Source organism: Nannobrachium achirus, assembly GCF_963921795.1.
Source record: "Nannobrachium achirus genome assembly, chromosome: 4".
NCBI lineage: Eukaryota > Metazoa > Chordata > Actinopteri > Myctophiformes > Myctophidae > Nannobrachium > Nannobrachium achirus.
Genome location: NC_137813.1, coordinates 24,350,776 through 24,422,864, shown reverse-complemented (window position 1 = coordinate 24,422,864; position 72,089 = coordinate 24,350,776). Strand labels below are relative to the sequence as shown.

At 44.4% G+C, this 72,089-nt stretch overlaps 1 protein-coding gene across 1 annotated transcript; it reads right to left on the bottom strand.

Moving 5' to 3' along the window:
• Positions 1–35,766: 35,766 nt before the first annotated feature.
• LOC308284144 (SEC14-like protein 1) lies at positions 35,767–61,579 on the bottom strand. The gene is made up of 16 exons (XM_080724693.1): positions 61,404–61,579; positions 60,604–60,688; positions 54,624–54,773; positions 53,100–53,231; positions 51,536–51,664; positions 51,000–51,213; positions 49,586–49,695; positions 48,724–48,913; positions 46,841–46,929; positions 45,398–45,468; positions 44,690–44,861; positions 43,901–44,035; positions 42,924–43,058; positions 40,948–41,211; positions 37,509–37,687; positions 35,767–37,094 (listed from the first exon to the last, which is right to left on the bottom strand). The coding sequence occupies exons 2-16, from the start codon at positions 60,664–60,666 to the stop codon at positions 36,989–36,991; spliced, it is 2,139 nt and encodes a 712-aa protein (XP_080580819.1). The 5' UTR covers positions 60,667–60,688; positions 61,404–61,579; the 3' UTR covers positions 35,767–36,988.
• Positions 61,580–72,089: the final 10,510 nt, after the last annotated feature.

The window sequence follows — 72,089 nt, the reverse complement described above, 5'->3', positions numbered from 1 at the left end:
ACACGATGCGATGCAACATATTATTGTGAGCTTGTCGATCGTCTATTTTCAAGTAGCCAAGGTATAAAATAGGGCTAAAGTGGTTTATGTATATTATTATTGTCTTATGTCTGCAAAGTAACTAAAGTTTGTGCCGTATTTAGAAGCTCTGACCTGAAGGCCGCCACTCGCCATTGGCGTGTTACCGTGTTACTTGTAACTAAAGCTTTCAAATAAATGTAGTGGGGTAAAAGTACAATATTTGGATCCGAGATGTAGTGGAGTAAAAGTATTGGAAATTCAAAATGCTCGCGTAAAGTACAAATATCTAAAAAAAAGTACAGTACTTTAGTAAATGTCCTTAGTTACTTTACACCACTGAGCCCCGGTCCAACCTGTGTGTCCCCGTCCCTCGATCTGCATCCGGTCTTGAACCCTCTCTCAAAGCCTGCCTTCATCCCTAACTCCCCACCCACCTTCCACTTCTCTTTAATCTCCACTCCCTCCATCTCCCATCGGTTCACCCGTGCTTGTTTACCTCTTTGTTCCCGCCATCCTCCAGTCTGTACAGTACCTTCTCATGTGTGCCTCTGTATATCGTTGTTGTCGGGTGGAAACCTTGTATGTCAGAAACCGTTCGTTTTGTATTTATCCTTTTAAAAATGATCTAAAATAGTGAAAATAGACTATCTACAAGCACACAACGCCTCGAATGGCGAGGCTTTGTGTGCTTGTAGATCTGCTATTTTTGCTATTTTTGTGCGGCAGTCTTGTACGATGAAGCAGGGCTTTACTTTACGAAAGACAACGTACAAATCTGAAACTTGGAGATACAAGGTTTCTGCCTGACAGTGACGATATAGACCCATTACACATAACTCATTTCTATTTTATGCGCACCAGGACTGGGCAGGAAAATTGGTGCAGGGTGGAAGCATGGGGGGGAAATGCTCTTCCTATTACACAATATTTGAGCAGAACCATTTTTGCTGCATGGCTTGCCGGCCCGCGTCACATTGATTTGTTGGATAACAGCAGCAGCAGGACCGCTGCGCTGCAAAAATCCTGAGTGCCGATTTAACAGTGAGAGTGTAACAACAATGGAGCCATGTAAATGAACGGTCAGCGTTTTGCAGTCAGTGTGTTTCAGAAACGGATAGTGAGTCAATGGAAATAATGCATGACGAGGCCTCATTGAGTGGCAGTTTAGTGTGCAACGGTGTTGAAAGGTGATGGGCACTCTCTGGATGGCGTCAGTTAGCCGCCGGCTGAGTCCTGCTGGCCACGCTCCAGCCTGTCATCAGCCTAAATGAGCAGTCTAAACAATGGCTCACATGGCGACGTTCTACTTTCCTGGGAAAATAGGCGAGTAATGAAAATTCTGGGTTCAGCAATCAGCTAAACAAACAACTAATAAACCAAAACAGACATGGCTTAGGGTCGTGGACTCAATCACATGGAGATGTACAGGCACAGAGCCAAAGGTTGGCTCACAGCCACTGCAATAAAGGTACTTCACCTACAAAATAACTAGTAGCTTCATCAATTATTCACCCAGTGAAGCCTTGTTCCCTTTACAGTGAATAAAGAATCAAACTAGGAAAGTGTGCTCCTTGGAGGCCAATATACAGAGTTGCGTCATGATCTAAGCTATTTAGATTATTTGTGAAGCAGCCTGTTATAGCGCCACCATTAGGCCGATTTGAAATATTTTGAGGTTCTTCCTTAGCCACCGGCGCCACCGCCCACCTGCGATTGTGTGCAAGCTTTTACACAGATTGGTCCAATGGTGCCGGAGACTTGCTTCATACGGATAGGGGCGAAAACAAATACAAAAATTATAAAAGTTTATACTGTAAATTCCATCAAAGCTCTCAGAGTATTGTGTTGTGTGTCTATTCGTATCCTCATTACTTTAAAAAGATTGTTTTGTCACAGAATATTTCTTGTTTAAACACTCATGCATGAACGACTCACACATGCAAAAGTACCTCAAAATTGTACTTAAGTACAGTACTTAGTTACTTTTCACCACTGATCAAAATAACGTTGTTAACTCATTCCATGCATTAACTGATTATTACCTGTTTTATTATTAATACTGTCGAGGGTAGACCTACCAAACAAGACGCAACCACATCGCATTTTTCAGTGACTTCCTATATTGTCACCAATGTTCAGACACTCCATAACCTGGCTCCAAGAGCACAGTGCTTTGAAGGGAAAGTGTGCAAGATGGACAAGTACAAGTGTGCACAACTAAGACGCACAAGTAGCTGGTTAACCTTTAACAATCGCGCTATCGCTGCAGAACAGAAACAACACAATTTAAATGTTTCACACAATGTTAGCAGTGGCATGGCGATCCACACTCCATGTTCATGGTGGGGATGAGCTGACGGGTGGTGGGTGGGGGAGATGGAAACCTTTCACAGAGCATGCCATGATAGTCAGAGGGCAAACCTCCACTCACCTCCATATTGAATGTCAGCTCGTCTCTCCCTCCTCTGTGACAGCCTCAGATTCAGTGGAAGTAACTAAGTACATTTACTTACGCACTTTACTTACGTAACATTTTGAGGGAGTGGGACTGAGTTACAAGGGCCCAAGGTTGAGGGGCCCTAGTAACTTTAGCTATTGAAAAATAGCAGATATACAAGCTCAGCTTGTAGATCTGCTATTTTTTAAAAGTCGTGAAAATGTGTGCAAATCTTTGAATATTTTTTAAGCAAACATTTGTAACTCAAATTTTGCTTCTGGGGGGTCCCTGGAACTAAACAAACGAAACATAGGTTTCTTGCACACATTTTCACAATTAAAAAAAAATAGCAGATCTACAAGCTCGCAGCGCGGCACTCTGTGCCGTGCTGTGAGCTTGTATATATGCAATTTTTCAATAGTTAACATTCATGGGAGGCCCGCAGTGAATCCTTGTACCCAGGGCCCAGAATTTGGTGTGACGCCCCTGCTGACAGCGCAGTCCATAGTTCAGCCCAGCGGCAGAGAAATAACACAGCTTGAACTTGGCAGTGTTTCACAGAGCTGCGCTCCTCAGTCTCCAGGCCCGGGCCACGCCCCCCAACTGACCCTCATTATACCAAACCCTGGGCCTGCACCATCACCGCTGTGCATAATTGAACCCTGGGTCCCACTCATGGTATGCTGCAGACCGAAAACCCATGCTCTGCCATGCCCATGAAAGTTCTGCCCGTTGGCTCAGAAGCGTAACACAGGGCAAAAGAGAAAGGTTGAGACGGAGAAGAAAAAGAACTGTGAAGAATTTTACATAAGATTTTTGGAAAGTTCATTTAACGGATGTAAAGCTATTTTATTAGATGATTTACCCGAGCAGGTGTTACTTGAAACTCCTCTTTTTGACTGGCTGGCAGCCTTCCTATATAGTGTGTTGATTACTTTTGATGCAGTAATGGTCTTTTTTCTTTTCTTTTTTGGGGTATTAAAAAGGTTTTAAAAGTCCTTAAATAGTGACTTCACTGTCAAATTTCAAAGGGCACACCAAAGCATCTCACCAAAGGTCCGCGGCACAGTGGTTGAGAAACACAGTATTACAGTATTATGCTGTTACAGTAGGTGATTGTATGTACTATGCTGTATATGCTGCTACAGTATATGTTCTATGCAAATATGCTGTTACAGTATAATGTGTGTTTTATGTTTATGCTGTTACAATATGTGAATCTATAGACTATGTGCTATGTATTTGCTGCAGTGTATTATCTGTGTGATTAAACTAGAAGTGTACTCAGTACAATAAGTGCATTTATTTATTTGGGTATTGTGGTGGTTCGTTCGGACACCGCCCGCCAGGTAGGCCCTGCATGTCAAAGAAGCGCACCCTGGATGGGAGAGCGAGCCCTAGCAGACCAACACACTGTGTGGGCCAAGTGATTGACGGGCGTTACCTGCCGGCCCACACGCTTCATCAGGCACAAGCGTATGCGCCTGTGGGCCCCACCCAACACAGGGGTGCATAAGTACTGAGCTCGCTCTCCCCTTCAGTCTGTGCTGGGAGTCTCTGACAAGCTGATCATGGGCAGACAGGCGGTAAGAGCCACCATATTTCCCTCTCCACCGCATGGTACTGTGTAAAGTGCATTATAGTAATGTTCCTTCTACTCATTACTTCTAGGCATGGACTGGGAGCGGACCGACACTGAGGAGTGTGTACCTGGATCAATGAGGAGCGCAAACCTGACTCACTGTGGAGTGTGTACCTATCACTGGAGAGTGTGTACTCGGCGAGCTGAGGAGAAGGACCTGGAAAAGGAGACCACAGCCTTACCTTCCGGACCCCCAGCGAGCCACCCCTATTCCTATTTTGTTGAGTATATCTCACTTCCCTTAAAACCATACTAGTATCCGGAAATTCTCTGGCCCCAGGCCCATTATACCCCGTGTTCATTTTATTTAGAAGATAGAGAATTAGACGGATTTGTGTAAGAGCGGGCACCTACTCACCTATTACCTGTCACCTGTGGAAAAGAACTATACTCACCTATTACCTATGGGAAAGAAATACTTTACCTGTCACCGGTAGAGAGGAACTATACTCGCCTAGCGCCTGTGGGGAAGAGAGACTATACACTGGAATTATACTGGCCTGTTTCCTGTGGAGGGAAACCCCTTTAAAGTAACTCTTACCTACCCCCCTGGCCCCCCCACGAAGAGGAGAAACGACAGCCCCGTCCGGGGAAAACCTTGTGTTGATTTATTAAAAGACAATTTCAGTTATTCACATTTATGTTGTTCATTCATGCTACGTTGCATTACAATGCTGTTGTAAAATAAGAACTGTTCAATAAATGCCCGAGTTGGCAACACTGTCTTTGCTCTCTTGTGCCTTGGTTTGGGTTCAGTCTCCACACATGGTGTGCAGAATACGGGTACTGAACCTCACCTAGACGCAATATGACAACCACACCGGCCCTAAACGCTCTGTTACAGAGCCAGGCCGAATTACAGCAAGCGGTGACTAAATTAATAGAGAAAATCCAAATTGACCAAAACGTTAATCCCACACGTCCGCCTGGAGAAGTGTTAACGAAACTGTCCCCCGATGATGATATTGAAGCCTTCCTGGAGGTGTTCGAGCGCACCGCTGCCCGGGAACGATGGCCCGTCCCCGACTGGGGCAGCATCATCGCTCCTTTCCTCTCGGGAGAAGCCCAACGTGTGTGCCGTGACCTACCCCTGGCAGAGGCCCGTGAATATAGGCGCCTGAAAGCAGCTATCTTGGCTAGTCAAGGTTATAGTATGCCGGCCCGAGCCCAGCGCTTCCATGGGTGGAACATGCAAGCGGCGCTGCCGCCTCGGCCCCAAATAGCCGCTCTCCTCCGCCTAACTCATGGGTGGCTGGCTACGGCCGGTGACCCGCCACTGATTGAGAGAATTGTCATAGACAAATGTATACGTTCCCTGCCGCCTGATGCCCGCCGCTATGCCTCACAGGTGAGCCCAAATTCCGTGGAGGCCCTGGTTGCGCTCCTGGAAAATCACCAAGTGAGTACAGAGATGATGAGAAGCACAAAGTCAGAGATTCCCAGAGGGACGGGGGAGGCACGTTACAACCGGGACCGCTCGCGGCCTCCGGCTACTTCCCTGTCGCCTACTACTACGAGACGAGCCGCCACAGAGCGGACTGCCCGAAGCCAACCGCAGACATCACGCCGGTGCTATGTCTGCGGGAAAGCGGATCATATCGCATGGTCCTGCCCGGACCGGGACCGGGACCGGGACGTATCCATGCCATCCGCCACCGCCGCCTCCGACGGCCGACGCCCCTGCCTTCACTCCGGGAGCCAGCGGCGGCGCCACTCCAACCTGCCGGTGAGAATTGACGGAGTGGACACCCAGGCTCTTCTCGACTCGGGGAGCGTCGTCACGCTGGTACACGCTGAGCATGCCGGGCGTCCCACCTCCAGCCGCTGTGTGCATGGGGATGTGCGCTCCTACCCAACGACGCTGATACGCGTCCAATCCACCAAAGGAGATGTCGAAGTGGAAGCTGGAATTGTACCTAACCTACCGGTCCCCCTGCTCATCGGCACGGACTGTGTGCTGTTTGAGAGACATTGGAACCCGGGGGGCAGAGGACCGCCGCGGCCGCGGCGAAGAAGAAAGATCCGGCCGGGCCCCCGTTGGAGGAACTCATTGCCCGCGTGCCCGGTCTTCCGCGCCGAATCAGAGGGACCAGAGAGCGAACCCTCTCCAGACGAGGAGCTGCAGGGAGATGCACCCGAGGCGGAGGAAGCGCCGCGGGGCACCTCGTCAGAAGAGCCAGAGCCGGTGGCGTGGCCTGACTTCCCCGAAGAGGAGGATGAGAGCTCTCCGCTCAGAGGGGACTTCGCCACACAACAGTGGAACGATCCGAACCTGGAAAATGCTCGGAGGAACGTCAGCGCGATTGATGGGAAACTATGTGAAGGGGTGAGTGAATTAATTTCCCCCTATTTCTTTGTGCGGAGGGATTTACTGTATAGAGGGTGGCGGAACAACACTGGGGACGTGATAGAACAGCTGCTCGTGCCAAAAGAATATGTCACCAGAGTATTGTATTTGGCCCACACGCACCAGCTGGGGGCGCACCTGGGCGTGAAGAAAACCACCGATCGCATCAATGCACGGTTTTATTGGCAAGGGATAAAACGAGCAGTAGAGGACTTTTGCAAAGGCTGCGGTGTATGCCAGCTCACCGCACCCCGTCCTTTCCAACGTAACCCTCTCATACCTATGCCTATCATTTCCACCCCATTCAGCCGCATTGGTATGGATATAGTCGGCCCCCTCCCCAAATCGGCTCGGGGACACAAATATATATTGGTAATACTAGACTATGCAACTCGGTACCCCGAGGCAATACCCCTGAGAGCCGCTACAGCCAGAGCAGTGGCGCACGAGCTCTTCATGCTATTCAGCCGGGTCGGAATAGCCGATGCCATTTTATCGGATCAAGGCACATGTTTCATGTCTCGCGTCATCACCGAACTCTATAAATGGCTTAAAATAGATAAAATAAAGACCTCTATCTTTCACCCGCAATCGGACGGATTAGTGGAACGCTTTAATAAAAGTTTAAAGCAGATGTTAAAAAAGTTGATAGATATAGATGGCAAAGATTGGGATCGCTTGATTCCGCTGGTGTTGTTCGCCATACGGGAGGTGCCTCAAGCGTCTACGGGGTACTCCCCGTTTGAATTGCTATATGGACGGCAGCCACGGGGGCTGTTGGATATAGCAAAGGAAACATGGGAAAGCCAACCTTCCCCACATCGTTCTGTCATTGACCATGTTGAACAATTACAGGAGAGAGCCAAGAAGATCTGGCCGCTTGTTCGTGAACACATGGAACAAGCGCAGCGCGCCCAGTGCAGGGTGTACAACCGAGGCGCCACGCTGCGGAGCTTTGAGGTGGGCGAAAAAGTGCTGGTGCTCATTCCCACGAGCGAATGTAAATTTCTCGCAAAATGGCAAGGGCCATACGAAATTATGGAGAAACTGGGCCCGGTCAACTACCGCGTGCGCCAAATAGGGCGGCGGAAAACTATGCAAATTTACCATATTAATCTGCTGAAAAAGTGGCACGTTGTGCCTCCTGTCGCTCTCCCGGCCCTACTAACCACTCTCTCCTCTCAGAACCCGCCTCCAGTCCCTATTGGAGAGGAACTGTCCCCAGCTCAGGCGCAAGATATACGTGAGCTTCTGAGCAGGAATGCGGACCGGTTCTCAGAACTGCCGGGCCGTACCCACGCTATTGCGCACGACATCCAAACAACCCCGGGGAAAATAGTGAGACAACGTCCGTACCGTATCCCAGAGGCCCGGCGAGGAGCCGTAAAAGAGGAGGTAACAAATATGCTACAACTGGGAGTTATAGAGGAGTCACACAGTGCCTGGTCGAGTCCCATTGTGCTGGTCCCCAAGCCGGACGGCACAATCCGGTTCTGCAATGATTTCCGTAAATTAAATGAGATTTCAAATTTTGATGCTTACCCCATGCCCCGGGTAGATGAATTAATCGAGCGGCTGGGCCCCGCTCGATTTGTAAGCACCCTCGATTTGACAAAAGGCTATTGGCAAGTGCCCCTTACAAAAGAAACCAAAGAGAAAACGGCCTTCTCTACCCCTGAAGGGCTGTTCCAATATACTGTCTTACCGTTCGGGGTACACGGTGCCCCCGCAACATTTCAGAGACTCATGGACCGAGTATTAAGGCCCCATCATCTCTATGCCGCCGCATATTTAGATGACATTGTGATCCACAGCAGCACCTGGGAGAATCACCTCCATCACATCGAAGCAGTCCTGGGAGCTCTCCGACGAGCGGGTCTGACCGCCAACGCCAAGAAGTGCCGAATAGGTCTGTATGAGGCCGACTATTTGGGTTTCACTATTGGGCGCGGGTGCGTAAAACCCCAATTACGCAAAGTGGAGCGTATACGCGAATGGCCCAAACCCGTCAGCAAGAAGCAGTTAAAGTCATTCTTGGGAATCATGTCCTACTATAACAAGTTCATAAATAACTATGCTACCCTTGCAGCTCCCTTGTACGAGATGACCCGACAAAGTCGGCCCAATATGCTGCGCTGGACAGAGGAGACCGAGGCCGTGTTCCGAGGCCTCAAACTGAAGCTCTGCGATGAGCCGGTCCTAAAAACCCCGGACTTCGGTAAGAATTTTCTACTCCACACCGACGCCTCGAACACAGGCCTCGGGGCCGTGCTCTCGCAAGTCATTGATGACGACGAGCACCCAATAGTCTTCATTAGCAGAAAGCTCTTAAAGCATGAACTTAATTATGCAACGATAGAGAAAGAGGCTCTTGCTATTAAGTGGGCCATACACCACCTACGCTATTATTTGTGGGGAAGGCGTTTCACTCTCATAACGGACCACGCACCATTGAAATGGATGGCTAGAAGTAAGGACACTAATAAGAGAATAACACGTTGGTTTCTGGAGTTGCAGGATTACAACTTTGAGGTGGAGCATAAACCAGGGAAGGATATTCCCCATGCCGATGCCCTGTCCAGGCTCTATGAGGAAGAGCGGCAAGTTTGCGAACCAGTAGCAAACTTAAGGGGGGGGATGTGTGGTGGTTCGTTCGGACACCGCCCGCCAGGTAGGCCCTGCATGTCAAAGAAGCGCACCCTGGATGGGAGAGCGAGCCCTAGCAGACCAACACACTGTGTGGGCCAAGTGATTGACGGGCATTACCTGCCGGCCCACACGCTTCATCAGGCACAAGCGTATGCACCTGTGGGCCCCACCCAACACAGGGGTGCATAAGTACTGAGCTCGCTCTCCCCTTCAGTCTGTGCTGGGAGTCTCTGACAAGCTGATCATGGGCAGACAGGCGGTAAGAGCCACCATATTTCCCTCTCCACCGCATGGTACTGTGTAAAGTGCATTATAGTAATGTTCCTTCTACTCATTACTTCTAGGCATGGACTGGGAGCGGACCGACACTGAGGAGTGTGTACCTGGATCAATGAGGAGCGCAAACCTGACTCACTGTGGAGTGTGTACCTATCACTGGAGAGTGTGTACTCGGCGAGCTGAGGAGAAGGACCTGGAAAAGGAGACCACAGCCTTACCTTCCGGACCCCCAGCGAGCCACCCCTATTGCTATTTTGTTGAGTATATCTCACTTCCCTTAAAACCATACTAGTATCCGGAAATTCTCTGGCCCCAGGCCCATTATACCCCGTGTTCATTTTATTTAGAAGATAGAGAATTAGACGGATTTGTGTAAGAGCGGGCACCTACTCACCTATTACCTGTCACCTGTGGAAAAGAACTATACTCACCTATTACCTATGGGAAAGAAATACTTTACCTGTCACCGGTAGAGAGGAACTATACTCGCCTAGCGCCTGTGGGGAAGAGAGACTATACACTGGAATTATACTGGCCTGTTTCCTGTGGAGGGAAACCCCTTTAAAGTAACTCTTACCTACCCCCCTGGCCCCCCCACGAAGAGGAGAAACGACAGCCCCGTCCGGGGAAAACCTTGTGTTGATTTATTAAAAGACAATTTCAGTTATTCACATTTATGTTGTTCATTCATGCTACGTTGCATTACAATGCTGTTGTAAAATAAGAACTGTTCAATAAATGCCCGAGTTGGCAACACTGTCTTTGCTCTCTTGTGCCTTGGTTTGGGTTCAGTCTCCACAGTATTTTACAAGTGCATTGCGTCAGTCAATTTACCCTGGCAGAGATTTGTGCTATGCAGTGCGTCTCCTTTAAAATGCAGATCTACAAGCTCAACATGTTGCATCGTGATCCGCTGTGAGCTTGTAGATATGTTATTTTCTTCTTTTTTTTTTATCTGTGAACATTTTTAAATTAATTGACAATATTCGCAGATAATGACATTCCTTCAACTAGGGACGCCTGGTTTAAAGTGGTTAAAATTTCTGTTTAGGGTATAGAATTGACCTATTGGGACATGAGCGCACACTAGTAGAAAATGAAAAAAACATTCATAACTTGTTGTATAGTTGTGTAAATTGCAATAATATTGTGTGTTAGTCTCACGGCACACCAGGACTGTACTGTAATAGGGATAATATTAGACTAAGTCAGTAGGGAGTGGAGACGCTGCAAGAAAGCCACTGTTTTGAGGTAACAAGCTGCAGAAATGATAGGGAACTTTTTCATATCACAACACCAGAAATCTGAGGCTACAGCAATATGCAGCCTGCTGTAATCAAATATGGCTTGTAAACAAAAAAAGCAGAGCTGGAGACCCACAGGACAGCACCTTGGAGTAATGGAAGAATGCAGCTTGACTGGATAATAATAGAAGGATTTGTACAGTTGCATTTTCTCAGCAGAAGGCAAGCTAGGCCTCGCAGTTCTCTAGAAGACTATTCAAACTAAAATTACATTTTAGCAGCACGGCCCACGGGAACGTTAGAATGAAATTCACCACGTATACCCAGCACTCTGAGGCGAGGGGCTGTAATGAATTTTCATTGTTCTGCAGAGCCAATCAGTGCTGAATCAAGAGAGGACTTAGAGCAGTTAAGTTAACCCATTAAGACCTGAGGCTGATTCTGTGTCTTCTAAATCCTGACAGAAACCTATGTTGCTATAGGCCTATATCAGTGGTTCCCAAACTGTTTCTAATCAAGGACCCCCAAAATTATATGTATTGGGCCGCGGAACCCTGTCTGAAATTATTTTGTTCCAGGGACCAAAGAAGCAAAAGATTTATAATATAAGATATATAATATCAAAGACTGGCACAAATGTTTCAAAAATAGCAGTGGTTTGAGAATGTCTTACTTTTCAGGAGAGGGGAGGTTGCGGTTGAGGTCATGTCCAGTAGGCTGCAGGTGAGGGCATTCTTACTGGTTCTCAATGTGTGGTCAGGGGACCCCCAGAGGTCCTTGAGGAGGTTGCAGGCGTTCCCTGGTTAAATGATTGATAGTTAGGAACCAAATTGACCCTTATAGGCACGCACACACACACACACACACACACACACACACACACACACACACACACACACACACACACACACACACACACACACACACACACACACACACACACACACACACACACACACACACACATACATACTGGTTTTTATGATTTGTGGGGACCACAATGATGAAAAGGGTGGTCCCCACATGTGATGATTTTAATCATCTCATGTGGGGACCACCCTTTCTAAATGTTATACAGCTATGAAAAGAAATCAGGTATAACAACTATGGCTGTGTTAGCTTATACACGACTTCAAATATCAGAATTGATGAAGTTATTCCCCATGACGTGACTGTGTATACAGATTTTGGTCCCCACAAAACATATAAAGCTACTGAGCACACACACGCACGCACACACACACACACACACACCATGACCAAAAAACGTGACTTATGGGCCAATGCTAAAAACTTCACAGGCACATCAGAGCAGCTCCTGTGTTGGTTTTTAACAGTTTCCCTCATGGGGACCTGATTTTTGGTCCCCATACCGTACCTGGTCCCCATGACGTGACTGTGTATACAGATTTTGGTCCCCACAAACATACAAAAACCAGTGCACGCACACACACACACACACACACACACACACACACACACACACACACACACACACACACACACACAGTTTAGTTTACTTTATTGACACAAATGTATAAAACATTGGGTCCAAACAATAATCGAAAACCCATTAATAAAAAACTTTAAAAAGTACAAATTACAATACATTAAAAAACAACACACAGCACAAAATCCCTTGAATCAAACAACCGAAACTTTCTGTTGCTCCAAAAGTGACAGGCAGGCATGCAGCATACGCAAAGTTTCTCTGTTAGTTGCCGCAAAGAGTGAGCTCAGATCATCAAACTCAAGTCCATACTTCCTTCTGATGTCCACACACACACACACAAAACCAAAAATACCAAAAGAGCCCATTGTTCTGTAATCAGCCACGGCATTGGACTGTGTAAACGTCTAATTTCTCTTTTGGGTCTCAAGCTAAAAAGGGAACCATTGGTGTATACCTCATGATATTAAGCTGATTTCAATATTTTCAGCACATCGTGACCTCTACCTACCATGAATGTCATCAGGCCCAGGAGCAAAACCCTCAGGCTTGGCTACAGTTCAAGCTCTGAGATTTATTTTTGTTAACACCTTCCCCTTGGTGAATCATGCCGTCTTGGCCCGGAACCTTTGATCTACACAAAGGAAATCTTTAAAATTCCGAAGTGAGAGTTGGAGGTTTGATCCGGCCATGGTGGTTCTTGATTACAGCCGACACACACTTTGGTATGATTAAACAGAGGCAGGGGTGAAACAAAGGAGTGTTGAGTCCCGACATCATGTCATACATGCCACTTGTTTTACAAGACACTTGTAGGCCAGGAGCAGGGGTGTCGCACCAAGTTCTGGGCCCTACTTGTACAAGGACTCACTGCGGGCCCCCCATGAATGTTCTTCATAGGGGGAGGGGGTTTAACCCATTTAGACTGGGAACGCATTATTACGCATTATTTTGTGCTTTAACTATTGAAGAATAGCAGATATACAAGCTCACAGCGCGGCACCGTACAAGCTCACAGCGTGGCACGCGAGCGGTACGCGAGCTTGTAGATCTGTTATTTTTGAAGAATCGTGAAAAGTCTTTGAATATTTCAAATCCCTCTAAGGTTTTTTTAAAAACCTATGTTTCTATGTCAGTGGTGCTCAAACCTTTTCATGTGAAGGACCCCCAAATTGATATGTATTTGACCCCCATCTCAAAATAGTTCCAGGAACCCCCAGAAGCTAAATTTGAGTTATATGTTCGCTTAAAATACATATATTCAAAGATTTGACACATTTTCACAATTTTTCAAAAATAGCAGATCTACAAGCTCGCAGTGTGGCACTTGGTGCCGTGCTGTGAGCTTGTATATCTGCTATTTTCCAATAGTTAAAGCATAAAATAATGAAGGCCACTCCACCTTGGGCCCTAGTAACCCAGTCCCACTTCCCCCCCCCCCCCCCCCCCCCTTGTGACGCCCCTGGCCAGGAGATATGAGCCTCCCAAGATCAGAATAATCTAAGATGCTATTAACATTTTAATGCGATGTCATAAGAGTTTGCAAAAGGGTGTGAACTACTCAATCAGCTCTTCACTGGTCTAAAGGTCACCCCTCATCTCTCTTCGTCTCCTCCACAACTTCTCACTCTCCCTTTCTCTCATGTGTTTCAAATTATTATTATCAAAATTATTTGGGGAAAAAAGAAAATTACAACTTATGTGATGAAAGTCTAATTTCTTTGAGTTTGTTGAAGGCGCCATTAATAGATAGAGGAAGTGAATGGCTTGGAGTGAACCAGATATTGATGCATAAAGCTATAGCTCAACTATTACAAGCTGAAATGAATTTGTATGGAAGCAGATTGTTATTGAATTGAAATGCTCATTTAATCAAGACAGGGTCAAATAACGGTGGGGCTTCCATGTTGATCTTGCACATCATGTGACATCATGTCACCTGTGATGTCAGTACTATTGACATTATGACACTATGACGTCTGACATCTCCATGTTTCATCTCCAATCTGACCTCCATTAACTTCAAGTAAGTGAACGTTCTAAAGTTTAAAAAAAATCATACACATTGTCTGCCTAAATAAAATGTAAAAATGTGCATGTTTGGTGGTTAACCTTGACTGCTGCCCTCCTTAATGTTCCATGTTTTCAGGTAACAGGCAACATCTTTAACATGGCTTAACCTGTGTGCTTGTATTCATTTTACAACCTCACCGCTCGCGGCTGTCCATAATTCTGGGCATTCACAAGCCAGTTAATCTCATTGGTTCTCAAAGTGAGGTCAGGGGTCCAGTGGGGGGGGACACAATCATTTTAACCACTTTAACCATATTTGATACTGTGGCTATTCAAAAATCTACAACCTCAAGCCTGTAGATCTGCTATTTTTGAAAAGTCTGGAAAATGTGTGCAAATTTTGAGGTCAAATCTTTGCTTCTGGAGGTCCCTGGCACAACATAATTTTGATATGGGGATCCGCAGCCAAATACACAACATTTTGGGGGTCGCTGAAAGAAAACAGTTTGAGAACCACACTGTCTGTCCCAATCTGAGCACACAGCATGAAGACTACAACATTGAACTGTAAATTGCTTCATGTAAAGAGATTTATTTGTTATACTTTTTATTGCAATGATTTCAAATTTTTACATTTCTTATTTCACATTTTGTCCATATTTGCAATTATGTAAAGAGATTGATCGTGAAAATAAATATGGACTGAAATGCCCCGCCCCCCATCTGATCACTTATCTGGTCAGATGGGTGGGTCGCAAATGCTTTCAAGATTTTCAAGTTGGCCCTGACCTAGAAAAGACTGGATTTAGGGAATATTTGTGTGCAAGTTAGAATTAATTCAAAATTAATTCAATTGCAGTAGATAGACATACTGGGCTATAAGTGCAAAACATTTTACTACTTGGCCCCAGAGCCGATTGTAAATGTATTATCTATTCTCTTTTGTTTGACTGTTGAGATTTGCATATTTGCCTGACTCCGGCTCTCCACTATCAACCGACGGCACAATGGAAAGAATTCAGGGAATAAAGATCTCTTCTTAACACGAGGAGAGGACAATCAGCTTGATTATCTCAACCTTGGGCTTTTCCAGAAAAGGTTACAAAAGAGTACATCAAATATGACATCTCTATGGGTCTGTGATCAATAAAAGTCAACAAAGAAAAATGAGTCTCAGTGTTTGCAGCAGAGGTCACCTGACCCTGTGGGGTCATCGGAGACAGATGATAGAGGACATTGTCAACAATGTCACGGATTCCCCGTCTTGAGAAATGGGCCAAAGTCTTACGGTAAGAATACCTGAGCGTACTGTACGGCTATGGAGGGCAATTACCAGCAGTGGTGGAAAACGTACTCAAATGTTTTACTTGAGTAAAAGTATATCAATACTGCAATGTAGAAATACTCTGTTAGGGTGCCCACACACCAAAATACCTAGAGTGGAATCCGCCAATGCATTTCAATGAGAAGGGAGCGTTTTTTGCAGAAATCCTCTGCTGGCATGAAACCGCTTCACTCTCATTGAAATGCATTGGCGGAACGTGGATTCCACTCTCATATGTACTGTGGTGTGAGGGCACCCTTACGTGTTAAGTAAAAGAGTATTGGTATCAAAAAATATACTTTAAGTACAAAAGTAGATTATGCAGGATTTCCCTTTTCACATGTTTTCAAACGTATAGGCCTACAAATCTTTTGAAAATAGCAGATCTACAAGCTCACAATGGCTCATACAAGCACCCATCGCGACACATTGTGAGCGTGTACTACGTAGATCAGCTAATTTCAAATATCCAAAATGTATAGTGCTGAAGTGGTTAATGTTATGTTTTGTAATAATGATCAACTATGGAGATGTAATAGAGAATAGTATTGAAAATTGGAAATATTACAGGAAAAGTAGAAGAAGGCCTACTTCAAAATTGTACAGTACTTGAGTAAATGTACTTGGTGACTTTACACCAGTGGTTCTCAACCTGTGGGTCGGGACCCCCCAGGGGGGTCCCCAAATTATTTTGAGGGGTCCCCAGATGATTAACTTAATGTGCAATGTTGTTTTCTCACTCGACAGTAAACAACCCAACATAAAGTTTAAGTGTTTATGTGTATTTTCTAAAGTGACAATTTAAGGACTTTTTAATACCTCTAAAATGACAAATTAAACATTGGCTAAATTGACAAATATTAGAGGCAACATTTTTGAAAATAGCCGATCTACATGCAAACAGTTGTGAGGCGTTGTGAGCATGTAGATCTGCTTTTTTCACAATTGAACGTTGTTGTACAAAATGTAATCCTTCATCTCTTAGTGCTCGTAAGGGTAGGGGGTCCCCAGTTAAAATTATTATTTTGGGGGTCGCGGCCTGAAAAGCTTGAGAACCACTGCTTTACACCACCGATTACCGTATGCTGACTATAAGCTGTGAGACCGTGGTCATGCAAGGACATGGCAGTACGAGCATCTTTATCAGACACTTGCCTGCCAACCTCTGAGATGAGCGCATATTTACCAGACGGTTTACTCACACACAACATAAGTCATCAGGGGGGGATGTGCTTCGTGTCTGCCACCAGACGTGCTACATGAATCATCCTGGTAATGTGTGCTGGTAAAGGAAAAATAACATCAATCATGTCAGTTGGCTGAAGAAAGACTGTCGGGAATACCCAATGTGGAAACGCATGTATTCTGTGTAAACATGGGCGGGCCGACAGATGGACCGACAGACAGACAGACAGACAGACAGACAGACAGACAGACAGACAGACAGACAGACAGACAAACAGACAGACAGGCAAGTTGAATTCCAACACAGACATCACATCACAGAGAACAGATCTGAAACCACTGCACTGTCCTTGCTAGCCTTTTTCAAACCGCTTGAACCCAAGCATTAATTGCTATTCTGGGCATGTTATAATAGAGGGTATGTGGGGGACATCATTATGTGATGTATGTGGGGAACGGCTACTGAGTGGCAAAAAAAAGAGCCTGTAGGAGTCAGCAGGAGTGAAGATGAGTCAGGAAGAGTTTCCCAACGAGCGCTTGATGATGATGGCTCAAGAGACGCTGAGCATACAGTCAGAAAAATAGGCAAACTGTCTGTGAAAATAGCTGATCTACAAACTCACAACCGAGCTTGTGGATTGGCAATTTTCATTCAAGAGCTTTTATGTTGAGGGGAAAAAAGGAAGAGTTAAATTGAAGGGTGCCGTATCGCAAGTCCAGGGGTGCCGTGGAATCATTTGATAATATTTGGAATTTATCAAATATTCCAAATATTGGAAGTTAATGGAGGCCCGAAGGGCGGCCGAGCGTCTAGTCAGGAACGTGCATGCCGAAGTCTGTGTAATGCAAACCCCATTATACCTGTTGTCATAGGTTATATGGACATATATGGAGATCTCTGCAGGCACAGTGCCGGTTCCGGAAAACCCTGATGTCAGACATCAGCTCCGCATACGGAGAATCCGAACATTTCGTGCCGGTTCCGGAAAAAATCGCATCGTGTCGGGTCGAGGCCGGGCACTGCACTACCTGCTGCGGCGGGGAACACGCGTGCCGAATTTGAAGCCGAAGTTTTACGTGATGTCAGAGCCTTTTATGAAGTGATGTCACTTCAATGGGTCAGCGCTTGCGCCGGTTTCTCCGGAACAGCCTGATGTCAGACATCATCTCTGCATATGGAGATTCCGAACGTTTCGCGTGTCGGGTCGAGGCCGGGCACTGCACTCCGTGCCGCGGCGGGGAACGTGCGTGCCGAATCTGAAGCCGGTGGGACGAACGGTTCTCGAGATACGCGGATTACATACACACACACACACACACACACACGCATGCAGAGACTTCTCGCATTTTTTGTAAGATTACTTTAACCATTTAAAAAAATACTTATGGACAACAAAACCTCCAAGCTAAAAATAGCCGATCTACGATCAGCTATTTTTGGTGACTGTTCCCCCCAGAATAGGGATGCTGGGGTTAAAGTGGTTAAACCACCAAGTATAAAAGTTATCTGTCCTATGACTTCTGGTTGGTTCTAGCTGAAGACTGAAGTGGCGCAAGTGCTGCGTTTAACGGAAGTGCTGCATTTAACGGAAGTTACGTCATGTGGTGCGGGTCTGTTTACATTCCCCAGCGGAACAAACACAAAGATTGTAGCTCTTAACTCGCTCTTCCTAGGTGTAACGTTCTCCGAATATGCGGGGAATACATTTGCAGGGACGCCGCACTGTGAAAAAAAATAAAACATCCGGGAAAATTCAGCCCCAACTCCTAGAACTCTCTCTGCTTCAAGTTCATATCTTGACCAGGCTTTTGTCTTTGCTGATGAGTAAGCCTGGCTACGTGAGGCTAAATGGAAACAGATATTCTCTCTAAGTTTTCCTTGTGACATGTTGTGTCTTAGGGGGAAAGATTACATATTTAACATAAAAGTAAAGTACAGTAAAGGAACAATGTTATTCAGGGGTGCCATGGATGAAAAGGTTATTTACAGGGGTGCCCTGGGCCAAAAATGTTTGGGAACCACTGGTGTGGCCTACTGTTGAACATTAACCTGAGATCAAACAGGATGTGAAGTCAAGACACAGGACAGCCAGCTCTGAGACCAGGGACGTGCTGGCCTTTGGGAAAAACGGGACAACTCCCGAACGGCCGGTTCATTCCCGGCCGGTCCAGGCCGGGAAAAAGTAGTGAAAACAGCAGATCTACAAGCACACAACGCCTCGCGGTGTGCTTGTAGATCTGCTGTTTTCACTAGTTTAAATCATTTTTAAAATGATAATTACAAAACAAACGGTTTTGGACATACAAGGTTTCCACCCGACAACGACAAAATATAACTCATGTACAGTAATTGGCCCACTGGCTTGTCACTTGTCATGATCTGAAATGGCAAATCTTTGAGTAGCAGCAGCGCTATTAAGAGAGATCTCTCTCCATAGCGCGCAATGTGGGGCTATCCAACTCTTTTTCCCGGGCTGAATCAGGGGCCCAGCACGTCCCTATCTGAGACCCAGCTGTTCCCTCCACACTGGCTGAGGAAGTCTGGCCTATCCGCTGGCCTATCCATGTTGTGAGCTTGTAGATCGTCTATTCTCGGGGAAGAGTGTGTTTTTGTGTGGGGGGAACGGGGGACAGGGAGACCAAGTGCAAACTGCAAAGCCAACCCCAGTCACGTTTACTAAGTATAGAGGGTTTAAGTGGGTAGCCTTAGTTGACAGTCAAAGTGCGTGAGTTGAATTGATTGCCTTTTCTGTTCTGGTTTGAAGTAGTAAGGATCCGCAGAAGAACACGTTTTGTTTCGTTTCGTTTTCCTTTGCTTTGTCTGTGGACAAAAGCAGTAGCCTGTAGTAGTGATGTCAAAGCCAGTGTCACAAATGGGGCTATCACAAATACACATTCATTCAGGCTGTCTGCGTGCAACAACTATGTTAGAGGCTTTTAGTCGATCGCTGCTGAAAGATTCTTTGGTCCAGAGCCTGTCTTAAAGGCAATTTCACCCGCAGTCCATTCACACCACATGGCAGGTGAGTGGGCAGAGACAGGCCTGGAGGAGGGTATAAGCCTTCATCACTGTCAGACATCCCCCGCCACATTCCTGCAATTGTCAGTGTTGGTGGAAAAGGAAGCCTATACTCACATGTTTTACGTAAGTAAAAATATCAATACTGCAATGTAGAAATAATCTGTTACAAGTAGAAGTCCTGTATTCAAATTTAAAGCTATACTGTGTAAGTTGCTCAACTAGTGGTCAGTAGCGCTATAGCAAACCGCGGTCGCGTCTGCTTTTTTCGGCCGTTTTTCGCCACGGACCGGGCCTTCAGACCCCCGCGTCCGCCTCGCCCGCCTCGCCAAGTCGCCACGCATCCGTAGTGAAATTAACGGAGTGGGGGTTCTAAAACTTTAGCGATTTAATAGTTAGGACAATTTTAAGATATGTTTTATAAAAAAAGTTACATAGTATAACTTTAAAGTAAAAGTACAAAAGTATTGGTACCAAAATGTACTTAGTACCAAAAGTAGAAAGTAGCCAACTCAGAATGTCCAATTTCAAGTTTTTTTTATGTATAGAAATAGCAGATCTAGATTGTACATTTTTCAAATTTCAGAAATGTATATAGGGCTGAAGTGGTTAATGTATGTTTTGTAATTAATAATCCAAGTAACTATTAACTATAGTTTTCAAATAAATGTAGTGGAGTAAAAGTACAATATTTGGATGTGAGATGTAGTGTAGACTATTGGGAATTGGAAATTTAGTACAAACATCTCAAAATTGTACTATACAGTATTAAGTAAATGTACTTAGTTACATTACACCACTGGTGGACTGTGGGGTGCGGCAGATTGTTCATTTCAATATCCAGATAAGGAATTGAGAGGCGACAAACATGGCTGACACACCAATCTAATGTAATTCTGCCTGTGACAGATGACGAGCTTCCTTTGGGCGCGTACAGCCGAGCAGACCTGTCAGGATTCATCTGTTCTTCGACACACCAGTCCAAGCTACTTTCCTCATCCACCTGGAAGACACGTCAATGACATTATCCCCCATTTGCCTCTCTCACAGTCATGCTTGCACAGGTCTGGAGTGAAAACCAGGATTGTTTTTTCAAATGTATGTTGGCAGATCTATAGAATAGTAGAAGGGTGTGACATATCGTCACTGTCGGGCAAAAACGGTAGGTTCCGTACGGAACCATTGTTTACTTAGATATGGAAGGATGACCTCCCACTTGGGTAATGACGCCCCCTGGCGATCATTCAGAGAAACTACTTCAGCTCCCGTACTAACGTAGGTAGGAAGGGCCTGTCACTCAAACCGGAGTGACCCGCCTCCAGGCTATATAAACCCCCGGAGGCGGAAGTAACATCCTCTTAATACCACTCTCTGCCACATTCAGTGAAACAGAGGGGCATTACGTGGGAGGTCATCCTTCCATATCTAAGTAAACAATGGTTCCGTACGGAACCTACCGTTTACTGTCAATATTCCAGGATGACCTCCCACTTGGGATTCTTAAACTCCCCTCTAAGCCACAACCTACTCTCATACCCCCACACACCCCTCATACGGGTGAGCACAGCCCAAACGGGCGTGACCCATCACCCAGAAGGTCCCAGGCCCACCGGACCTGGGTGTGAAGGCATGAGAAAATAAAGAGAGACCCTGACAGACCGAAGTCCGCCTCATTCAACTAAATGAAAAGGACAAGTCCGCCTTATAAGTAAGACACACTATATAAGGAAAACACAGGGTCCCCCCAAAGTACCCCAGGTGGCTACATGCCCACCTGTGGGAGGGGAAGATCCGACTCCTCTATGACGTAGAGGAGGCAACTGCACCCAGAACCGAATGCGCTAGCGAAGAGGATTCGATATCCAGGTGATAGTAGGCTGCAAAGGTAGAAGGCGAAGACCAATTCGCCGAAACACAAATCTCCTGAACGGAGACTCCCTTTGCCAGTGCCCACGAAGTAGCCACACCTCTAGTGCTATGGGCTTTAAGTGCCGCCGGCACTTCCACACCCGCACTAGAGTAAGCCAGCCTAATAGCATCCACAATCCACCTCGAAAGAGTGGGTCTAGACACCGGCTTTCTGACAAGAACATTGCCCATTTCTACAAAGAGCTGAGAAGAAGCTCTAGAACCAGCAGTCCTGTCACAGTAGGCCTTCAATGCCCTGACAGGACAAAGGCAATTCAGCCGTTCATCCTCCACCGAGACAAACGGAGGAGGATGAAAAGCCAGAAGAACAACAGGCTCCTTAGGAACCACCATGTTCTTAGGAACAAACTTAAGATGAGGCTTGAGCAACACCTTGAGATCATTGTTCATAAACTGCATGCACTCCGCAGACACCGAGAGAGCTTGCAGGTCACCAACTCTTTTAGCCGTGGCCAAAGCCAGCAAAAGAGCCGTCTTGAAACTCAAAAGTTTCAAAGGCATCCCTACAAGCGGCTCAAAGGGAGCCCGACATAGGCCCCCTAGAACCACCTGCAGATCCCAAACTGGGAACAAAGACCTAGTCACCGGCCTCAAACGTTCAACTCCTTGCATGAACTTGATGACCTCCGGGACTTTAGAAGGTGCCTTGCCCGCCACCCCCAGGTGACAGGCATTAATAGCCGCCAAATACCCCCTAAGGGTAGAAAATGCTAGACCACTTCTCAAGCGGTTCTGCATAAATTCCAGAATTTCCTGGGCTGACGCCACATGAGCCACCACAGGTGGAACACGCGACTCACACCAGTCCTCAAAGGCATTCCACCTTCCATCATAAGACGCCCTCGTAGAGGGCGCCTTAGCACTCTGAATGGTAGCAACCACTTCAGAAGAAAAACCGGCTGCCAGCAGGTTTAACCTTTCACGTGCCAAACCCACAGGTCTAGGACCTGCAGGTCTTGGTGGAAGATCTCCCCCCTGGCCTGACTCAACAGGTCCCTGCACTGAGGCAGCTGCCAACCCGGTTCGCAAAGGAGAGGGGCGATCGCCGATCTCCACGTGCCCTTGTAGGGAGCCACCAGGAGCATCTCCAGACCGAACCTCCTGACTCTCTCCAGAGTGGGTCGGATTAAGTCGAAGGGGGGAAACGCGTACAGTAGACCTCTCGGCCACGTGTGCGCTAAGGCGTCCAACCCCAAGGGAGGACTGCCCTTCACCGCGAAGAACAACGGACACTTCGTATTCTCCGCTGACGCAAACAGGTCCGCCACTGGCTGACCGAACTTGCGAAAAATCTGGCTCGCCACCCTGGGGTGGAGAGACCAATCCTCGTAGCGAGGACCTCCCCTGGACAGGAGATCTGCTCCGCTGTTGAGGAGACCTGGGACGTGTAAGGCCCTGATCGACTTGAGGCGCGACAAGCACCAAACCGTCAATTCTCGAGCCAGACGGTCCAGTGGCAACGACGACAGGCCCCCCTGTTTGTTGACATAAAACATGGCCGTCGTATTGTCTGTCCTGACCAGGACGTGACAATGCAAAATCCAATGCTCGAAATGCTTGAGCGCCAGGAGTATAGCCATCAACTCCAAATAGTTGATGTGACGACCCCTCATCTCCAGAGGCCAAAGCCCCTGCGCTGTGCGCCCCTCGAAAGTGGCTCCCCATCCACTGAGACTGGCGTCTGTCGTGATCGACTTGCGGGAAACCACCTCGCCAATCGAGACTCCGCTGGTGAGGAACCCCTCCACCAGCCACGGAGACAGGGCGATCGCGCAGGAAGGGGAAACCGTAACCTTCTTGTACTTCAAGGAGGGCGGGATCCCGAGGGATAACATCCATCTTTGAAAAGGTCTCATATGAAACCTGCCCAAACGCAACAGATGTACTGCGGAAGCCATCATTCCCGTCAGTACCATGCAACTCCTGTAAGTGACCTCCTGGCCCACTTGAAAGGAGTCGAGACATTCCCGAAACCTGTCCACCCTCTCCTCTGAGAGACGGGCCGACATGTCGGATGAGTCCAGAAGGACCCCAATGAATGTAAGACGACTTGCTGGAGTCAGCATGCTCTTGCCGTGGTTGACTATGAAACCTAAGGCCTTCAGGTGAGCCAAAACCACTTGTGTGTGACGCGCCACTTCGTGGGCGGAGCTCGCTGAAATCATCCAATCGTCGATGTACGTCGCCAACCTGACGCCCTGCTGTCTCAGCGGGGCGATGGCTGCTTCGGTCACTTTCACGAAAACCCTCGGGCTCAGTGACAGACCGAAAGGGAGTACTGTATACTCGTACAGGCGACCCTCGAAGGCGAACCGAAGGAATTTCCTGTGTGGGGGATAAATCTGGACGTGCTGATAAGCATCCTTCAGATCCACTGAACAGTGGAAATCCCCTTGCCTGACCGACCGTAACATGGTGGGTACTGTTAGCATCCTGAAAACGTATTTCTTCAGGTACACGTTTAGTGCCTTTAGGTCCAGGATGGGACGTAGCCCCCCCCCCTTTTTGGGCACCAGGAAATAACGGCTCCAAAATCCCATGCGGGATTGGGTCCTGTCCAGCTCCACTATAGCACCCTTGCTTAGCAATGAGCTGATCTCTTCTCTCAAAAGACTTGCTTTTAAACCACGTGCTCTGGTATGAATAACCCTGCTCGAAAGCGGGGGTATATCTGCGAACTGTAACCTGTAACCCCTGGTTATCGTTCGAAATACCCAATGGCTCGGGTTGCATAACTTCCACTGGCGCGCACAGCGTGCTAGCGTGTTTTGAGCGAGAGAAACCCCACCACTGTGCTTCCGTGACGGCGGAGCTTTTTGGCGGCCGGACCGGAAGTGGGGAACCTGCGTATCCGTATCCGGAACGACCGGATGCGGAGCGCAAGGGTTCAATAGGCCGCATGGCGGAAACACCTTCTGGTTGTACCGCTTGACTAGCGGAGCTATTTTGCGGCGGGACCGGAAGTGGGGAACCTGCGTATCCGTATCCGGAACACCCGGATGCGGAGCGCAGGGGTTCAATAGGCCGCAAGGCGGGAACACCTTCTGATTGTACCGCTTGACTAGCGGAGCTCTTTTGCGGCCGGACCGGAAGCGGGGAGCTAGCGAATCCGTATCCGGTGAAACCGGAAGCGTTCGGTTTTCGCTCGATAGAGCGACAGGAAGAGCAAAGCGATTCGACTGATAAACAGACTCGCCCACAACTAAAGCATTCTCCCCTGACAGGAGAGGAACTTTTACGTTTAATACCTGCTCTAAGGCCTTTATGCTTGTCCCTTGACCCGGGCTCATAGTAGGCCGACAGAATTTCTGACTCAAGGTTAAATTCATAGCATCGCTCACGCGAGGGAAAATCCACTCGCGCGCATGAGGAACCATATAATTGTTTGACGTTAACATTACTGGTTGCTGATAAAACCTCTGACTGATTAAAGAGTCCTGACGGGACTCCATCATTCTTACAGGAGGCATGCATAAAGGAGTCATATTGTCGACGCGAGGGATATCCCACTCGCGCGCTTGAGGAACCACATAATTGTTTGACATTAACATTACTGGTTTCTGATAAAACCTGTGATTGATTATCGAGTCCTGACAGGACTCCATCATTACTACAGGAGGCATGCACGATGGGGTCGTCTGTGCTAGTGCGAGAGAGTTGGACAGAGACAGACTTTGCTCTTTCAACATGTTTATTGTCGACACAGGAGGCATCAAAATCAACATTTTCATTTCCCCGACACGGGGTACCGAAAAACGCCCTCGTTTGGGGGGAGGGGGACCGAGAGACACCTCGGACCCCCGCCCCAGCACAATCCCCCTCTTCAGAGTGTCATTTGCGCTGTCCCCTACCGCGGCCACCGCGGTATGAAGACTGCTGCCTGCCATCCTTGGACGGGCGGCGCGGCTGAGCGCGCTCGGGAACCACCGCCTTGCTGCGGGGCCTGTCAGGCGCCCTGGCTGCAGAGGCTCCCCTGGAGGAAGACGAGTGCTTCTTAAAAGAAGCAGAGCGGCCCCTTTCCTTGGCACGGGAGGAGCGGGACGCCCTCCTAGCTTGCTGCGGTTCTTCCTGTGGCACTGTGGTGGACTCGACGATGTCCTTAGCCGCCTTGAAGAAGGTAACTCTACCCTGCAGCAGCTCCAAGCCCCCACCCATGAGGGTGGTGGGACTGTTCTCCATGTTTATGAGAGACTTGTACATCTCCCCGCGAGGACCTAGAGGCTTCTCGCCCACGTCCCTCTTAGGCTCGAGGTCGACATAGTCGAGCCAGCGGGCTCTCTCAGACTGGAGGTTGTAGTCCATGGACCTGCCCATCCACTTAACCGCATGCCAATTGACCTTCAGCATGATGACAAATAGAGTGTTCAGTTCAGCTGTGTGCTCCCCCGTGGGCAGACCTTTGACCAGGTCCTTGGTGGAAGCGAGCAAGAGCTGGATCAGATTCAGGTCCTTAGCGGCCAGAGCAGCGGACCGGTAGGCGTTACGAGCCCTGTCCGACTGCAGCTTGTCCTCCAGGACAGTGAACCCCGGCGGGTTGGTGCCGACGGGGCCGACAAACGGCCCGTTTTTAGCTGTGCCTACATCCTTGTACTGGGGTCTGACGGAACCCAGAAAAGATTGTGCCAACAGGTGGTCCAGGTTAGGGCAGGTGGACATGCCTGCCTCCGCACCGCCCACCAAATCCAACACAGAAAAAGGCAGCTTCCTGGGGTCTTTATGTGTCTTCCATGAGGAATGAAGGGCCTTGGTGAAACCTTTCACCAGCGGCAGCCTGGAGAGGACATACGGGGCGGGAACCGAAGGCTCCTGCCCGGGCATTTCATCATCATCCTCGGCCTCTTCAGAGGGGAGAGGAGGTGGCAACTCCTCTCCAACTCTGGCCAGAGCTCTCATGTAGACTGTGAGATGATCCAGCATTTCTGCTGCAGAATCGACGTCCTCTGCTCCCGCTTCACTCGCTTGACTGGCGGGTGGAGGGGCAGTGGTGCCTGAGGAGGCCTGGGAGCTCCCTGCGGCGTCCAGTTGACGTGCTGGAGCCGCAGGGGCATTACCTTTCACAGTGACCGTGAGTCGAGAACCCTCGTCCTCGACGGAGTCCTCCTCCTCCTCGGCCGTGTATCCAGAGTATTCAGAACCAGAACCCTCGCTCTGACAGGAGCTCAGGTCCGACTCTCGCCTGAAAGTCTGGACTGTTTTGGTGATGCTCACGTCGAGGGGGACGTCCCCGACGGTCACATCCAAGCGTTTCTTTTTGGGCACCGCGCCCGAAGGGGAAAAGGCTACCGGAGGGATGTTAGCCTTCTTGGTCGCCTTCTTAGCGGCGACTTCACCAGACCCGCCAGCTCCAGTGACAGTGGAGCTAGCTGCGGTCGGTTGCGCGGCAGGCGGTGTCTCATGTAGCACGGCGCCATCTTGACTTGGAATGGCGCGCTGATTGCCAAGCGGATCTCCGGAAGGCAGCGCCGCACCTTGACCAACGGTGCGGGCCGCCTGGGGAAGGAAAGACTGGGCTGTGGGGTTGAGAGCAGTGGACCCACCTGGTGGAGCGCAGGCCCCGAGGCCTGCCCTGGCTAGGTAGAACCGGTGTATCAGTACATCGTGGTCGTAGGCCACGCAGCAGTCACAGAAAGGTCCTGCTCTCCCCTGAGGACTCAGTGCAGAGAAGGCGTGTGCAACGCCCATGCAGCCGACACAGAGATGGTGAAGATCCTGTCCGTCGATGAGTCCTGGACAGCCTGGACATTGCCTCGGCAGGAAGGCCAGAGGATCCATGGCGAAGCACTGTAGATAGAGTTAACCAGAAGCAGACGAGCTAACAAGCTAACGGCTAAGGCTAGGCCACGCTTGATTCGGGCAGGGCCTGAACAAGCGGTAAGCAGTGTAGCTAACGTTAACAATTAGCAGACGAGCTAACAAGCTAACGGCTAATGCTATGCCACGCTTGCTTCGGCGGAGGCCTGAACAAGCAGTAATAATCCTTTGTTATAAAAGGAAATAACCGTCGATTTAGGACGGAACAAGAATAAGTATTCTTAAGTACGGGTTAATTCAACACTCGCCGGTGGGCGACTCCAATGCCACCGCTTTAGGCTAATGCGCGAAGAATAATAATACAAAGGCTGAGTTTCAACTTATCTGAATGTGATATCGCAGAGAGTGAAAAGAGGATGTTACTTCCGCCTCCGGGGGTTTATATAGCCTGGAGGCGGGTCACTCCGGTTTGAGTGACAGGCCCTTCCTACCTACGTTAGTACGGGAGCTGAAGTAGTTTCTCTGAATGATCGCCAGGGGGCGTCATTACCCAAGTGGGAGGTCATCCTGGAATATTGACAGTAAACCTTGTATCTCCAAGTTTCAAATGTGTACATTATTTCGCAAAGCAAAGCCCTACTTCATCATACAAGGCCGTCGCACAAAAGTAGTGAAAACAGCAGATCGACAAGCACACAACGCCTCGCCGTGCGAGGCGTTGTGTGCTTGTAGATCGGCTGTCTTCACTAGTTTAAATCATTTTTAAAATGATAAATACAAAACAAACGGTTTTGGACATACAAGGTTTCCACCCGACAACAACGATATGGTTTTCAAACAGTACGTTGTCAATCACTAGCCAGATTTGAAAAGCTAGTATAAAATAGGGCTTAAGTGGTTAAATTAACTTAACTGTTATAGTCATCTTTGTGCACTGAACCACAGTGCAATGAAAAAGCCCCTTTCCTATCACTTTAAGTGTTCTGGCTGGTTTTTGATGAGCGCAATCTCAGACAATCGTGCTAGTTTGTTATTTTATGAGCCGTAAAAGTGTGTTTTGGGCCAGATGCACAACAGCATCATCTTAATACATCTGTATTCCAACTAGGCAGCTCACACACACAGTGCCCAACGATGTGCCATCTTCGCTGTGGCTGCACATTACTCTAGCCAGATGGACAATTAGTGTCACAGCGGGTGGCACTTTGCGCTAGTCAGCCTATTCACCCCCTCTGCTGGCCTTAATGATGTGCAATCTCACTCAAAGCCATGGCAGACTAAAGCATGGTGGCCAGTGTTGCCAGATGGGAAATGTTGAATTATCGTACCGGAGGCTCAGAATTATCGTATTTGACATCAAACTATCGTACACAGCCAAAAAAGAGAAATCACTCGCTTAAAAACGTAATTTCACCAAAAAATGCGTCTTTGGTGTAAGAAACGACCTTGTTTGAGACTCCTACGTGACAAAAACGCATCAGATATGCTGCGTGGAGGCAGGCAACTTCCTGGAGCTTACACAAATTAAAGCCCGAAACTGGTCTGGAAAGATGCAACCGGTGTTTTTAATGCCTCCAAGTACAGATCTAGGGTCAGATTGACTGATTTCCTGGCTTAGTTTGAGAAGCCAAACCAGATCCCAGATCAGCAGCCAGGGAAAATAGTGAATTCACGCTCTTTTTGGTGATATGCCGAAATTATCGTACATTTGGGCATTTTTGGAATTATTGATCGTACATCGTACAGAGGGTCAAATTATCGTACAAATACGATAATTATCGTACATCTGGCAACACTGATGGTGGCACTAAAAAGCCGGATAGTATTCCTTGGCGCACAACGGTGTGCACCGAAAATCACTAATCTACAACACAAGACATTGCAATGCTTGTAGATCTATTGCTGGTTCTTGACGCCGTCTCCTATGGAGAGTTGGCTCTAAAGCAAGGGTCTTCAACAGAGGGTCTGGGACCCCTAGGGGGTCCTCACAGTTACTTCAGGGGGTCCTCCAAATCTTTGTGTGATAGAAACCTTTTTTCTCCGTCTTTATATTAACCACTTGAACCCTAGCATTCATATTCTGAGAACATTAGCCAAAAGCTCACAACGCCTCGCGAGATTGTAGATCAGCTATTTTCGGCAAGAGGTTTGGTGTAGAGGGGGAAAAGAGCAGACCATGTACAGAGTGAAAGGTCAAGTTTATTAAGTATTGACGGTTCAAGTGGTTAAATATCTGAAAACACAAATTGACATGAATCCAAAATACAACGATGAGTGTGCTGTCAAACAATGAAACTATATGGAATCTATGAATGGTTGTGGGGGTCCCTGCTTCATCTCTCTCTCAACTAAGGGGTCCTTGGCCTGAAAACGTTGAAAACCCTTGCTCTAAAGTAAGCCTCACTGTCGCTGAGCGGCACATATAACCCAAGTTGTCTTTATGAGACGAAACGGATAGTTTTAATTTACAGCGGATGATGAAGCAGGTATTCCAAGTAAGCACCGAGGAAGGAGGATTCAGCGGCTATACTGACAGAGTGAGGAGTGCTCTGCCAGCATGCATCATGGGAACACTTATGGCCTGGCTTACTGTAACTACCTCATAATGATGCTCAGAGAGAGAGAGAGAGAGAGAGAGAGATACACAGAGAGACAGAGAGAGAGAGAGAGAGAGAGAGAGAGAGAGAGAGAGAGAGATGGTGCCAGGAACCATAAACGTGCTATGTCTGTCTAGGAGGGTTTAATCTCCTCTGTGTCGCTGCTTCACTGCATCTGTGTGGGAATGGGCCAACCCCAAGACATCAGGCACAATGATTTGCAAGACAAATGTTGATGCATAGATATCATTCTGCGACTCTTATTTAGAAGGGAAATACAGCTGGATACCAGCTTTATAGTATGTTCTTCACACTTGCAGTGTTCAATTGCCGTGTGAGGGAGGACACCCCAGTAGCCACCGAGTCCAGGCAAAACCACACGGGGATCATTTGTGTCTCCTGCTTGAAGTTCTTGAGCAGAACCTTTCTTCTGCAACATGTAGCTGGATCTAAAGTGTCTTGACCACTCCTGTGTCCATTGTCTCTTCATACGATATTCCCCATCTGAATCCATCTCGTCTGTCTTCCATGCTGGCATTGCCACACTCCCTGTATTTTTTAATGCCCCAAGTCACCCACCTCATCCTAGTGTATTACGGGGGGGGGGGGGATCAATACCTGCTCCTCTCCCACTTGCCTGCCAATAAGACATCTCTTGTGTTCAACGAAGCGTGGCAATTGGAGGAGGCCTGGCAGGTGAGCCGAGTGGAGACGGATGTCTCAGATAACGCCCTCACCACTGTCTGATTGCAGCCGCTGGCAGAGACGGAACGGTCTGGGTAATCACTGCAGCAGACTAACTCCCATGCCCAAGCCATGATTGCATTTAAGTTGAGCTAATTCTGAGGCACTCTCTCTGTGTGTGTGTGTGTGTGTGTGTGTGTGTGTGTGTGTGTGTGTGTGTGTGTGTGTGTGTGTGTGTGTGTGTTCGTTTCCCACAAGACTTTTTTGTTTGACAGGATTATTGTTATTGTTTGTAATGTTAGTTGAAATATGAGCATATACGGTTATATTCTGATACATATCTTAATCCAGGGAGTCCGTTTTCGTGGGCAGGATTTATGTTGGTTAAAATCAGGTGATATTTTAGGCCAGATCTGACTAGTCATGGTTTGACTTTCTCTGGCCCCAATCGAGACGCCACTGATTGGTCCAGGTCCTAACCATGCTTGCTGGGATCAGTAGCTTGCCCCCAAGAGATTATTAACTTTTGGTTTAACAAGCTGAAAAGGTGAAGGTCACAATCAAGAATCAACATGACAAAATCGAGAACGGATCGGTGGATTGTCATGAAAATCGGTGGGAATGATCAGCAGGCTGTCCCAAAGTCATGGTTAACCTTTGTCTCAGGTGGAAACAGCACATCTTCACATTATTGTGTAATGACGGAGTGCAGTCTTTCATGTTGCAGTAAATGGGTTTACTTATCCTGTCTCATCTCTACACACACATAATAAGGTTCAATAAACAATTAAATGGATATTCATGAGCCAAATGTGGCATTCTGTCTGACAGAGAGCAGATGGATGGCCCATCCTCTCCTAATATTTAACAAGGGCAAGCCTCCCTGACCTGCTAGATCCATTCTCCATTTTAAAGGGGGAGGAGGAATGGAAATGTCAAGCCCGGAAGGCAGTGAGCCAAGAAAATACCAGGGAAATAAAACCAGAACTGATGTTCGGAAGCCAATGAAAACAACCTTAAGCAGAGCCTTGACAGTTCACTGGGAACAAGAGCAGGGCTCCAAAATTGGTCTAAATTGTGGCTAGATTGATGGCCTCACTTGCAGCAGTGAAAATCAAAGCGAGGAGATATGAGATAGCATCAGAGACAAATAGACATCACTGTGACTTTCTGCTCATGGACAAATTATAGTCTGTATAATATAGTCTGAAAATGAATTCTACTGTAACCTGCCTACATAAGATTAGTTTGACAGGACCGCAGCTCATCCGCACATGGCATTAAACATTCAATATGCCAAAAGTTGCACAATTCATGATGAAACAAGACCATAGTTCGCACCGTTTTGCACATGAACATTAAGAGTTTCTTTTCCCACCATTTCAACCTATGCCTCCCTAAAATATATATATTTTGCACACTGAACTCTCCTTTTCAATTAGTGTGAAGGTCAGAATTGTCAGGGGGAAGTAAATGAAACACAGGCAGGCATGGGTTTTAATGAGGAGCCCCACTATGGAGTCACACTTTATAACCAAGCGTCTGATTAAACTTTCTTAATGTGCTCAAATTAACTTCAAGAGTTGGGGAAAGAAAGATTGGAAGTGTGGAAGGACAGAGAGAGGGGAGTCCTGCAAGACGCACATGACGGAAGTCAGGTTCAAACTTTGGTCCTCGAAACCAGTGGTGTAAAGTACATTTACTCAAGTGCTGTTGTAGAAAAGAATATACGACCTTATTCGGAGACAATGCAATATGATGTCATGATGTGGAATGACATCACAATTGACTATAAAGAATAGATGAATCGGCCTACTTTCTCAGATCGAGATCAGGAACAGATAAGATCACATCGGATTAGACCATCAGACTATCAGACTAGAGATTACAGACTAGACTAGATCTGAGATTGTTCAAGGAATATCAAGGCCTGGGCCGGCCTCCAGCCTTATGTATGTTGTTGAACGCGATTGGTATTCGCATGGCTCATTCTTAATAATTACAACCTTGGCAGGCGAGTAGCGCGCCTATATTCAATATAATAAACCTACATATTGGATTCTTCGCTACAGCTGTATTTAAGTTAATGTTGAGTTACGTTTACTTTACTGAAATATTTCCAATCTTCAGTACTTATACTTTTACTCCACTACATCTCAGAGTCGAATACTTAAAGGAGGACTTTGCCACTTTTCAACCCATCTTCATATAATAGGTCCTCACTAATGTTCATAAAAAATGTCTACTCGGTCCAAGTCTCTTAGGAGAGCTGTGGGAAGTTCAGATGTCTTGTGACATCATCATTTTCCAAAAAAAAATATATATATATTTTTGAAAAGAATATTTCGATTTTTATTATCGCGAGAACAATGGCTTCCACTTTAACATTGCAACTTTTCAGGAGTAGAAAGCCTGCAGTTTCTATTAGCTTGGATTCCCAATCGATGATGTCACAAGACGATGGGTTTCTGACCTGCCACAACCCTCCAATGAGAAAAAAAAAAAAAAAAAAAAAAAGCTATTTTTTAGTGAGGACCAATTATATGAAGATAGGTTGAAAAGTGGTGAAGTACTCCTTTAAGCAATATTACACGAGATGGTGTGCAATATCGTCAATATAATCACGCCTGCGTTGCCTCAGGAACAAGCCCGAAGGGCGAGTTGCGTTGGCAGCGCAGAAGTGATTATATTGACATATTGCACACCATCTTGTGTAATTGCGATTATACAACAGTTTCCTTTAAAAAAAACGCATCAACTTCATCTCATTGTAATTAAGATATTCGATAGAAATTGGTAATTTTTTTAATGCCAGATTTAGTTACTACGTCCCTGAACGCCACATGAAAACTGCTAGCATAGCTTCTAGCATAGCGCTGGGACAGGCAGCCCGGCAGCTTTTTTTGCTACCAGCGCAGGTTTCTTTGATTGACGAGAGCGTTACATAATGCTGGTTATCATCACGGTCACATGATTGTTTCATCCAATTAGATTGCTTTGTTGGAACAACCTGTTGTGTATAATATACTTTTACTCCACTACAATTATTTGAAAACTTTAGTTAGTAGTTTACTTGCAGATTTTGATTATCTACAAGCTTGCGATGCGATCGATGCATTGTGAGCTTGTAGGTGGAGTAATTGATTACACAAAATCATGTTCATTTAACACAGAGGGTGTACAAATGTAAACAAAAGGACCTGTGGAACTTTGTATACCTTGCGTTAAATAAACACAGAGGATTTAACGGTGTGCCTTCTTCGGGCAGACCGCTGACCCCTTTCTGATCCCACATTTCAGAACGAGTAAAACGTGTGTCTTTTCCCCTGGTGTTCGAGTTCCATACAATTCCTGAGTAAGCACAACAGGATCCTCTCCAGTTGTAAATGCCTCTGCCAGCCCTCTTGACACCGATATAAACATCCCAAGCCATCTGTGGGAATAGGCACATGATAAGGACTCATCCTCTCTCAGCACCGCTTTCATAATGCATCTACAAATCAATATCGAGGGCTTAGTGGTCCCTGGCCAGCTGCCAGTGCTCCCCCTCACAAGGGTTGTGTCTGCTGAAGCCTCTAGGAATGTGTGCTTCTGCACAGGGGTGTCGCACCAAATTCTGGGCCATGAGTACAAGGATTCACTGCAGGCCCCCCGCACAATTATGTTGTGCTTTAACTATTGAAAAATAGCAGCTATACAAGCTCACAGCGCGGCACCGAGTGCCGCGCTGCGAGCTTGTAGATCTGCTATTTTTGAAAAGTCGTGAAAATTGGTGCAAGTCTTTGGATATTTCAAATCCTTTAAGGTTTTTTGAAAAACCTATGTTTCTATGTCAGTGGTGCTCAAACATTTTCATGTAAAGGAACCCCAAAATTATATGTATTTGGCCACGGACCCCCATCTCAAAATATTTGGCCACGGACCCCCATCTCAAAATATTTACGTCCCGGGACCCCCCCCCCTTCCCCCCCCCCATAAGCTAAATTTGAGTAAGAGATGTTCGCTTAAAAAAAATACATATATTCAACGATTTGCACACATTTTCACAACGTTTCAAAAATAGCAGATCTACAAGCTCAACTTGACCGTTGGTGTTGGGTCACCGTTGTGCGATGTGATTTGTGAGCTTGTATAGCTGCTATTCTTCAATAGCTAAAGTATAAAATAATTAAGGCCCCTCCACCTTTGGCGCTTAAAATAATTAAGGCACCCCCCCCCCCCCCCCGGAGCCCCTGCTCACTAGTCAGTGAGCAATTCAGCAATACACCGGAAAAAAACAACTAAGTACGTGTTTTACTTACTAATTACATTACATACATAATTGACCTTGTTTTCCAAGAAGATGAATGGCAACAAAAAAATATTCAGAATTTGTTTCTAGGAGGTGGTTACATAAATTTAACTAGGGGAAAGAAAAGAAACTTTGGGGGAGGATTTGGCACGTTTATGTTTTAGGCTGTGTGGACAATGTCTGGGAGCTCATGAGATATCTCATTATTCATTAATTTAGTTGATTTAGGGAAACAGGATCTTGGCAAAGACGGAGCTCTTCCCGTTTGACGAACCCCAACCTAATTTATGCTCCACAGCACGCCAAAAATAGCAGACCTACAAGCTTATAACGCATCAACAGAAGTATGAATCGGGGCTTTCTAAGCCAGCAGAGACCGTGCACCTCCTGCTTGGTCCTCCTCTCAGGCAAGCGTGTCCGGCAGTCACCAGATTGTGTGGGGATAAGCCACGAGCAGCATCGTGACGCAGTCGCAAGGGCACGGAAGCGAGAAGAACAAAAAACATTAGGAACATGAGGGAAATACAATCCGGCTTTGGCTACAGGCATCTGATGAGTTTATGGAAATTAAAGTTTTATGTAAATCACCGTTGACTGCCTGGTCCTGTGCTGTATGTATTTCACAGGGGCGGCAACGTGCTGCATTCCAATTAGCTGCCTCGAAGGGGCTCAGCCGCAACTATGCCCAACAAGCTGAAAAACCTGTGAAATCTGGAGGGTGTGCTGGATGCTTTACAAATGTTTTTACAGCTTACTTAGTGATTAGTGGTCTATTGCAAAAAAATTGCATAGATATAATCTATTAATTATATGCACACACTTATGAGTCAAACTAGTGGCAGTGGCACTCATTGCAATAAGATAGGAAGCTAGCTTTTCTCACAGTGGCAATGACACATAAATCCCAAGTTCAAATATTTATTTCACTTTAGTATGCTTTGTGTACACCTGAAGGTTTGACAAAGTAAAACAGTAAAAACCCTACGAAGCCGCCTGCAGACGACTTACAGTAGAGGCGAATTCTCATTCATATCACACACTGACATCTTGTGGCCAACAACACCCATTTCAACAAGAGGGGCTGTGTGTGGGATTCCTGTATTGCACACAAATAAATAACATAATTTTGTTAGTCTTCAACTTTACCCCCTCCATTCTCAAATGAATGGATAATGGAAAAGAACCAAGTGATTGAAGATAGAACCTTCTGTACTGTAATAACCATAATATTTGCTGGAGTGTTTGTAACACTTTACCATTTGCATTTAAGCCCCCCTCCCCCACCCTTGCCTTGTCTAGTCACATGTGAAATACATGTAAATTCATACAAGCATATATTATCACTACAAATCAACTCATTCATCAGAGGTGGCAGTGGCTTAGGTAGTTAAGTGCCCGCCTTAGTCGTGGAGCGAGACATTGAACCCCTAACCAAGGTAAGCACCTTGTATGGCTGACTCTGCTGAGTGTGTGTGGTTAATGCTTAATGTGAAATACAATGTAAAACATTTAGCATGGTCTATGCTTGATGGCTAGAAAAGGCACTATATTAATGCAGTACATTTAATCAAAGGCACAGAGACAGATTTTCAAACGCCTGACAGAAACTCCTCTCCGAGGGCAGGTTGGGCAGTAATACGTTGAGTCAGTCCTCTCACATTGCCAGGTTATCAGTGAAGAAGAAAAGGCACAGTAGATGCTGTCCGAAAGTCAGCTCGAGTTCAAATTTCAGCACTTCTTTTAAAAAAGGAACGTGTCACTGTCAAAGTTGTGTCAAGATGTTTAGTGACCTCATGATATCAACTTTGTAGATTTATGATAATTGAACTAGGTTGGAACGCAGGCATCCTGCATGGGAAAGCAAACATTTCATCTACCGCTCATCCAAAGGGGAATCCATCCCCCCGTTCCAAGTAGAAGCGTTGGCTTCTGGTCTCGAGGCAGGACTAGTCCGCTACAAGCGCATGCACAATCACCTGAAGTGAAAACCCATTACCGTTGTGTCCTAGGATGAATGCGCAGCTACCAAGAAAGATATGGAGATCAAGGTTGATAAAAACAGTGGAGTGTTCCTTTAACACCCCCTCCAGGGGTGGAAACTATGGGCACGTCCTATTGGCTGGATGCTATCTTGAGACGGTCGAGCTGCTCTGCGATTGGTTAGAGGAGGTGGTGGCAGCACTGAGCATGGAGAAGCCACTATGGCTCGACTCCAGGCTGGTCATGGATCCCCTGATAAGAGAGACAGACACAACAAATCTGTTTTTTTGTCATAACAACTTGTTATCATTTGTTTTAGTTGTAGTCTTTTGAATAAAATTCCATTTCGTTTTAGTCATCTAAAATGCTTTAGTGTTTGAAGTCTACTAAATATCATAGGATTTTAGTTGACTAAATCTACAGTAGATTTTGTTGACTAAAATGTATTTTGGCAGGCCTTGCTGGCGTCAAAATGGCTGATTTTACAAATTGTCATTGCCAATAGAACCGTGTTATACAAAATGTAATGCCTCAACTCTTAGTGCTCGTACGGTGGGGGGGTACCCAGTTTAAAATTTGATTATTTTGGGGGGTCACAGCCTGAAAAGGTTGAGAACCACTGGACCAGAGGGACTGCAGGCTGCTGCTGCTGGTGCATGAACTGACCTGAAGTCGTGAGAGGCCAGCACCTCGGTGTAGTACATGACCTTGCACTTATGAGAGGAGACCTGCAAAGAGGCCAACACGTCGTCCACGCGAGGCAGGCTGGACGCCGAGCAGGCCGGCGAGTTGTGAAAACGCCACTGGAGGATATAGAAGCCGGGCCAGCGCGTTATGTGAGAGCCCTGGAGAGGAGAGAGAGAGCGTTAAAAGACCACATTGGTCATTGGACCCGTCCATTCATAGCTTGCAACCATATATCATACAAAACAGACCACTAATGACTTTTGAAAACCGGGACATATTAGTGTATTGTCGGGACACCAGGACACGCAGCTTGAAAACGGACAGTCCCAGCCAAACCGGGACGTCTGGTCACCCTACACTAAACACATTCACCGCCAAGGGCGTGGATCTAGGTCATGTCCTGCCGGAACGGTTGACCGCCGAAGACGTAGATCTGCGTCATGTCCGTGTTTTCAGTGATTCGCTGAAAAGACGCTAACAGCAAGTGATCCCAGGACTACAAATCCCAAAATACAACCGGAAATGTCAATTATTTTCGCTCCACCCAGCTTCTTTTACAAGATTGCGTTTCTTTCTACGGCCCTTAACTAAAGAACGGATGATTGTAGATACAAATTTTCTTTTCCGGGTGAAAGAAAAGACGATAGTCCACCTGGCCATGTGTTTTTTTTACTGTACATCCTGCCCACATGGTGCTTTCCAGTTGCCAGAGAAATTGAGGTATAAATACTGAAAATCCCAGCAGTGGCAGATGAATTAATACATCAATACCTGGCAGTAATTGTATTAAACAAAGATAAAATCCGCACTCTCAATCAAAATTAAATGATTATGAAGCAGCATCAACATAATGATGCTGCTGATGTGGCGGCATAATCAAAGACTTTTAATTTTGCGTGCCTAGTCTTTGAAGTGAGTTGCTTTTATTTTTACACTTCACATTTATTCACATTTTCTCCAAAGTTATTAAAAGGTCAGTGAAACCCTAACCCTAACCCTAACACATAATTGCATGTTTGTAAATTGTTCAAAAACTCAATCCACAATTTAAAATGCATAAATAATACAGTAATACCGCAATACAGTTGACTTTGCCGATTCACCATCTCAAGCAAATTTCAAGTGGCACTGTTTTGAAACTGTACCAAGAAAAAAAAAATAAGATTCATGAGAAACTTTCAAAAGTCCATGTTTCGTAACTGTGCAATGTGTTAACCAACATTGATGCAGTTATTTGGACTAGGCTGAGGCCCATTGGGAACGCATGCCACTCCGATTATGCAAAACCGTTGTACCCGTCTGTCTGTCTGGTTCCCTTTTATGCCCAATATATGGAGATATCTGTCCGTGTCCCTTTCATGACCACATCTGGGAATGTCGGTGCCCGGAATTCCCAGGCATGCCAATCTGACCGGGTCAGATCCGCAGTTCTGGACAACCAGAACTCAGACACATACACAAACACACACACATATACACTTTATAGAAGGATCTTCTGTATATGTTAATGACTATAGGGAAAGTGTACAGGATCAAAAGAAGTCGCACACATCCAAAAACCTTTTGAAGGCAGGTGCTGGATCCAAAATGAATACAGATCAAAGGGAAAGAAGGGTCTGCACATTGCCGCTCCCTCAGGGCTCTATGCTAGGATGTTTTCTGTTATTGTGGGGAAAGCTTTGGCAGAAATTAGCCGATCGACAAGCTAAGAACGCGTTGCAAGTGTTTAAGGGACTATATTTAGGTATGCCTGAATGAAGTCAGCTACAGTGTGCCTGACCTTTCTTTCCTTTTTATCTATGGATATAAGGTGTAATTGCGACCGTAGGTCGCAGTTAACTATGAAAACCAGCACATCTTTTCTGTGAGTAACGCCTCAATGTCTATAGCTGCTGACCTGTTGTGACATCACGTTGTTGACATTGTGACATCACATTGTTGCGACATCACCTCAAAGATCAAACCCTGGATATCCATGGTGATGACTGGATCATCACCTAGATCCCCATATATGGAGCTGACCTCTACATCTGATTCCCAGACGATGCCCTGTTAGGGCAACCACACTAATAGAATCCCTTTATGCCCATAAAAGGGGACAAGGACTGAGAGGCAGATAAATATTAAGATCAATATTAAGCCCATATCTGGGAATTCCCATACAATAGAATCCTTTTTATGCCATCAATATTAAGCCCATATTTTCACCATTAGGCGTCTTACTGGTAATAATGTAAACTCTAAAAATAAAGCCATTAACAGGGAAAATGGTTTATGTTTAAATATATGTATAGAGTATTACAACTTTGATATTAAGTATAATGCTAAGAAGAGCATGGTCCTGATCTGTAGAACTAAGGATGACTTGGAAATCAAGTTTCCTGCCTTTTACCAGACACCCTAGAGGTTAATGAGGATATGTCTAGACAGAGGAGAATGCTCTATATACAAGCAAATATGTTGGTTCGTAAATTTCACCATTGTACTACTGAAAGGTAACCCGGTAAAGGTAAACCTGTTTAGAGCTTACTGCACCCCTCTGTATACAGCCCCTCTGTGGGTGAATTATAAGAAAGAGAGCTTAGGGTAGCTGCAAGTAGCCTACAATGACTGCCTTCGAATACTGTTAAAGAAACCCAGGAGCACAGTGAGCTCTTCTGTACTTTGCCTTCATGGTTCTGTTGAGGAACCTGACCTACAAGTTCATGTGCAGACTGGATCGCTCCCTGAATGGATTAATTGGACTGATGACAGACCCTGGCTGCAGCTCTGTCAGGTACACGTCTACCATTAGAGGACGCTGGCATGAGTGCCTCTTTTAGCTCCGGAGGGGCTGGGTGAATGTTGGCATGAGTGCCTCTTTTAGCTCCAGAGGGGCTGGGTGAATGTTGGCATGAGTGCCTCTTTTAGCTCCAGAGGGGCTGGGTGAATGTTGGCATGAGTGCCTCTTTTAGCTCCAGAGGGGCTGGGTGAATGTTGGCATGAGTGCCTCTTTTAGCTCCAGAGGGGCTGGGCGAATGTTGGCATGAGTGCCTCTCTTAGCTCCGGAGGGGCTCGTGAATATTCTCTTTTTATTTTTGTAATGTATTATTTTCTACCCTGTGGGCCTGGGGGCAGACCTCCATTCAGAAACACCCCAACTTAGAAACATCCCCATTCAGAAATTCCCCCACTGAGGTTAGGGTTAGGGTTTAGGTTAGGTTTAGGTGACACCTCCATTTAGAATAATGGAATATGGAAGTCAATCTTCTGAATGGCAATGTTTCTGAATGGAGATGTGTAACCGCTCGCCTGGGGGCAGACTGTAATAACATTTATATATAACTTCTATGGACTTAAAAGGAGCAATAAACATGCATATCAAAAGAGCTCATATCGAGAGATCATTCTTGTTCAATCTATTCCCTATTGTCCTGACCTGTACACTCTCTCCTTCCTTGCAAGTGAGTGCGGTCTCCACCATGCTGTAGTCCTGTCCCAGCACCCAGCTCCTGTCTATCAGCTGGAGGTTGCTGGCACCCGGGGACGTGATACCCGCTGCTCCGAGGGAGTCTTTGATGGCGTCTTTCTTTGGCGGCTGGGGGGCCCGCTTGGAGTGGTAGATGTGGAAGATCACGTCTCCTTTGCACACGTCAAAGTCCCAGGTGATGACGGACGAGGCCTCTGTGATCTCGATCAGCAGCTAGAGGAACATGGTAAACACAGAACAGCGGACCGTCAACCATTAATCATTCCGTTTCAGACAGCTTGGTTGCTGTTGCAGGCATGCAGTATGGTTTTGTACCAGTAGGTGGCACCCTAATCCACAGAATCAAGAGTCAGACATGCTTGACTGCAGAGTCAGAGCTGAAAGGGGGGGGCAGTGACAACCCCAGATTTTCACACATGACTATACTCTGGCTAAGACCGTCTGCTAAATGTTAAGTGTTTTGATCATCATTCATGCTTCTGCACTACATCGCTATGAACATGGTAATGTCCCTAGGCAAGTTATTCAATGTATGAATCAGATTTTTATTCTGAGCAACAGAAATATTGTGACTGACGCCTTTATAATATTATGTTAAGTTATATTGAAACATCACATTATTTCATCAGTATCATGCAGGTGCATGATACCCTACTGCCTATATACAATATCCATATAATTAAGTACCGGTACAGTCAGGCTTCTCACTTGCTCATTAACACTGAATATATTACGTACTGCAGCTAGTAGTATTGACCTTTGTGTTTTATTGTATCTCTTTTAATTCGAAACACTTGCTCTGAAAATGTATATTCGATGTTCAATTATTACCGGCTGATCCTTGATTGCCGATGTCAGCAATGATAGCTTGCAAATACATAGTTAGGCTAGTAACAATAAACATTCACTTAATCTCAAACGTTTCCACATCCCCCAGTCAGTTAACCTTTGCAAAGGAGCACAAACACTGTTGACAGTACTCAGTCAGAGGGAGTGAGGAGAGGGAACAAGATGGATCAAATCAAGGGTTGCCATTATAGATTTACTGATTTATGTGAATTAATCGCAGACCAATTGTCACTCCCACCCGTACAGGAAATGTGTACATGCCAATCGGGTGCAAGCTATCCGTCCAGGGAGTTGCATCCTAGTTGATGAGCATGTAAAATGTTGATTTTTCAGCTAATCTTAGTTACACCAACATTTGTCTTGTCAACATACATAGTGTTCTTGTCATTGGGGACATTTCGAAAGATCGCAATGACACACAGTGTCTCTTCCACCCACAGTGCAGTAGTACTGACGCATACATGGAGAGACAGAGAGAGTGAGCGAGGAAATGCAGTTTGTTTGAGGTTTCGTCATCCGACGGTATTATTATTAGATCTGGTCTGCCATCCTGGCAGACCAGATCTGCACGTAGACCTGAACAGTGCACAATCACACTTACCAACTATTTGCATACTTTAGAGCACTGTTTCCCAAACACACTATTATTATTTCAAAACATTTTCAAAAAAAAAATTTGGGCCCCCAGCTATTTATTTTCAAGAATGTGAATTTAAAAATGTAATTATATTTTTCTTCGTTTCATGAAGAAATAAAAGAAAAATCGAATACATTTCATAAATTAGAAAACAAAACGTTTAAGAAATAGTGAAAATAGCTGCAACGTTCACAGCGCGGCGTGAAGCGACATGTGTGGGCTTGTAGATCTAAACTCACTTAGCTTGATCTAAAAGGTTTGGGGAACCACTGCTTTAGAGGGACAAATCATGCCAGCGTACTTTGACGTTGACACAAATACCAAGTATCAGGTTAATAGTACACTCGCTAAGCTAACAAACATGAGTCAACATTATCATGAAGTAGAACATCAAGAAGATAAACATCAATTCTGGCGAGATGTGGTAAACAAAGCATACCTCATACGGAGCTCCTTTGAAGACACTGGCACTCTTGTAGATGGAGTCGGCCCACAGGCGGTTCTCGCCACTCTCCAGCTCCTCGGCTGTCCGGTACAAAGACTTGGGGACCGTGCCGCCTTCGGGGACCTCACACTGAACGGAGACATAATAAGGGACAAACCGTGAGCTCACCAGCAACTGACATTCATGACACAAGTAAAACTGTGCACAGCTGAAAAGGGCCTTCTAGAAAACTGAATGTACAGAGACTGACCTTATAGATGGCTAGCCCCCTGCAACATATAAGAAACTGCCACGAAGGCTGACGCATATCAAATAAATGAGATACTTGAAAGCCTATGGAATGTAATAATTCATATAATATGAGGTTATATAATGATAACCTAGTCCCCTTTAGTTGTTGCTGGAGTATTTCTCACTGTACGGTATATTTGCAGTGCACATACTTGGAATTTACCCTTTCTTAGGAGCAGTGACTTCTATTAATAGTGCAGTTAGAGGTTAAGTGTCTTGCTTAGGGATACTTAGGGACACAGACTGGGCGGACATGGGGGGGCAAACCGCTGACCTTTCAATTCCCAGGCGGCCTCTCTACCAACTCCGCTCGTGCCGCAAAGTCTGTTATAAAATATAACGCAGCAATGTGTTGCTGCTTGACTGACTTCATCTGGGTCACCCTGAATTCGCATTTGAATTTACATTTTTCAAAGCTCATGCATCTAGCAGGTTGCTTTCGCTCCCTTCCAAGAAAAATATCACAGATAGAGAAGCAGAAGGGTGTTTGTTTGGTGCAAACGCCTACCTTTTGGCAGCATTAATTCACAGTGCCATGCTGTATGCTCAAGTTAGAGCAAATAGTCTTTCTACAAGCTCTCAACACCTGGTGATTTGAGCTAGGCATGTGGTCAGCGGTGTACAGCAAAGTATAAATCCGTCTTACATTGTAAGTTATAAAATAATGTTCCGAGTCTCACCATGCAGTCGCCGCCCAGGAAGTCAGGGAGGATCTCTTTGTCAATGTAGTCCACCAGGCCTCCTGAATCCTGGTAATCATTACCGGCATAAACCAGGAACTTTTTGCGAGTGTTCTCATCAATGAATGGACTAACCTGGAAATGCAGCACAGAAATATTACAAGTCAGCAGCCTGCAATGTCATTAAAGACCAATGTGATCAATACTAATATAAACATAAAAACCTTTTATGAGTTTGAACCAACAGAAAAGCCCTGCACTTCCACTAGTTCAGTTCATTGTTGTAAACAATGGGTACATTAGGGAAATGAGCATTTCAGTCCCCAGAGAACAAAAGCATCACTGTCGGGCAGAATCTCCAAGTTTCAAATGTGTATGTTTTTTTGGTAAATTAAAGCCCTACTTTATCATACAAAAGTGTCGCACAAAACTAGTGAAAATAGCAGACCTACAAGCACTGTGAACTTGTAGATCGATTTTCACTAGTTTAAATAATTTTTTAGACGATAAATACTTGAGAAAGGTAATTTATTGAAAGAGCTTGAGAAAGGTCTCACGACTGAAACGTTGCTCTTTCAATAAATGACTCTCTGGAACGTACAAGTGGTTAATTTGTCTCGGAGTCAGATTCCTTCCTACTGTTTTGTTACCCACGCATCTGCTTGAGGGGAACTGGGTGTGCGAAAGCCTCTTCATAAGACAATGAATACAGAACGAACGGTTTTGTACATGCAAGGTTTCCACCCGACAACGAGGAAATGAAACACTGAATGACGCCTGGCCGCTCACCAGCGTCCAGAGCACGGGGAACACCCTGGGAGCCCTCAGGATGAGCAGACGCCCCAGCGTCTCGGGGTAGTTGGCCTCCACCACCTCGATGAGCCTCAGCAGGGCCTTGACCCCCGGCCTCCACAGGTGACGCATGTTCAGACCCTCCAGGTCCACCAGGCACGTCCAACAGCTATAGGAGAGAGGGAGACTGTATTATGATTTGTGTGTGCGAGACCCATCTCTAAGCTTTAATCAAGTGTGCATAAGTTGCCTTTTCCTACATTTCAAAAAATATATATGTACATATTTATTTTTATATAGGTTATATAGTTAGGAAATTCCATAAATAATGAATAATAATAATTAAGAAGTAATGAAATTAGCCAATCTACAAGCTCACAACGCTGCGCGAAGTAACGCGTTGTGTGCTTGTAGATCTGCTTTTTTTTACAAGTTTACGTCCTGGTGCATACGTCTAATCTCTCTTTCGGGTCTTGACCCCATCCTCCCGAGTCGCTCTTGAAGCCCGAGTTACGCTTAGTTGCGCAAGGGGTGTTGCGCATCAGAAATAGCCAATCTACAAACTCGCAGCCCGTCGTGCCGTGGCACATTGTGAGCGTGTAGATCTACAATTTTTGGTGGGTGACAGCAGTAAAATCACAAACACAAATCAAGCCTTGGGTTCAGTAAAATGAAGAGATTCATTCATATCAGTGCTGCAGGTACCTGATGGGTCGGCCAAAAACTCTGGTGTTTTCTTCACAGCGCCTCAGGCCCTCCTCGTTGATGGACAGCACCTGAATCCATTCATAATGTTAAGTGTTGAAAAGGCAGTGTATCGTAAAAAAGGAAACGCATGCGAGTGCAGTTGTGCGTTTGTATTTAGAGTAAAGGAGTTACTCTAGCAACTTCCTGGTGCTGACGTCACGGTTGAAGGGGAAAACCCTACTAAAAGCCCATAGAGTTAACACAGAACTCGCAAATTTAATGCATTTTCCGAATAGTACAGTATAAAATACGGCTAGCATGATCAAAGCTGACGTCGGCACAAGGAAGTTGCTGAGAAGTTTGCAGAGTGCGTGTGCGGGCCGTGAATAGGGTCTATCGCCATTTAACCCTCTCAGATTTGAATGTAATACTTTGTTTATTTAGATGGGACACCGCATATTAATTAACAATACATATCAATGTAATATCATATAAAGTGCAGGATTGACACATAGACTTCATATTATGATGAGTGACTACCGCGCTGAGGAGTAAACCACATCACAGGTGGAGTCTTTTCTGACTGACTGATCACATTGACAGTGTGTAAATGGGGTAGTCTCTTCTCCTGTTATTACCAATACTGGGACTCCACAAGGGAGCACTATTTCCCCAGTTTCATTTACTCAACACAAATGAATGCAGAAGCAACATGTCTGATCATGATTCTATTACATTTGATGATGACACAGTGACGGCAGTTGTGGATTTGATAGAATAGTATGATGACACCAGCTATCAGGTATGGGCATGTTAGTTGGTTCAGGTCCAGTGTTCTTCATTTAAACACCAAGAAAACTGAAGAGATCAACTTTGATTTTAGAACCGGTGATAAAACCAACTAATGACTCTCGATTGGGGAGTGCATTGAAGTGGTAGATGAATACAAATAATTAGGAACCAACACTAAACTGTCACAACACAAATGTTATCTACAAGAAATGTCTGCATGAGCAGACAGTTCAGAGTGGACAGGGACATAAATGGTCCTCTTCTATTGCTCTCTCGTTTTATTGCCTGGTGATGCTCTCTTTGTCAGCGATTAATAATAATAACAAGTTACATAATATAGTTAATATAGCCAGCAAGATTTCTGTGAGTCCCGAGTTGTGAAGAAAGGGGAGGTGATTATTAGAGCTGTATACTAGGTGTAATAAGGCAGAAGGTAGGTTATAGGGTGTCGATCTCATAGATCCTTTGGGTCTATCAGTGTGGGAGGAGTGATATGAGTTGTATAAGACTGATCATGTTGCCTAGCTACTTGCTATTGGACTGTGATATTGATATTGACATGAAGTTTTGTCTGTTGTAGCCTGTCTGTCTGTCTGTCTGATGATGGCTGTGCGGCACATTAAGTTATAAAAGGACCAATAAACATCCTTCCATTCAGTTTAAACTCACCTGTCTCAGCAGAGCCTCTTCTCCCAGGGCCCGTACCAAGCCCTTTGTGTCCATTTGACCCAAGCGCAATATATAAAGAGGACGGCCATCTAAACACAGAACACATGTGCACACGTTTAAAATCAACAGAGAGTAGCCAAAGTCTATTCAATTAAACCATTTAGGCCTAAAATTTGTGGATGCTTTAACTATTAATAAATAGCAGATATACAAGCTGCGAGCTTGTAGATCTGCTATTTTTGAAAAGTCGTGAAAATGTGTGCAAATCTTTGAATATATGTATTTTTAAAGCGAACGTTTGTTACTCAAATTTTGCTTCTGGGGGGTCCCTGGAACTAGATATTTTGAGATGGGGGTCCGTGGCCAAATACATATCATTTTGGGGGTCCCTCACGTGAAAAAGTTTGAGAACCACTGACATAGTAGTGTCTCAAGAACAGACTAACTGAGCTCCAGTTAAGCGAAAATGACCTTTTCTTTGACGGTGGCTGGCCAGATTGCTGACATAGAAACATAGGTTTTTCAAAAAATCTTAGAAGGATTCAAAATTCTAATTTTCATAATTTTTCAAAAATAGCAGATCTACAAGCTCGCAGCGCGGCACCAGCTTGTATATCTGCTATTTTTCAATAGTTAAAGCATAAAATAATGATACACAAAATGTGTACCCGTTCTAAATGGGTTAAACCAGACCGGCACTAAGGAGGAACCATGCAAGTTGTGATTCATTAACATTAACAATCAACAGAGTGTCATTGGTAAATAAATAGAGGAGAAATGATTATGACCTATATTCTAGGAGGAAATCCCATTGGGTAGAAGCCCAAAAAACACAACATATTAAAATGCAACATAATATAAAATGTAATCCACAGAAAAACTGCTCTTCAATAACAGTTGGCTCACAGAAAAACTGCTCTTTAATAACACTGGCCCTCAAAAACTCCTTAAATGGTATGTTATCCTTGCCACTAAGCCAGTACTGCTAAGAACTCACAGGCAATTATTTTTCTTTTATCAGCTGGGCTATTATTAGAAGTGCTAACTAATGGGAGATATTTCGCATCGCTGGTGATAAAGGGGACTGCTCCATTTCAGTCTGTCTGGACTTTACATATACTGTAGAATCATCCCAGGTCATCCCTACACAGTTTATTGGCTCATGACATGTGTGAGACTCCACGGTAAACGCACTGTAACATGTCAATGGCAGCCACGAAGTCAATTCAACCTTTTTCATTTCAAGGTCCTCCAATTAAACTTTTATTCATGGGACCCCAATCTACACTATATGATCTTCAGTGTTAATGTACAGTAAGAGTTTAGGTTTTCATAATTTGACCTGAATAAGCTTAGCCTATCTCTAATGAGTAAATGAAAAATACTAATTAATGTGTCCACCACTGCAGAATATACTCGGACCTGTACAAAATAGACTCTCAACGCTCCAACAGAGTATGAATGGGGCTTAAGGCAAGGGTCTTCAACAGAGGGTCCGGGACCCCTAGGGGTCCTCAGAGTTACTACAGGGTGTCCTCCAAATCTTTGTGTGATGGAAACTTTTTTCTTCTTGTTTTATATTAACTACTTGAACCCTAGTGTCGTTATTCTGAGAACGTTAGCCAAAAATAGCCGATCTACAAGCTCACAACGCCTGCTTTTGGAGCTTGTAGATCGGCTATTTTTGGCAAAGAGCTTTGGTGTAGAGGGGAAAAAGAGACAACTAATTACAGAGTGAAAGGTCAAGTTTATTAAGTATTGACAGTTTAAGTGGTTAAATATCTGAAAACACAAATTGACCTGAATCCAAAATACACCGATGATCGTGCTGTCAAACAATGAAACTCTATGGAATCTATGAAAAGGTTGTGGGCTGGTAGTACCTCTGTCGTGGTGGTGCCATCCTCCAGTGTAATAGTCCTGCAGCAGCTGAGGACGCTCCCAGGAGTCCAGCAGGAAGTCCACCTGGTGCTGCTTCCTCCAGGTGAGAGACTGGCACAGAATCTCCCTGGACTTCTCCAGGTTGAAGTCCCTCGCCCGGAGGAACCGCAGCACATGCTGGTCCTTTGGAATCTGATACACAGGAGACATACGAAGGGCATCTATACACTTTCATCTGTTTCTGGGAGCCACATTATTCAAGCCCAGCTCTGATGCCCATGGCTGGAAATAGTCAGTGATTTGCCACAAGATAAATTTGATCATCGATCGTTAAAAGGTAAGATAAGTCTGGCAGTGATAAACAGGCATTTTCTATGGGTTCCTCGGGTTGGGGCAGCCAATGAGTTAATGCCAGGGAGAACTTTTGCCACAAAGGCACTTAGTTCTCCTTTTCTGGCATTACTCAGGATCTGTGTATAATGACTTTTGTATTGACTGAGTTATTTTTATTTTAATATTTTATGTGACTACCGGTTGCCAAAGCAGATGGTGTTTTGGAGCCACTGGCTGCTGAAAGGAATTGAATTCAATTACAGGTTGTCAATTCATGCATTTGTTTGTTTTTGTATGAGTGCAAGAACTGGGATGTATATAACTTATGTTAGTGCATGTGTGAGAATGAAAAAGAAAGAAAGAGCTTAACAAAGGGAGTGTGAGAGAGAGAGAGAGAGTGGGAGAGAGAGAGAGAGAGAGAGAGAGAGAGAGAGAGAGAGAGAGAGAGAGAGAGAGAGATCAAGAGGGAAATAGAGAGAGTGGGAGAGATAGAGGGAGCAGGAGATATAAAGGATAAGAGAGAGGCATCACCTTTCCCTTGTGGGTCTCCTGAAGCCACTGGCGCAGTCGAATAAGACAACTTTCCTGCAGAGGCGTTAGGTCTCCTAGGTAACGTCTGATGTAATCTGCATCCAGCTTGTCTGCAAGTCAAATATTTACAGTGTTAGCTTGCACTACTTTGAGATACACCAGGCAGCCTATAAGGTATATTTCTTTTAGAATGGAAAGACAATGTACATTTTACACCTGTCCCAAAAGTCAGACAGAAAACGTCTGACGCCTACATACATTGAGCTGGTCAGAAACCTTGGCATTATGTTGGATAAATCATATTACCAACAATAACAGAACAGTATTTTATCACTTGGAAAATATATAAAAAGTAGACGAGTTGTATCTCACACTGACTCTCAGAAACTGGTTCATGCATTCCTCTCTAACAGGTTAGACTACTTCGTGACCTGGAGCTGTCCCACTGATTGTTTGGATAATACTGCAGTCCTCACACGTACACACATCATGCACTGACGATAGTGCCTGCATGTACTGAAACATTTACTATACGGTATTTTCCGGACTATAAGGCGCACCGGACTATAAGGCGCACTGTCAATGAATGGTCTATTTTCAAACTGTTTTCATATATAAGGCGCACCGGACTATAAGGCGCACATAATAGACGCTACCGTTGCGTTATGCATCCAACAGATGGAGCTGTGCTAAAGGGAATGTCAATGTCAATGAATGATCCATATATAAGGCGCACTGGACTATAAGGCGCACTGTAGTTTTTTTGAGAAAATTAAAGGCTTTTAAGTGCGCCTTATAGTCCTCTATTTAAACCCTGGATCTTTTAATGAAGGCTTTATATGTAAACAAGATCTGACTTCTTTATTCCTTCGTGAGACTTCTTCACTCAACACTGAAATAACTTCATTGGCTCCTGGTACAACACAGAACCACCTTCAAACTTCTGCAACACTGCACTTCATGGTTTGGCTCCTTGGTGCATTTCAGACTTGCTCAGGGATTATAACCCAATGAGCCTTTCAGGTCCAGTTAACGTGCCTCCATTTACTGCGGTCCTGCTCTCTGGAACAAGCCTGGCTGCTGAGCTGAGGTCCTTCACATGTGCATGCGTGTTCACACAGTTAGCTTCTTGTACAGTTGTTAAAAGTGATAGGGCAGGGGCTTCAATCTGATTGTGCAAATGTTGTGTGTCTTTTACTGCTGCATGGGAAGTTAAATGAATGTCAGGGTTTATGATTCATGGATTTGGATCCTGTACTTTGTCATTTTATATTTACTATTTAGTATATGCATGTTCTCATGACATGCCATTTCTGAAAAGGTTCAGAAAACTCCCAACAGAGCATTTGTCTGGGGAAATTAGCCCTACCTACCACACCATGTTATTTCTCAATGGCAGTTTTGAGGCACTGACCGTCAGGAGAGCCAGGCGGTAACTCAGAGGCACTGGTAGACTCCTTCCTGGCCTGCCCGTTGGCAATGGGCACCGGGATGGCTTTGGCAGTGGAGTGGGGCAGCTGGGGCATGGCAGTGGCAACTGGAGAAGCCAGAGAAGGAGTCCAGATGGGGACAGAAGTGATTCCCTCACTCTCCAACTCTTTCAGGTAGTATTCTATGATCTCTTTACCCTGCAGGAGGACAGGCATGTGAGCAGCACGGCGCAGTTTGTTTACATACGTAAGCACAGATGAAATGATGGCTGGAGCCACAGGCAAACACACACATTCTCTCTCACTCTCATTAACATAGCTAAAACAGGGTGTGGTTAAAAAAAAACATAATCAAATAACTTCAGGGCAAGCATGGATGACTCATCTCATATGCTTCTTCTAAGCAACCCACACATATCACAGAATATTAATACTGTGGGTCTCAGACTATTAATACTGCAGGCCTCCTACACACAAACAGAAACAGAAACAAGACATACTGTGAGTCTCAGATCCACACCTTTTTGATACTACTGGCATACTGTTTCATGGCGAGTTTCTCCGCTGTGCTCTCAAAACCAAAGAAAGACTTGATGTCCAGACTGGCCGTCTGCTCAAAACAAGTCCAGTCCTCATTCTCTGGGTGGACCTGTGGAGGAGAAGATCACAATAAAGACCAGCCTGGAGGACGTGAACTCCATATTTGGGCAAATATTTGATGACGTGTGGATGGAACGCCATGGGCAGAATGTTGGGGGACATGCGCACATACAGAGGACATACAGACAGGGGGGTCCCCAGATTATTTTGGGGGGGTCCCCTGATGATTAACTTAATGTGCAATGTTGTTTTCTCACTCAACAGTAAACAAACCAACATAAAGTTTAAGTGTATATAGGGCAGCTGTGCCCAAAAGGTAGATCGTGATCTACCAGTAGATCACAAAGACTGTGCAGGTAGATCACATGACATGCCCTAAAGATTTAAATATAAACACAAATATTTATAAGCAAAATCACAAACCCGTTTTCTGTGTATCTGTCACGTGAATTAAGTTCAAGAAGGGCCTCTCAGCTCCCTTCATGGCTTTTAAAGTAGGCAAACCCCAGTTGCAATGATTTTATTTTCAAGAGTCAGTAAAGAACCCAAAAACCTACCACTTCCATACAGAATGGGATGAAGACTTTTCCCTTACTATTTACAGTAAGTGTGTTTGTCTTATATGTAACGCCAGTGCCACTATTCCAAACCCCCTTAAGATACATTGTTTTTTGGGAAGGTAGATCATGTTGAGCTGGTCCTTTTAAAAGTAGCTCTCAAGTCACAAAAGTGTGGGCACCCTGATATAGGGTATCCACACATTTCTTAAGTGACAATTTAAGGACTTTTTAATACCTCTAAAATGACAAATTAAACATTGGCGAAATTGTCAAATATTAGAGGCAGAACATTTTAAAATAGCGAGGGGTTGTGAGCATGTAGATCGACTATTTTCACAATAGAACCGTGTTATACAAAATGTAATGCCTAGCTCTTAATGCTAGTCAGGGTGGGGGGGTCCAAAGTTCAAATATGATTATTTTGGGGGTCACGGCCTGAAAAGGTTGAGAACCACTGTTCTAAAGTATTTAACAATGCACGTCCTATTTTGAAGCCTGCCTAGAATCTACAGGATTTTTACTGTAGCTCTTTTGACACAGATGTGAAGACAGCAGAACAGAGAGTGTATTAAAATGATTTTTGATAAATATAAACAATGGCAATCTATGCACTGTGAAAGTGCCTTCTCTTTTCCACCATTGCAGTAGAGGACAGGTGGCAACTTGTTTTATCTCATGCTGGCTACGACAGTAACGACAGCGCAGCAGTAAAGCCTGTGCAAGAATGCCTCTTCGGTCCTGGGTGGTGTAGTCAGACTCTGCACCATGTTAATACACAAAGAATAACACCTGAGCTGTCGTGACATGATGTGTTTCATGATTATAATTGTCTACCATCCCCAGCTCTGTGTGTGTGTGTGTGTGTGTGTGTGTGTGTGTGTGTGTGTGTGTGTGTGTGTGTGGTAGTTAGGTTGAGAGGCGGACCGTATAGTTGCAGATCTCGTGGACGACGACTCTGTTGGAGAAAGTCTCGTTGGTCACCACGATGTGCAGCGCTCGCTCTCTGCGGTCCAGCGTGTTCTTCTGGATGAAGTACACGAAGTCCACGCCAGCCAGCTACACACACACACACACACACACACACACACACACACACACACACACACACACACGTTAGGAATGAAAAGGAAAGAAACTATGAGCAAATACAGAAAACTTGGATTAAATTATAGCATAACAGATGGAAGTGAGAACCGAAACATGCCATTTGAATCTGTAATTATAAATAAATTATAATCTTAGAATCTCATTTTTCCTCAACAAAATAACCACATGGTGAAGTTGCTTTCACGCCTTTTTTAACCCATTTAGGCCTAGAATTATTTAATGCTTTAACTATTGAAAAATAGCAGATATACAAGCTGTAGATCTGCTATTTTTGAAAAATCGTGAAAATGTGTGCACATTTTTTCAATATATATTTTTCAAAGCAAACTTTTGTAAGTCAAATCTCTGCTTCTGGGGGTCCGTGGAACAACATATCTTGAGATGGGGTCTGCGGCCAAATACAAACATAATGTAATCTTGGGGGTCCTTGACATGAAAAGGTTTGAGAACCACTGATTTAGAGGAAGGATTTAGAAGTCGGGTCAAAGATATTCAAAGACTTGCACACATTTTCACGTTTTTTTCAAAAATAGCAGACCAACAAGCTTGCAGCGCCCGAGTGCCGCCTTGTGAGCTTGTATATCTGCTATTTTGCAATAGTTAAAGCATAAAATAATGGTTAAAGTGGCTAAAATCTAACGCGACACAGGCGCGTTCTATGTCTTAGAGGGGGTTAAAAGCTGTGCCAGGAACTGGGGCAGTGGGGCATGGTCTGCATGTGCACCGTCATAGCCTGTGTGTTCACCGTCATGGCCTTTGTGTGCACAGCCATGACCTGGATCACATTTCTCACACTATCTAGCCACACTGCTACTGCATGAATGTATATTCTGTATACCGCGGCTGCTAAATGATTCTCCCATTTACATTCTGTACAGTCTCCCTTTTCTGTAGATTTTTCCTCTGGCTACAACTGTACAAAATACAGGTTTGTTTAAAAACAAGAATCTAATAATGTGTAAAACAAAGCATTGGAAGCATAGCATCCCAAATCATCACTGACTGCAGAAATGTCACACTGGACTTCAAGCAAGTCCAGTGTTTCTCTTTTATAAATCCTTAGAAAATAATGAATTTATACACTCCAATATGATTATTTAGAAACTCATACACACCTTTACACTTTATTATTGCTTGACTTTTGTTTGTTTTCACAGTCTATGGAGCATGTCATACCAACATGTCTTTTTTTTTTAAAGCAGAGTAAAATTCTTGGCATGCGCACGGCATAGCCTACGCCTACGCGTGCACGGTCATGGCCTGGAGTGGCCCGGGCCACCTGTTAACCACATGCTAGTTCAACAGACACTTGATAAAAAGGTCAGAGGATGAACAACATACCCTTTTGAGCAGGCGCGGCGCGTCCACGCTCACCATACAGCGCCGCTCAGTGACCAGAGTGGAACCGTCCTCACTCTCTGTCTCACTGATGAGCTCACTGTCCACAAATATAGGGATGAGATGACACTTCGGAAACCTCCTCACATACGCCTGAGAGAGAGAGAGAGACAGAGGAGATCATGTCAAAACATCACAGGTTCAACATTATTACTTTGTTTTAGTTATCACATTTTAGTCCATGTCAGACATTCGTGGTGTCATTCTGTTGGGTTTTATATTCAGTCCATTTCTCAAGGAACAGTTCTTCTTGTATCCTGAGTTTGTGTGTAAATCTCTCCATCACATATATTTCCTCCATAATGCACAGCCACTGCTCACAAGTTGGAGGGTCACTTCTATACCACAATCTTGTTATTGCTTTTTTGCTGGCTGCCAGCAGCACCTTGACCACATACATGTCATCTCCATGTGTGTTTTCCTGCGTCAATTTTCCTAGATACAGCACCACACTGTCTTCGGTATTTCGTATTTCAATATCTCCTTTATTACTGACCACACATCATCCCAATTCCAAATAATATTCAAATATTTCAAGATATTTCAAAAATAGCAAAGCTCTCTGTCTACCGAGCAATCTTCGTTCCTACTCTCACCTATGGTCATTAAGTAGAATCAACCTGCGTCATCACGCATTATGTTTTTGTTTTATTAGGGCTGTACTTTAGATACTAAAATGCACAAACCCATGATTTTTTTTTTCACTTTTATTGGCATCTAGTATTAGGAATGCCCATATGATTATCACGGATAAATAAGCTCTAAAAGTGTGAAAACGTCACCAACAGCAGAGACAACCTAGCCTGATTTCAGACTCAGCTGATGCTTGAGTCTGACAATGTGCCCTGTCTGAACGATTTATGGGGGAGGGACTTTGACTTCCCCTAAGGCCTAAACTAATCACTAGAGATCAGCGGATCCGCCTACTTGTGGCTTCATCCGTGCGCACAACAATGCAAGCCAAGCCATTAGCAAACACAATGGCAACAAACATTGTGCATGTGTGTGTCTGTGTGCGAGCGTGCACGCACGCGGCCGTGAGCGATCGTGCACGGCGTGTGTGTGTGTGTCTGTGCAATTGACTGCTTCCACACAGAACTGCGACCAGAAACATGTAATCAACATTAACAGCTTGGTGAAATCAGAGCGTGTGTGCTAGTGATGTGTCGTTCATGAGTGATTTGTTCATAAGAATCAAATCATTAGCAAGACTCGTGCACGATTCGTTCAAATCCCTGAAATAGGTCGTTCACACCCCCACCCCCTAAAAGCCCCCGGCACACAGGACGACAGCGGGCTGTACTCGCGACGTAATAAAAACGCTCCCGCGGTAGTGTTTTTCACGGGACGATCGCGCTATGAACGGGGGACGTGAACAAATCTTTTGAACGGATCATTACCGCTAACATGAACAAAATGATTCGTACACTGAAATGAACAGGATTGCCCATCACTAGTGTGTGCCTTCCTGGTGTGTGAACTTCCTGAAATTGACGGATTGGATATTCGTTAGTCCCAACCCCACCCCCTGCGCTCATTGGAGGAGCCGCCATTTTGGACGGATAAACTGCAGATTCAGATTACAAGTAACACCAGACCAGGGAAACAGTCCACTCAGAGAGTGGGCTGGAGCCAGGCAAGAGACAACCCATCTGTTGCATCAGAAAGACAATTACAGTCAAATTCACTAGAAACTGGGATGTGTGTGACCATCCCCTGCTTCTTCACAAAGCCCTATTAGCCTCCATGGCTAGAACACAACTGCTATAAATCTCAATTGTTCGAGGTTGGTACTTGGTACTGAAGCACTAACAAATACATTCCTGGCGCAGTTAAATTCAGGTGACTGGTACTGAAGCACTAACAAATACATTCCTGGCACAGTTAAATGCAGGTGACCTACAAACTTAAAAATGGCCAACAGCAACACAAATTCAAGACCTTTCGCCTGAGTGTGGAGGTTTACCTGTCTGACCTGTCTGACTGGGTCTCTCTTGAATTGAGAACAGGCCCTCAGGTCTCAAGTGTTATCTCTGGGCTTTTAAAATACACACAGCTTTTGGTGTCATTGCGCTTCCTGCCCTTGTTGACACATCATGGTAATTTATTCAATTAACTCACACAGGCCATTGTACATTGCACTCAGGTTTTATAAACATTAAGCATTAAGTAACATTGTGTAACTGAAACTGTAAGCATACAGTCTACAAATAGCTGTCCCTCTTAGCAGACATACTGAAGCCACTTCCCACTCAATCCCCATCTAAACTATACACAAAGGAAGTACTGAGTATATAAAACAAGAAGACTATAGTTTGATAGCTGGCTGGACGTACTGTCCTTTGTTTAAAAATATCAATGGCTCCCTTCACAAGACAAAATGAAAACGTTTCACATTCCAGCCCCCCCCCCAAAAAAATGCATAATGCAAGTCTAACTGGACTTCCAGAATAACGTATTTGCACCATGCAACATTTTTACCATTATGGGTTTACTATCAAACTCCTTATATAACTTAAGTGTTACTTTACTGCAGTTTTACTTTACTGCACATGCTCTCTTACATAAATTCAAAGGGAAATCATTTGGATATGCTATCCAGGAGATCATTTTGCCGTCAACGGTACAGAATTCAATTCACCAACCGTCCCAAGCAGTTACTGATCTAGGGTCAGGAGTGTTGGCCAGAATACTAACTGCCAGTGACAGGATACCTGGAAAGAGCGGTGGCCTATGCAATAAACACTCCATACTGTATACATTTGCATTTAAAAAGGCTAAGATGTGTTATTCACAATAGGCTGCAATGGAAATTCCAATGACTACAACTGGTGAGTCAACACTTAAAAGATAAGCCCATTAAGCAGTAATGTAATTTACTTTGCTGCTACATGTAAATGGCATATAATCACAGAGGTGTCCTGTGTGGGAAGCTATGTGGCCTGTATGGTTAAAGACACGCAGCTGCAGCAGTCTACGATACAATCTAAAACATTACATTACACTATGTGCCTTGCTCAGAGGACATTGCATAACTGATTGACTTAATAGATAACCTTAAAGGAGGACAAGTAACAACAATGTCAGCAGAATTGTGGTGTGTGTGTGTGTGTGTGTGTGTGTGTGTGTGTGTGTGTGTGTGTGTGTGTGTGTGTGTGTGTGTGTGTGTGTGTGTAGGACTGTTGGTCCTGGATAAACAAAACAAAAAGGCACAGTTGTACAACCAAATCCCCTTTATCCTAGTAATAGACAGTACAGTGTTGTTTCCCCCAGAAAAGGTTGTTCACCTCAGTGACAACTGGAGATACCAACCACCACAGGTGAGGGAGGTGAACTCAGAAATGAATTTTGGTCATAAATTAAATAAATTGGCCACTTTGAGTGGTAGCCAGCTGTGCTTAGACTACTAATCAGATAAACATTACAAATGTTTTACAGAATGTCCCCCCAAAGTCAATGGTTTGATTATTTATGTGACAGCCCTATCACACGTGCAGTACAGTTTCATGGTACACTGTTTTAAACAGTCAGAGTTACATTTGGGTCCAGGATTCGTCTACGATCCAGTATGATGGTATATTTTTTAAAGGATTTTGATTGATTTGGCAGAGCAGATAGTATGTTGCCAATCCAATAAAAGTCATGTCACTCAGGCCTTTCAGTTGGTAAATAAAAATGGTAAATGGACAGTGAATTTAAGCACCAATCTGTTTGTCAGGAGCCGTTAGGTCGGTGTTCAGTGTCCTGCTCAAGGAAAATTCGAAACTAAGCCAGAATGAATCGCGGAGGGAAAGGAAGGAAATTCAATTGTTCCCAAGCAGCAGATATACCTCTTGAGCCACTGCCAGCTTCTGTATATTTTTAGAATTTCTCAGGCACTAGACGTGGAGGAGAAAGAAAGCTATCTGGTGGTCTGCCTGGCCTCACTTGCTGCAGAAGCATATTAATGTACCATTGACTGGAGGACGGTACGTGCTTAACAGGTGGAAGTTCTTTCACACTTTGTTGAATAAATCATCAAACCTTGAATAGTCATCAACTTTGGGGGGAAATGCACAAAGGATACTATTAAATATATGGCGTGTGTGTACGTATGCACGCGCGCAGTGTGTGCTGATGGCTGGTCTTTGATACACCACTCGCCGTGTGTTTGTACGATAACATGGAAACGTCACATCTATCTAAACAAGCTAAAACACATTCCACATTCCTAACATGAACGGGAAAGATTCCCTGCGATTTAAGCAATATGATTATTTGTATTCTTCCAGTGTGAATGCACCAAAGGCAAATCGAAAGAAAAGGCCACTAAAAACCATCATTAACAATTATTTGAATTAATAATAGGGATTGTAATTTTTTTTCCTGCCTTTGGAGGCAACTACGCATGACAGCCCATGTCAGTGCAACCGTAAAAGCAATAGTGTTACCTAATTTTACAGAACTCTATACATAACTGTAATCCTGACCATTTGATCAACAGAAATGTATATTATGCTTCAGTAAATAAAAGCCCAATTAACTAAATTAATAAAATAAATAATGTATTAGAACACTGGAACGAACATTATTGCCACTCAAATGCCTCTATGCTGGAAAAACCCTGGATGTTAAAAATAATCTGGATTATCATTTTAGCCATAATCGTGCAGCCGAGCCTTATATAGCACTTGTAGAAAGTGGGTCAAACCAGTGCTGCCTGATTTGGGATAAACTATTATTTTACTAAATACAGTCAATGCTAATACTCTGAAAATTGCATTATTGTCTTGCTCCAAAACCCTGGATGTTAAAAATAATCTGGATTATCATTTTAGCCATAATCGTGCAGCCGAGCCTTATATAGCACTTGTAGAAAAGTGGGTCAAACCAGTGCTGCCTGATTCGGGATAAACTATTATTTTACTAAATACAGTCAATGCTAATACTCTGAAAATTGCATTATTGTCTTGCTCCATACAACTTTGTGACAGCAACGAATGGATTCATAATAGATCACAGACAGATGACACTGAGTGGTAAAAGTTCAATGTTACACATTTAACAACTTGTTGGGTAAGACCTCAGGTTAGGGACCTTGTTGGAAGTCCAGTGACATAATCAAACCATGTGATCAACACCTGATTCTCTTTCAGAGTGATTTTACAGAGTGCAGCGATCATTTAATTCCAACCACCACACAAAAAGGTAGTCTTGTACATCAACAAACCAAATGAGGCAGGTGGTGGATGAATGGAAGACAATCATAGAAGCATCTGCACACTGTAGCAGTGCCCTTAAATGAAAAAGTATTGGCACATCCAAACAAAGAATTAAGTTTTGAGACTATGCTCTTGTTAAGTCTGAACGGTCCGAAGAAGAGCACAAACGATGTGCCAAAACATTTGCACGTAAGGGAAGCACATTGTACAGATTGTTCTTTGTTCCTTCTTCATTCCAACCATTGTAAGAGTAACGAGTACCAGAGTTGACGCCAAATTCTCTGACAACAGAAGTAACAGCTGTTCATTTGTCTGTTGAATTGTTATCTCTTCAGAGGTATGAGACACATCAGCTACTTATGTCCAATGTTTTTTTTCTGGGGTTCAAGCAAGTCAAATACACTGCATCAACAAGCCATGTTTTTGTGCCGTCCGTGTGTACCACAAGTCTTCCATACAAAGTTATATTCTATTCTTCTCCTGTTAATGACACAATGTATAGCTCATGTACCATATATAGCAGTGACCTCACCACATAAAAACTTGGGTCAGTTGCATAAGCATAACCCAGAGCCACAGTATGACCATAACCTAGGCTGTAGTATGCTTCACCAGTGCCATACCACCTTTTGTCTCTTCAGCACAATAAAGAGTCGTCTTTTGCAGCGGCAGCAAAACATCAACAGCCATATACACGTATACAGTACAAACACATAACTCACCGCCATAATTAATTCAAAGGGATATTTGTAGACCCGCACGGGTGACTGGTATTCTTGCACCATGGTTAGTTAATCCAGCAGCCACCTGAGAAGAGATAGGGTCACGCAGAAATGATACAGCTGAGAGAGCATTACGACAACAAGGACGAGCAGCATGCCATCATGGCATACACACAATACAGTAAGCACTGTGAGTCTGCCAAAAACAAGTTCACATGACATCAATTGAACAAAGGTCAGATGTAGGCCAACAAGACAAAAAGACTTGCTGCATCATCAGATGGGAACGAAATGGGACCACGGCAATGTAGCCTAATTATATTAGGCTATACTGGATGCATTTTAATGAATAATAATCATATTAACAATCAAATAATAATAATAATATAATGTGCTAAAGCGCGCAGGAAACCCGGCCAACATAACTGACCATAAAGTATTTTAGAAGGGCTAATTAATTCACCATTATACATTGAGTTATAATCGGGGACATTATATATGACACAATTATGATGTCACATAGCCTAATTACCGGTATGTCCCCGAACGGCTTTTAGCGACAGACTGAGTAGCATTAAATGGCATGTAACTATGCTACTTGAAACCGACTTCCAAGTGTTGAGACGCGGACATTGTATCAAAGTCAATGCATCGTAACCACGAACACAAACCCACGTTCATTATGTTTTTTCTCAGGCGAGATCTGATTAGGTAATGTTACATTTAAAGCCGATATTTCGGTGTGTGATCGCCGTTAGGCCTTAATAGCTAGCCTAACAAGAAGATAAACACGGACTTACCACAACAAGAATCACGGTTAAAACACAGCAAAGCGTCACTCGGTCTGTTTCCTATATGGGCTTAACTCATCTTCGTTCCGCCGCTAACCTTTAACAGAGGATAATTAAATGAGATATGTTGCGATTTCCTACTTAAACAATAAGAAGCAGAGCGTATAGCCGCTTTCTTCCCACTGTCCCACTGCCACACAATCATAGAATACACACAGTGGAGACTGGAGAGGCTCGGTTAGCTCCGCCCACAGCTTTACTACTTTGGGTTGTAACGTCTTCTGCACTTACAAAATATAGCACCCAGCAATGGCAGAGTTATGCATTATTACACATAGTTTGAATGCATTGTAACATGTGTGTATTTAACTATGCGTCATTTATGCGCCACAGTACTGATGTGTATTGTGTGTGTGAACGAGTTTGCCGATCATTAGGATTATGAACGATTAAACTAGATCATCACGTGAACGAGGCTCAGGGGGCGCTATTGGACACAAGTTTAGTGAGCAGGAAACCTGGAGAGAAAGATCAGACCATTGATCTGATCATTTGGCACATTATAATTAAATGACAGATTCAGATGGTTAGAGAGTATCTTGATCTAGAAAGAAAAATATTCTATATATTATATATTACATTTGCATTTTAATTGCAATGTTATCACAGGTTTACAGGTGTAAAACTAAATAAGTGGAGAAAGGTGTAATTCTTCATACAAGCTCCCATCATTTGTAGTGTTCAGGAAAGAACAAGGAGTTTAGAAAGACTATTCAAACATCCCTGGTATGAGTGGAGTGATACAAGCAGGTCAGATATTAGCATTTAGCAGCATATCCTGTTTAAGGCATGTCAATGTAAATTGTTTTGCAAAGAATGTATAGGCTTCTCCACGGTAGACCATTATGGTAACATAAAGATAGAGGGGAGACTTGTCAGTAAAAGTGAGTAAAATGTGAGTAAAAGTATCAATACTGCAATATAGAAATGCTCTGTTACAAGTACAATACTCAATTAAAGTACACATACCTCAAAATGTAAGCACAGTACTTGAGTAAATGTACTTAGTTGCTTTAACAACACTGCATACTGTGCAGTCTTGTTTCTATAATGATCAGATTGTTAGAGCATAAGGCCAAAGATGAATATGTTTTTCATAAGACAGCACACAGCCTCCTACACATGATAATAAAGGCAGTGTGACCTATAACAGTGAAAAGATGAAATTATTCCGCACACCATGCACTGTCACATACTGAAAAGATACTTTGTGTACTCAGTTTTGTTGTGCCCAAATGATTCAAAATAGTTCATAAATGTATCAACGGTTTAGACACAGATCCTCTTTACAGTCTTCTGATAGATCATATGTGAAGACAAGACAGTAACCGAGTAAATAGGAGCTGGAGCATCATGATGGGCAAATTACATCATATAACTATTAATTTAGCGAATGTCTGTCTGTCCGCCGTCTGACCGTCCTTCTGCACACTGACATCACTGATACTAAACAGTATTCCCGCCATGGTAACAGCCGTATGCTGAAACAATGCCCAAATGTGGAGATGATGTCCACTGTCTGTCTGCATGCTGACATCACTGATAATACAGTGTCGCCACCATGGCTGTCTGTCTGCATGCTGACGTCAAACTCTGACGTCATAGTACTGATAGTACTGATCACAGACTGATACAACGGGTATTGCACAACTGTATTGCTCCAACATTACTTCTGAGACTCCTTCATTCAATCCCTCATATACTGTGAGTGTGCATACCTCCCGGGCACAGGACTATATGACTAACTTTAAACTTTGGAACACATTAACAACTGAAATCAGAATCATTCTGATGCTAAATACAAATGAATTAATATGTAGACAAATCATGACCCTAAACATTCATCTTGGGTAAAGGGGTATAAGAGCTCGCTGACACAATCAAACCATGTGACCGACACACAATTCTATTGTGATTGATAGGGTGCAACAATTGTGTTTCAATTCCAACCATGTCACAGAGAAAAATATAATTGTGCACTGCATCCACAAACAAATGATGCAGGGGCTGGATCAATGGAAGACAATCAGAGATGGAACAAAGGAGATCCACTGTAGCTCCCTTTGGGAATTCTACTGTGTGTTGATCTCCTTTGTGTCTTCTTCATTCCAACCATTGCTACCAGTAATGGGCACCAGGGTTGAAGCCAAAGTGCCTTTACAACAGAAGTAACAGCTGGTAGTTTTTCTGTTGAATCATTGTAGATCTCTTCACTGAGGAATGAGACTCATCAGTCAGTTATGTCCAAATGTAGTTTTGTGGTCTGGGCAAGTAAAATACACTGTATAAACAAGTCGTTTTTGTGTACTCTCTGTACAGTCTGACTCTGTACCCTTACCAAGTTGTATACTTTTGTCCAGGCTGTTAAGACATATGGTGCATGTATGTAACAGTGATCTGAGAGAGAGAGAGACATGATCAATGATACACTATATGATTAAATTACACATTCAGATGATCAGACTATATTCTAGAAACAAACAAAAAATCACACTTGTGTGAACTGAGCGGTGGAGGCTGCGTGTGTGTGTGCGTGTGCGTGTGTGTGTGTGTGTGTGTGTGTGTGTGTGTGTGCGTGCGCGTGTGTGTGTGTATATTTGTGTGTGTGAATGTGAGTGTGAGTGTGCCTGGCCTGAACAGCGCCCCTCCCTTAACATGTGTGGTCAGAAAAGGTATAGCAGGCTACACCACAGGCTACATACAGACAGACACACACACACACACACACACATACATACATACACACACGGCCACGCTATGGAGACGGTGTGACCACCGCTCAAAAAACAGATTTGCACAGATTGCATAGGCTTCTCTTGACCAGCTGGTTGTCAACCTGTTGGTCAGGACCAGATGATTTTGCGGGGGGTCCCCAGATTGATTGATTGATTGATTGATTGATTGATTGATTGATTGATTGATTGATTGATTGATTGAATTGAAAAGGTACAGTTTCATGACAGTACAGTTCACTGGTTCAAGGATACACCCAAGAAATCCTATGGCTTGTTTAAATTGAGATCCTTTAAAAAAAAACTCATATAACATTGAATGACAGACAGATAGAACGCAGTACTATGCAGAAGATATCACCAGTAAAAACAATGCAAAAAAAAAAAGGTATTTACAATAGTCAGGGGAGGTAAAGGATATGCTTTGTTTTCATTTAAAAGTGCCGTTTTAAAGGAAGCTAGGGATTTAAATTCCTTTAAGGCAGGGCTACTCAAAGTAGTTCAAATGGCTCAGGGGCCACTCAGCAAAATACAAAAAGTCCAAGGGCCGCAAGCTAAAAATGAAAAACTTTGTACGTTTAGACCAACGCTATTCAACCTGCGGCCCCTGTGGCATGTCTATGTGGCCCATCATGGTCATACCAATAAAAAAATATATATTGTCTACTTTCAGTGAATTTCTGATGTCCTTTTTCAGTTTCTCTTCAAAACCACTGGGAAACATTTTTTGTCTTTTTTGCTATTTGGTTTGTTCCAAAAGAAGAAACTTCATAATTTCATCATTAATCATTCCATGACAATCTTTTTGTTGAATGAGGTTTGGGCTTTATAGATGGAAATGTGGCTGTTGACTACTCATGTAGTGTGTTACAAAATCATTGTTTAGTATGACAGTGAAGTAACTTTTAAGGACTGCATTGGAAATATGTTACATTAAAAGCAAACAGGCTGTTATTTTAGGGTCGAACATGATCATTTGCATGCCGCCTTGTTTATTGAAAGTTCCAGGCCAGCAAGAACTTGTTCGAGAGACTAAGCGTGTTGATATGCATCTGTCAGCACGTTGCATCTCTGGACCATATAGCAGCACAGTGGTGCCCACTCGCTCATTGCAGGAGGCACTGCTTTGTTGACAAATTCCATGTCCTCTTCCTTTTCATCAGGTCCATCGTTCACTGTCCTGGTTGCATATTCATCCAATGGTGACTCTTTCAGCTTGTCCCAATGGCCTGCTGAGCTTTTCAGCTCCATCTACAGGTTATGAAGTGTTGCTCCGCTATAAAATTTAACCAGGCACTTGCTGAGGTCTTCAAGTGTAGATTTAGAGAGAGAACAGTCAGTAATATTAATTGGATGGCCTCAACAGCTGAATAAAGAATTGTGTTATGGACCTTTACTTCGTAGACTATCTCTGAATCAATCATGCATGGTCTAATCTAATCTCTCCCAGCATGTCTTTATTTTTCTTTCTTCTTTAGTGCAGCCTCCACTCCCCCATGGGCCCCATCCATGTTTGTGACCTCATCCAGCTTCTTGATTTTGCCACAGCCGTAAGGAGAATTCATCATACCTGCCTTTCTTACCTGTACCTTTTAACTTTATTGTCTATAGAATTTCTCTCTTATTTGTTTTTATTTCAGTATCCATTATTTTGATCATGATTATTATATGGATACATTGTTGTATTGTGTTAGCACTCACACAGTCTTCGCAGAACATGTCCTTGCTTCTGCCTGTATGAGTGAGAGACAAATAAACCCCTTTTAATTATTTTTCATTTCATTGATTTCATTTCACAAACTTGTGCACAGCATCCTTGACAGCCTGGAAATCTCTTGCCATCTGTTTGTGGGCATCTTGTGATGACATGACCATTCTATGGGCAGAGATCCCAGAGCTCCCGTCTTCATGGTACTTCGACAGTGGAGATCTATGTTTAAATATCCTGAGGAATTACCGAGTTGTGAGTATTGTCTAATGTCTAATACTCACCAATGTCCCATATTGTTTTGTGGGAGGTGGGCATTGCTAGCAGGAGTAGTTATGATATTGTGTGTAAAGTTTGTTTGACTTACATTGGAGTGGTTGGCTCAGTGGGGCTCACAGAAAGAAAACTACAAGCGAAATGGCTGCCATGCCAAGTGGGATCAACCACGATGCTTCTTTCCAAAGAAGCATCGTGGTTGATGCTTGTAGTTTTCTTTCTGTGAGCCCCACTGAGCCAACCACTCCAATGTAAGTCAAACAAACTTTACACACAATATCATAACTACTCCTGCTAGCAATGCATCCATCTGTTCTACCAGCTTCAGGTCCACTGCTTGAAGTTGGCAGGCAGGCCTCTATAAGCCATTAAGCCAGGCTGCATGAGCTGGGTGCTGGAAAGGCTAAGGTCACGGTTACACACAACTTCTTCTTATGCATCAGATCGCCATCTTCCCTGTTATTCTCTGGGAGAAAAGGGTGGAGAGTCCCACTGCAGCACATTGATGGCTTTGAAGTGTGTAAAGACCAACTTGTGTGAAGCTTGGAGTTCATTGGTGAACTCTGGCGGGCATCAATCCATATATGGATCAATCCATATATGGATTGATGCCCGCCAGAGTTCACCAATAACAGGGAAGATGGCGATCTGATGCATAAGAATAAGTTGTGTGTAACCGTGGCCTTAGCCTTTCCAGCACCCAGCCCATGCAGCCTGGCTTAATGGCTTATAGAGGCCTGCCTGCCAACTTCAAGCAGTGGACCTGAAGCTGGTAGAACAGATGGATTTGATATAGACTACCAAAGCTTCCAAGAGCCCTGTAGATGCAGCCAGCTCGAGAAGCCTCTCTATCTGCTTCACATTTACTAAACAACTCACTAATGGCACAGCTGTTAAGGCTGTAGTGGTAAAGATGTTAGCCTCAGGGAACAACAAACACGCACATGCAGAAGCACGAGCGAGCCTGCACATGCATGCGCGTGCACCCCCCACACACACACACGCACGCACGCACGCACACGCGCACGCACGCGCACACGCACGCACGCACGCACGCACGCACGCACGCACGCACGCACGCACGCACGCACACACACACACACACACACACACACACTCACACACAGACTGCTGGCTGCTGCACTAAAGAAACAATGAGTGTTAATTCATCTCAGAGTGTAAAAATAAATGGACGCTTATGTAAGCAGCAATACTTGGGGTATGGTCTTCCTTTTACCTCTACTCTACCTATCTCTCTCTGCTTTACTGTCTGATTCAATGAAGAACGAAGAGAGAGAGAGAGTATCAGCAAGAACTTGTGGGAGATATGCCCATATATGGGCAAACCCATATAGCCTATAGGGCCAATGTCCATATAGGCTACTTATGACATCAGGGATCAATCAAGGGATTACCATTTTCCCAGGGTCAAAAGACAGTTAACTGTTGTTAACCATGATGATAGTGTCAATATGTGTCGAAATGAATGTGATTGTACAAAAACAAAACAAAAAGTCAGGCTTTTGTGACTGAATGTTGACTGGGTTAATTTCCAGTCAATCACCTGCCAGTCCAACAGAAACACACATAACAAACTAACCAAAGTCAGCGAGGATGCTAGCCTCGCGTTGCCAGACACGAATCAGCTGGTGCAATATAAAATTGCCCTCGGCGGATGCCATGCAGTGTGACAGTCTGGCAACGCAAGGCTACGAGGATGCTGTCTTACAGTCTTTCTCATCTACGCAGACTAATTTCACGACCTTTTTCACAGACATGAAACAGTAGGGTAAACACGGGTGTTACAAATGATAGTAATTAAGGTGCTATTCCATTTAGTGTGGTAGAGCCTTTCTAGTGAGTCATCATGCTCAATAGAAGCACCCTGAAACTGTTGGACCTGAAAGGAAGGGAACCTTAATTAGTATAATTGATAACACCTGTGTTTACCCTACTATTTCATGTCAAATGAAAAGGTCTATTACACACAGACAGACACCAGAGACACAGTAGAATTCTTCATCACATGATCTAATTCCAAATGCTGGGGCAATACATCAATAGCATATAAAATAAATTAATAACCTAAAAGATTTGTTGTTTACTGAGCTGTTATTATTAAAATATTTATTGTGGAATGACCAAAACCTAGACTAAACATTTTCAAACATCCAATGCACTGCTGGAGACCAAAACACTGTCCAGCTAAATGCTTATTTTGCTGGATTTATTTCAGTTTTCTCAGCTCTGCTGTTGCCTGCCAACAGGAATAATAGCCACAGGCAGACCACGGCTGTGAAAACGCCAGAGTTAAGGGTTCACACCATTTTGCTGTTTTCCAAACAGGCTGTAGGCCTATATCGAGAGAGCAACATCTTTCGAAACATAAAATAATTGCTGTATTTTTAAGCGGCAACCATCAAAAGTTCACAAACGTGATGGAATAAATTGATATAAATATGAACTCGGGATATAATGAATATATAAACTATTGTTATACTGAAAGCTGTATTGGTTATCTAGTACGGAGCAGATATAATTGTCTCTTGATGTCTCTTTTGTAACCATGTAATTTATTCCTAAAGATCTTTGCGCACCAAGGGCATGATAAATAAAAGACCTGAAAATGTAGTCTAGCTTATTGTAAATTCTAGGCCAACACTCAGCCTCATTTACAGTTTGCGTATTTGCGTGCCAGTGTCGCTATCTACCATATCTTGCCTTGTTGTGAGCTTGTAGATCAGCTTTTTTGGTGTAATCAGGCATTAGTGTCCTGTGACTTTGATTAACCGAGTAACCTGCCAAGGTCTGAGCCTAAGTGAATGTTTTCTTCCCGTGCTGCAGTACTGAAGGTTTAATTTATATTTTGTTGCATGACAATCACTCTGAGATCAACCCTTGGGGAATTAATATCACTGGTGCTCATGTAGTCAAATAACCGCTGTCCCTGCATTGCACATTTATTTCTCTTTGTCCATTGTAATGCTATGAGCTTGTGATAGATTACATTCATTTTATATTCCACACGTCTTTTAGCTGACAGTGTTATCGAGATTGACTTTTAGAACAAGCTATAGCCTCCAAGATTGCAAATAATACAAGCACACGCTAGCACCAATATTTGCAATATATTCCCAATCCCACGAATGCACATGTGCTAGAGTGTAATTATTTAGTGTAATATGCTGCAGTACCCGGTTCCGCCCATCAAAAATAACTGATTCTCAACTTTTCTCTGAAAATGAGCATAAAATAAACGGAATGTCTCCATTGTCTCGCCTCCACCCACTTACGCCTGTGCAATCATTTAGTTTACAATACGTCAACACAGTGTCATGATTGGTCGAATACCCCTCCGGTCTGAAGAGCAGATGACAACTTCCTGTTCTCAACGTGGCAGAATTACAGACTCTGTAGCATTCAAAAATGGTGGAAAGGATGGCTTGACAGGTTAAAGCTGACATAGTCACTTCAGTTATTTCCAAATGAGTGACACATCACACGACAGAGTGTAAATTAGGCTTAAGTTAGAAAAGCTATATAATTAATTAGCTTGCAGAAACTGTAAAAAAATCACCTTGCAAAATGAGCAGTGCTCACTTCGCATGGTATCAAACACAACACATATCTCCTAACATAGGCCGTTCTGTCAGTTATCTCCATACATGGAGTTCCCTGCTCATACATCATACATCCACACATATAGCCAGACGTAGGAGCGGTTAGCACCGCTCAAAAAGTGGTGCGTTAGCAACATTGTTTAATCTCAGCTGTATTTTTTTTTTTAATTAGCTATAGATGATTTTGCAGACAATGTTTGCCTATATGGGAATTCAGCTCAGATGATTCTTCTTTGAAGTGGTTACTGTAATTTGGCCATTTACTCTCTCTATTGTTCCAGGGAAGGCAGCTGAGGGACGGAGTCCATTTCAATTAATGGAAGCCCTTGCAGAAATTAATAACACTATGCTTTGAGGAATGTGAAGTGACTTCTCAACCAACAGTGATCCTGTCCAAAAGCCTGGGACTTGAATTGGATCATTTAAAATTCAATTAAAACAACAATCATCCATTCTCCTCCACACACAACCTGCTGCACGTGAGCGGGTGTATTTTGTGAAGCATTATTAATAGGATCACTCACTACATCCAGAGAATAGACCTTTCCTCACCAAAGAGTCTGCCCAACTCCTTGTCCAAGCCTCTTCAGGCTTGACTCCAACTCCTTCCTTGCTGGCCTGCCTGCACACAGTACTGTATGTGCCTAGACTGCCTACTGTATATCTCCCCACTTCTGCGCTCCCTTCTGTGACTTCTGGTTGTTCCCCGCGTCCACCTACAAGGTGACCAATCGCATGGCACCACCAGACCTGCAGGATGTGATCGAGCCCTCCTGCACACTTCAATCAGCAAATACAGGATGCCAGGATGTCTTCATCAGACCAAGGTCATTTAACTGTACCTCCAAGCTCAGATCTAAATCTATATCTGTGGATTTTTTAAATTACGGTTAAACACAAAAAACTACATCGACGACAAAATCGACGAATACAAAAACAAACCACGAGACCTATGGAAGTTGCTTAACAACCAATTAGGCTTAAAACCTAAAACCATATGCCACAGCATAAACATCAAAACGGACGCCGCTCTCATTTCTGACAAATGTGAAGTGGCTACCCATCTTAACAAAACCTTTACCACCATGGCCCGTTCATTGGTCGAAAGACTGGTCGCCCCATCTGGGCGGTATGGTGTAAAATTTGTTAAGAAATTCTACAATAAACTGGGCGTCAGAAAAGACAGCTTTAAACTTGCCACAGTGACAACTGATGAAGTGTTTAAAAAACTGAGCGCCCTACCTCAACACAAGGCCACTGGCCTTGATAAAATTCCAGCTAGATTCAGCCGCCACCATTGCACAGATCATTACCCACATAATTAACCTTTCCATCGAACAGGGTCATGTCCCACAGGACTTCAAACTAGCAAAAGTAACCCCCCTGCATAAAAAAGGTAGCAAACTAGACCCTGGAAACTACCGTCCCGTTTCCATTCTTAGCTCCATATCCAAAGTCATGGAGAAAATAGTCTACGAACAGATAGCAAGATATCTCGATGAGAATAATCTGATTTACGAGTTCCAATCTGGATTCAGAAAATCTCATTCCACTGACACATGCCTTCTCTATTTGACTGACCAAATCAAACGCGAAGCGGATGACAGCAAATCTAGCGGCATGGTCATGATGGACCTCCAGAAGGCATTTGACACCGTAAATCATTCTATTCTGATTGAGAAACTAAAAGCCATCGGTCTTGACAGCGCAGCAGTGAGTTGGATGCAATCTTACCTGGTGGGGAGGGAACAGGTGGTGGAGATTAACGGTACCCTGTCCCCCCCCCCTCCCAGTAAGCTGTGGTGTTCCTCAAGGTAGCATACTGGGACCTCTGTTGTTCCTAATATACGTGAACGACATGGCATCTGCTTGTGACTGCAACCTGTTCCTGTTCGCGGATGACTCGGCTCTCCTAGTCTCGGGCAAAGACCACTTGCAGGTTGAAAAGACACTTAACTCTGAACTAAGTAAGATCTGCACATGGCTTAATGACAACAAATTATCAATTCACCTGGGAAAAACTGAGTCCATCCTCTTTGGATCAAATCATAACCTCAAAAAAGTCGATAACTTCACAATCAAAGTGGGTGACAAGGTCATAACACGAAAAAACGAAATCTCTTACTTAGGATGTATCCTTGAAGCTAATCTTTCCAGTGAAAAGATGACTTCTAAAGTAATAAATAAAATCAACCAACAAACTCGTTTCCTACAGAGGATCGCCCCAATGGTCAATTTCAACACACTGAAGACCATAGCTGGTGCAATAATCCAGCCCCTCTTTGACTACGGAGTCCAC

Coding starts and splice junctions, on each gene's coding strand:
- LOC308284144 (XM_080724693.1), bottom strand. CDS start 60,666: ATGGTGCAAGAATACCAGTCACCCGTGCGGGTCTACAAATATCCCTTT. Junction 44,862..45,397: donor GTTTTTGGCCGACCCATCAG/GTACCTGCAGCA, acceptor TCTCTCCTATAG/CTGTTGGACGTGCCTGGTGG. Junction 41,212..42,923: donor TCAAAGGAGCTCCGTATGAG/GTATGCTTTGTT, acceptor ATGTTCCTCTAG/CTGCTGATCGAGATCACAGA.